The sequence below is a fragment of the Ornithodoros turicata genome, chromosome 2 (genome assembly GCF_037126465.1).
Source record: "Ornithodoros turicata isolate Travis chromosome 2, ASM3712646v1, whole genome shotgun sequence".
Taxonomy (NCBI): Eukaryota; Metazoa; Arthropoda; class Arachnida; order Ixodida; family Argasidae; genus Ornithodoros; species Ornithodoros turicata.
In genome coordinates, this window is record NC_088202.1 from 139,152,981 (window position 1) to 139,224,594 (window position 71,614).

General features: G+C 45.8%; 3 protein-coding genes and 1 long non-coding RNA gene across 4 annotated transcripts; 2 read left to right on the plus strand and 2 right to left on the minus strand.

The window, feature by feature from the left end:
- The first annotated feature begins 26,656 nt into the window (after positions 1–26,656).
- On the plus strand, positions 26,657–30,823 carry LOC135384152 (uncharacterized). Its single transcript, XR_010420271.1, has 3 exons — positions 26,657–26,942; positions 27,821–27,997; positions 29,718–30,823. It is a non-coding gene; the product is annotated as an uncharacterized LOC135384152 (long non-coding RNA).
- A 4,548-nt stretch (positions 30,824–35,371) lies between these two features.
- LOC135386223 (zinc finger protein 862-like) lies at positions 35,372–38,311 on the minus strand. Its single transcript, XM_064616037.1, has 3 exons — positions 38,071–38,311; positions 37,733–37,800; positions 35,372–37,553 (listed from the first exon to the last, which is right to left on the minus strand). Exons 1-3 carry the CDS (start codon positions 38,082–38,084, stop codon positions 35,467–35,469), a joined length of 2,169 nt encoding a protein of 722 aa, XP_064472107.1. The 5' UTR covers positions 38,085–38,311; the 3' UTR covers positions 35,372–35,466.
- Positions 38,312–38,510: 199 nt separating this feature from the next.
- On the plus strand, positions 38,511–43,775 carry LOC135386224 (fas apoptotic inhibitory molecule 1-like). The gene is made up of 4 exons (XM_064616038.1): positions 38,511–38,709; positions 38,820–39,042; positions 39,411–39,460; positions 41,909–43,775. Exons 1-4 carry the CDS (start codon positions 38,599–38,601, stop codon positions 42,068–42,070), a joined length of 546 nt encoding a protein of 181 aa, XP_064472108.1. The 5' UTR covers positions 38,511–38,598; the 3' UTR covers positions 42,071–43,775.
- Positions 43,776–44,955: 1,180 nt separating this feature from the next.
- LOC135384153 (FAST kinase domain-containing protein 3, mitochondrial-like) lies at positions 44,956–53,690 on the minus strand. The gene is made up of 5 exons (XM_064613375.1): positions 52,112–53,690; positions 49,735–49,869; positions 49,532–49,657; positions 48,060–48,129; positions 44,956–45,166 (listed from the first exon to the last, which is right to left on the minus strand). The coding sequence occupies exons 1-5, from the start codon at positions 53,613–53,615 to the stop codon at positions 44,962–44,964; spliced, it is 2,040 nt and encodes a 679-aa protein (XP_064469445.1). The 5' UTR covers positions 53,616–53,690; the 3' UTR covers positions 44,956–44,961.
- Positions 53,691–71,614: the final 17,924 nt, after the last annotated feature.

A 71,614-nucleotide genomic window follows, 5' to 3' on the forward strand; every position in this document is an offset into this window, starting at 1 on the left:
AACGCATGGGTGTCGCTGAGGATTCCACTCACAGTGCCGGTGTCAGTGGTAACCGCGGAGAGAAGTTTCTCCAAATTAAAGCCAATAATAAAGACAAGGTGCACTATGGCAGACGACAGGTTGTCATTTACCATTTTGTGAATTGAAAACAGAATTGCGTCCAGCGTAAGCGCCTGTTGCAGGCCGTATAGCTCAATTTGTAACGATAAAAGCTCGTAAGAAGCCTTTCAGTTTTATATTTTTCTGTTTCGTCTCTAGCTATAGCCAACATCAAATTGAACACTATGAATCACAAAATCATTGAATGTTGATTGGCGCGTCATATCTCTGTAACCTTTTCCCGTAAAATAAAATATATTCGCAGCGAAGGGAAGGCACCGCCTGGCGTAATAATGCTTGGAGGAATTGCCAAATTAAATATCGGCGAAATTGAAAAGCTTTATGTCGAAAAACCGCGGGAGGGGGCTACGCGATACCTTATATTTTTGATGGGTCGCAAGCAGCGGTGTAGCCAGAAAAATATTTCTTTTGGGGCTCTATGGGGGGACTTAAAGCCTAGTTCTCACATACGACAACGGCGCACGGCAACAGCAACGGTGACGTGCCGTAGCCGCCGCCGTGCGTGTCGCCGTCGCTCCACCTCGCCGTGCTGCCGTGTTCACGTGATGTCGAACATCACGAGCCGCGGCGAGCAAAGATGGATTTCCACGTGTTCTCCTTGCACGTGTTCTCTGTGTATCCTTAAAATCAGAATGCGACACATCATACAAATAAGGAAACCTTCTCACAAGTTCAATTAATTTCTCGGCATCAAGCTGAGAAGCCGCCATCTTCATTGGTGCGAGCCGTTCATTGGTTGGATGTGATGTGGGCGGGACCACGGCACGGCAGAAGTTGAGCATGGCTCAACTTCCTTTTGCCGTGAGACGGCGGCCAGAACGGCGCCATTACGGCGTCGGAACGACACAATTTGCCGTGCCGTTCGCCGTTGTCGTATGTGAGAAGATCACACGGGATACCGTTCAGACGGCATTGCGGCGCTACAAGGAAAACAAAAACAAAAAATGGTACGGGCGCGCAATGGCTGGAGTTGACACAGCTAGGGCACCGCATTATACAGGGTGTCCCAGAGAACGTGTCATTGAATTAGAATAAAAAAAACTACGCCACCTAGAATCATGCGATCAACAGAATTTGTTCTTGTTAGGTTTTTGCCACCTCCTAATGTGAATGTCATGTACTCAAAGTTTAATTATGTAAATATTTGCGAACTGAACTCGGAAATTTGCCAAGTAAAGGTCACTTTTTTACCCCACCAGTATGAAGAGCGTGCCGAATTCACTCAAATTCATGATAATTCACAGTGATATTCACGAGTTATCCCACCAGAAAAAAATAGCCGAATATCATGCTTTTCGGAGCACCGGACCGTAGCGCGCGACGACTTTTTGAGCGCAATCCGTCTCAGTGCGACGAAAGGAGGTTCCGAAGCCAGCCCACAGACACAGAGTGATAGTAGAAAAAGTAGCAGTTCCTAAAATTGGGAGAGGGAAAGCATTATCCAAGCGAAAGTCGGACGTGATAAGCCGTGCCTGTTTTATCTCTTTCTGCGATGTCGGGGAGGGCTGGGTTTCCAACCTCCTTTCGTCGGGCTGACAAAGATTGCGCTGAAAAATTATTCGTGCGCTATTCTGTGCGACATCCGTAGAGCATGATGTTCAGCTATTTTTTACGATGGGATAGCCCCTGAATATCCCTGTCAATTATCACTAATTTGGCTAAATTAGACACGTTCTTCACATTGGTGGAGTAATAAAGTGACCTTTACTAGGCAAATTTCCGACTTAAGCTCGCAAAAATTTACATAATTAAACTTACTTTACACGACATTCACATGAGGAGGTGGCAAAAACCCAGTAAGAACAAATGCCATTGACCGCATGACTCTAGGTGGTGTAGTTTTTTATTTACAATTCAATGACACGTTTTCTGGGACACCCTGCATAAGTACGGCCCTGGTTCCACATTTATACACCAATTTTCGTAAATTTATCCTATATCTGACAGGTGAATGCTTCAACCGATTTTTGTACCTCCTATAAAGGCTGTCTTCTCCAAGTACATCCATCTCCAACGTTTGACACACCTTATTAGATCTTCTGAGTCAGCCTATTTTTGTGGCGACATCCTGCACGTGCCGCAGCCTAGGACTGCGGATAATGTCGATCACCCGTTTTTTTTTTTTTTTTCCGTACCTTGGAAATCTCCGACACGCGGAGCTGGAAGCAATGTTGAAATTAGATCGCTGCACTATAGAGTTGGGAGTCCCGAGGCCTCTTCACGAACCATGGGATTTCGGGATTTCAAAATTATAATCCCGGGATCCCGGGACGGGTCCAGAATTTTCAGCAGCGGGTTTCATAGTCGTATTTTCAGGGGTCATTACACATGGCAGACACTGTCTAAAGCTGCAAAATAGGAGGGGTTTATTAATTTTATTGCCTGCTTTGGTTTTCAATGTTTTTTTGTTTTGTTTTTTAAGGTTCAACGAACAAAGTTTTCCTGCGCAAGCAAAGCGACCGTAAAGTCTCAGTCGTGAGTCAATCGTGTCGCAATCACCTCTGCCTCGTTGCTCAAAAGTGCCCTCAGGAAACACAAAAGCGTCGAAAGAACTGTCGTCAAGGCATGATCGAACTTTTGTGCAAAGCTCTCCTGCCGAGCTGAAATTTCTTTCCGATTCCACGCTGGTCGGAACAATTGATCGGATGCAGAGATTTGCTTCTTCAAGTCTTTAACACTCTATCGCATCTCTTACATTTCGCCGATTGTCCATCTACTGCACGTAAGTAGCAGTACCACACACTGCTACTATCATTACATTTTGGCTCAACTTCGAAGTTGAGAACGGCGAAGAGACCAGCGGCATGGCCGAGTGGGCTAAGGCGTCCGCTCGTTGGTGGTAAGCAAGGTCGTGCTGTAGACTGGGAGGCGGTGGGTTCGAATCCTGCTGCCGGCTGTGTTGTCTGAGGTTTTCCCTGGGTTTTCCGAAGACTTTCCAGACGAATGTCGGCACAGTTCCCCCTCAAGTCGGCCCAGGACGCATACTAATCCCCCTGTCCCCCACTCCTTCCTGCTGTCCTCTCTCCGTCTGTCCACATCTGTACGCCGCTCATAGCCACAGTTGCTTCGTGGCGCTAACACGCAATCAAAAAAAAAAAAAAGAACGGCGAAGATTGCCACGCTTCGACCAGTTACTGGTAATGCAAGCACAACACGGGGACGCTGGGCTTGCGTCGGCGAGGCAGTCGGACGCCTGTACAACTGCGCCCTCAAGTAAAAAAAAAAGAAGAAAAGAAAAGAGAGAGAGCGAGAGAGAGAGAAAACCTTGCGCTGGCCGGTCCTTCCCAGGCAACGACTGTAAGCTCTTGCGTTGCGTTGGCAACTTTTTTTTTGGACGGAAGCTTTAAATTGAGTGAATCAATGGAACCTGCAGCTCCTGCAGAGCGCTTGTACTTTTGATATCCCGGGATTTCGGGATCGAAAATCGTGCGGGATCCCGGGACATTGGAATCCCGGGTTCCCAACTCTACCCTGCACGGGCCGGCTTTTCCCGGCCCGGGCGCATGGAAAAATGGCAGGCCCGGTCCGATGGCCCAGTGCATAGAGCCCGGCCCGGCCCGGTGACTCAGCGCGTAGATGCCGGCCTAGTATTTCCAGGCGTGACGTACGCGTCTTAAGCGCAGATCACACAAATTTATAAGACGAGAACACACGGCCACAAACATACAAGAACTATCGGTTTAACACCACAGCAGCACGAGACCAAATTAAATCCAGGACGCATACGTTGGCAAGCGCGTTATCGTTACACTACCAAGATTTTGTGGATGTAGACTTGTAGAGGGTGCTGTCGATAAACTCCTCCCAATCCTTACCAACCGTTAAATAACATAAGACCTCTTCATGCTTCCCTCTCCCTGCGTGTGACGTAACGCTAGTTGCCCGAGCATGCCGATGCATGCTGATGCAAGCGTTGTGCAACTTGACCGTCATCTCTCTTCTAGTGAGATTTTGGCCTGTGCGTCGCGTACTGTGTCAGGTTTCTCGAGTGAGAAGTGCGTATGCTTTTGGAACGCTCTATGTATAGAGATAGGCAGTGTCCTTTAACTGAAACGATGTTGGTGAGTCAGTTCCACATAGGCCGGTGCTGCGTTCCTCGCTGTCGAGACAACAACGACGAGGGCCCAATAGTGCATGTGTTCTCGTTTCCAAAGGATGAAGCTCTCCAATAATCATTGCTGAAGGCGATTCCACGCGCAGATTTTAAACCGAGCATTCGCTCCAAGGTCTTCGCTTCAAGTGAACTTGAAGCCACTGCCGCTGGAATGCGCTGTGGGATCTTGCTTGCATGTTGATTGTAATACGGTCGGCCACATTCTCTCGCAGGTCTGCGAACTGCATTTTCAGCAATCGGAATTGTCGCGAATCTCACGCACAGCGATGGTACCACTGGGAAGACGACTGAAATCGAAAGAGATCGACTACGACCGGTGCCAGGTGCTGTGCGTTCAGTTTATTCAAACTGCACGGCCAATACGTGTCATCTACGCGTGCTGGTCGCGAATCAACGAAGTCTAAACGCGCCAGGATGGCGAACACGGCCCTTCAGAAAGCCCTGGAAAATTCACTAGGAACAAGAAGAGAAGTAAGGAAGAATTCAGTTTCTTCTATGACGACTTAAAAAGCAAGTTAGGAGGCATGTGCAACACCAATTTTGGACAATGAGTGTGACCGACAAGTGTGGGATGTTTGTCCACATTGAAAGCAACCCATCATCGCACTTGGTTTTATGTAACCGTTTAATACCCCTGTCACACGGGCATTTTCGATGCTGCTCGACCGAACCTGCTTGAGCCCAATGCAGATCGGATGGTGCTACACTGCCGCTTCCAAGCAGGATCGAACTTTGATCCTGCTTGACTCAAGACAGTTCCCATAACAGGATTGAGAATTTCAAGACAGCTCGACGGCCGCCATTTGCATCCTCGACCCCGGTGAACTGTCATAACTTAAGACGGACATGCGCGCGAAGCTACAAATGATACTTACATCGGTATACGATAAATTACTACTAATATCGCTGTTATATAGGAAACGCGAAATTAATGAGTTCCGTTTATTCATTTGCACAGGTCAACCATTCAATGCGCATTGAAAGTGGCCGTGTAGCAGCGTCAAAACTCGAGCGTGCTCGGGAAGTTCGATGCAGATCGGATTCGAGAAGGATCGAAATGCCCGTGTGACAGGGGTATAAGTGTCCGAAGGAGCAAAGTAGTAGTTTCAACGTTCGGATATATATACAAACTTCTAGTGCTTCATTTACCAGTTGGCCTTCTTGCTGAGTTGATGCTAAATTCCATTACGTTCGTTAAAACATCGCTTTCAACAACAAGAGCGCGACGTCGATTGCTTACGCACGCTCTGGCGACCGTTCAAGTGTCAGAGGGAAGCAGCGGAGGAACAACTAGCGTGACGTCACGGCGTGCATGACGATGCCCTGTGTTGTCTAGGTGGTGTTGTCCTTACCCCTCTCACCAAGCTTTGCGGACGTGTTTGTGAAATACGTGAGGAGTCAGGAGCAATGTAAAGTGACCTTGAGAACGTTACAGGAGGAGGAGGAGTGACGTTGGGAGGAACCCGAGAGGTCTGCCTGCCTGATTAGGCGGCATGTTTCTCGGGAAGGGAAAGGTAGTGGAGAGGAGGAGAGGAAAGGGTGAAGTGGAAGACCGAGCGGAATCCGCTCGGGGGGAGGATAGCTGCGTCCATGGGCCGACTTCAGGGGAACTGTGCCGGCATACGCCTATTACACATCTGAGGGAAACCCAGGAAAAACCCCAGACGGCACAGCCGGCCCGCGGATTCGAACCGCGGACCTCCCAGTCTCCAAGCGCACGCGTTACCGCTGCGCAACCGGAGCTGGTGAGAACGTTACAGAGGAGAGTGTTTGAGAGAGGACTGTTTGTGAATTACTTGAGGAGTCAGGAGCAATGTAAGTAAAGTGACCTTGAGAATGTTACAGAGGGTGGAATCATACGCATAATGCAGCTGTCCCTTACTTGTTCTTGCAAATACTATGCACAGGAATGACGCAAGCACGTGATGATATGACCTTATACTCCTCCATTGCGTGGAATTGGCTGCGTGATCCGGTCGAGCCTGACTCTCGGAAACACTAACTGACCTTTCTCTTTGCGCGCCACTCCGTCCACACGATGAGTACGTAACGATGAAAGTCACTGAAAAGGTTAGCGAGCTGTAGGACTCGAACCCACATCTTCTGGATTACCGGTCCAGGGCTCTACCAATTGAGCTAAGCTAACACGCCTTCTCAGCGACTTCCAGGGTGCGTCATCTGAAGGGACAAACCAGCCATGCTCTCTCTCACTCATCCTCCTTTCACTCTTACATTTTTGGTCACTCATACACACATTCATACGACGGGATCGACGCAGGCGGCAACTGTTGAACATGAAAGAACTGATGTTCTGAGGCTGGAACAACATAGAAGGGACAAATACATACAAAGCCTCAACTTGCCTAAGAAATTAAGGATGAAAGATGAAAGGATCGGTAATCCAGAGCCCTGGACCGGTAATCCAGAAGATGTGGGTTCGAGTCCTATAGCTCGCTAACCTTTTCAGTGACTTTCATCTTTCATCGTCATTTGCTAAAAGAAATTCGCAACTTTCTGGACACTTGTAGGACTTCGGTCCTCACTGTGATGCAACATATTTAGTTCACCACATTACACTGGCAGTGGGGCAAAGTATTGCCCCTGGCAATGAAACTCCCCAAACATCATCATTAAAATAAAGTTGTTGCTGTTAGCACAGAGCATATGGCATTGTGTTATAGGAGGAAAAGGGGGTTGCTCAGTCACCACATCACGCTAACAAGCGTTACAGATGAAGCAAAGGTATTTGGAAGTGAAGATTTTTGGATATGTGTTAAGAGGGTAAAGATATTTGGAAGTGAAGACTTTTGGATATCAAAAAAGAAAAAAAAAAGAAAGAAAGAAGCCACTGGCGGGAAGCACATCAACACTGAACTCCTAAACTGCCCGTTTATTGGAGCAGGCCTGACGCAGTGTGACATATTCTTATAAATTCCACTGAAATGGAGTAACCGTTCGCAGTCCACTGCTCCCAATGAGACCCGCCAAAACTGTCGCCATGGCCTTTTCGCGGAGATCGTTCCACAAATATCCACTCTTCATCGACGGTTCGCCCTTAACCTTTGTGAAAACCTGCCGTTATCTGGGCTTCACAATCGACCAAGGCCTCACATGGTCATCTCACGTGAAGACGCTTGCCACGAAAGCCTCCAGCCAGGTCAATGTCCTCAAACGTATCGCATGTGCGTCCTGGGGCCCGTGTTGCCAGGACCTCCACCGAGTTCATACGGCTCTTGTTTTGGGCACACTGCGATACAGCCTCCCGATCCTTCATGACCTCAGCTGCACACGAGAGCAGGAGCTCCTGAACCTCCAAGCCCGCAGTCTCCGTGTTTGCCTTGGTGTCCCTCGAACAACGGAGACATATTCCGTACTCGCCGAAGCTCAGGAGCACCCTATACCCATTCTGCGGGACTCAGCCACCCTTCGCGTCCACGCCCGCTGCCTGATGCAACCCTCTCATCCTCTTCGCCGCATTTCTGTGAGCTGCCCTGCATCCGCTTTTGCCAAAGCAGTTGCCCGCTTACGAGACTGTCTCCCGTCCTCGACACCTGCCACTACCTTTGCGCCAGCAATGTGGACCTTAAAACGGCCTCCCATTCACGCCACTATACCAGACTTTCCCCGAAAGCAGGCAATCAGCCCTGTGGTAGCCCAACAACTCGCTTTGGCCCATCTCACCTCTACCCCTCCCCATTGCCGACAAATCTTCACCGATGCTTCCGTAATGTCTGACGCAGCGGGCGTGGCCTTTTACGTTGCCGATACAGACCATGAACAGGTCTACAAACTGCCCTAGAATATATAACTGACTTGCCACCTGGGAAATGGGTCATCCTCACAGACAGCAAGGCGTCTCTCCTCCGCTTGATGTCGGCCCGCTCCAACCTCATACAGGGTATACCCAGCTTGATCATTCAGAGGTATAACGGACTCCGTGCCAATGGTCATGCTTTGTCCCTTCAGTGGGTGCCCGGTCATGTGGGCCTGACCGGTAACACACGCGCAGACGCGGCTGCTAGACGAGCCGCCGCAGCTGTTACTCCTGCCACTGCACGTCCACCACTTACACTTTCGGCTTGCCATTTAGCTATTCGCCGCCGGTGTGCAACCCGTGCCCAGGCATTTAGATCTCAAGCCGTCGCCTACAACAGTCACGTGCAGTCCATCGACCCCTCGGTTAGCTTTTTCATTGCGTGTCGCTGCAGTCGTCAGGACGAATCATTGCTGCACCGCCTCCGTCTCAACGTTGCCCGCACCCCATTGCTCCTGTACAAAATGGGCCAATCCAGCTCCCCCTTGTGTTCCAGCTGTGGCGAGGTGGGCGACATTGCTCATTGTCTTCTGCACTGCCAGCAGCACATCCCCCAACGGCAAGCCCTCCATCGCCGTCTAATACAGGCTCCAACACACTGCCCATGGCCACCCTCCTCGGTCCCGTCCCTCGCCCTACTCAGTGGGCCATCACCACAGCCCTGCTCCGCTTCTTAAATGACTCTGGCCTTGCGTCTGCCCTCTGACTGGACGTTCTTCGAACTTTCCTTCGTGCCTGTGCTGCACTGCACTGCGTGCCTGTTTTTCTGTCATCTTTCCCTTTCTTTTATTTCTTTTCTTTCTCGGAATAGCAAGCTGGCAATAGCCTGGCTGACGTTTCCGTTTTCATTTTTTCACTCTATTAAACATATTCCCCCCCCCCCCCCCCCCAATGAGACCACAGGAGAGAGCTCTGTTGAATTTGCACATTACATTCACGTTGAATCAAGTGGACAATGGGCTTAAGTCGGTGGAGCTGTTCTGTTTTTATTTTTTCCCCTCTCTCTTTTGATGTTGGAAGTGGAGCAGGAACTACATTTAAAAATCTTTCGGCATAAACAAACAATGTACAATGAATGCCCATGAAACATACAAAAAATTACGGTCCAAATGCCGGGGCTGTCCATGATTATTCACATTAAAATGTACACTGCAGATACAACAGGTATTCTGCGCCCTACGTGCAGAAGTCCTACGGGAAGTAGTACCAGAATGTGAATCCCTTGATGCCTTTAGAAGGGACGAGAGGGTGGTTATTGTGCGAGGAGACAAGGGTCGTTGTGGTTATGGACAGAAAGGACTGTAGTGAGAAGATGTTATCGATAGACCTCGCACTGTTTGTAAACAAATGATGTCGTAGTGTTCTACAGCGCCACCAATTTGGTAGAGTTGAACTAAGTTCGAAGCTAGGGGCGAACAAGGTTGCGCTCGAAAGCTACAGTTTCGAGGGGATTGCGATGGTCCCTGAAAGGGACGCGACCGTCGGTCCTACTTTTCTTTCAATAGGATCGAGGCAGCGAATAAGTGCCTATTCGTGGACCCCAGCCCTTCCCTTCCGATTTCTTTCTGTTTCAGTCTGTCTACCAACATCATGATGACGTTTCTCCAGTACAGGTCTATTCTCAGCAGGGGCAGATCCAAGATCTTTTCTTTCTTTTTTTTTTAGACGGGTCCAGTCTTGGCCAGCATTGCACAATCTGGGTCAATCAAACACTATGTGAGGACAGAAATGGAGGGGGTCAAGACGTCCTGACTTAACTGAGGTCATTCAGAAAAAAAAAAAAAAAAATCTGTCGGATAAATCACATTGTGCCTTATTTTCACCAGATAGGACAACCCCAAGAATCTATGGTCTTCTGAAGCTTCATGAGGAGGACTCCATTCGCAGACTCATAGTGTCGTTCGTTGGCCAAATCACCACAGTGGGGAGGGCATGTAAGGATCTCCCATTCTATACTACTAAAACTCGCGAAGTCAGCATACGCTTCATTCTATCATGACTGAAGCAGGATGTTGGCAGTAGTGTGTCCCGAGGTTCTTGAACAAGGCCCTTGCGCCTCTCCCTATCCACAAACCGTTCAGCATAAGACTGCGACGTCCCTAAGAACACACTGTCGTCCATGGGATATCCGACGGTTATTACACCGGGACAAGCAGGACGTCCTCGGGAAGGCGAAATCGGTCCTTAGGGTACCCCACATTTGTTAAAATGGGACTCTCAGATGTCCTTACGATATCCTTTTCGTTGTTCCTAGGAGGTCATCAAGGACCAATGTAGGGCAGTGTGATGACCCAGCTGGGACATGCTTCTGTGTTACTGACTGATTACTCTCAGTTCATATTGACAAACTACCGCATAAGGTGTAGTACTTTCCATAACGGCAAACAGCTTGACGATTTAAAAAGACAGAAATCTAGAAGGCGAAAAAAAGACTTGCCTGGAGCACAAAGACCCAGAAACCCCCTTCGAAAGGTACTGGAATTCCCTTCCACAGAAAAATCAGACACTATATATATTGTTTGTTACGCGACACTCCGTAAGTTGGAGAGTACCGCTCGCCTCTGACACAAACCGAAGGGTGAGCTATTGAAGTTTACTTACATTAAGCAAACACGCAATACTCAAACGAGGCATTGCTTGAAGTGCTCAAGCAATGCGAAGTCTATGTTTCCTACTTCTTTTGGTTTGAGACATTCGGGTAGGACCTTCAAAGAGTCAAAATCAGTGCTACGGAATCGCGCCTTTTCTGTCTTTCCGCTGTAAATGTCCCAGGTATCATTGACAGATACCTTTTTGGAGGAAAAGGAACTTTACGTAGGACCGCCCTCTCTTCTAACGAATGTCATTTACCCCCCTGGGATCGGTTTAGAAAGCAAAACTTTCTGGATCTGCCTAGTGCCTGTCTGTCTGTTATGTGTCAGTCAATATCTGCAGAGTCCTAGCAGGAAAATTGAACAATATGTGGCATTTCTCATCCCGAGAGCGACCTACCGGGACTGCCACAGGATGCACGCGGGTGATTCTTCACGGACAATCCGCGAGTGCCATCCTCAGGACATTCTGGGTATACATATCGAAGGACGAGGACACGATGACACTGTGGGGATGTCATGGGGTCCTCTGTGTTCTTGAGGGTGTTAATGCAGTGTGGGAGACACATTATTAAGCAACTACACGACAGTGAAGACGTTTCATTACATTGTAGGCAGATCCAAAGGGGGTTTGACCTTCCTCCCAAGTAAAACTGTAGGTTACACATTAGTTTTCCTCCTCTCCCCTCCCAAATTACGCGCATCGACAGTGAACCCCCCCCCCCCACACACACACACAAAATAAAAAAAAGACAAATATGCGGGTATGGATCCGCCCCTGGACTGGGATCTCCTGGGGCCCTATGCTCGTCAAAGTAACCGACTTCGATTACTTTATCTCTCGCTTGTCGTTACCATGGGCGTACCGAGAGGGGGAAAGGAAAGGTTCGTGGAGCCCCGGGGAACACCAACGTCGTGTGTGAAAATAGTGCACTCTTTTGTCGTAGGTCGTAATGATTATTCCCAGATGTCATAATATGAACTTCTGGACACCCACCCAGCTTGCAACGTCGGCCTCCACAAAAAGGTGTGGTATAAGCTCTCGGACAGCCCCTCACCCGCGCACCACCCACTGCGCGCTGGAAAAGTCGAGAGAGAAGTCGGCCCAAGCGGAAAAATCGCCAAAGAGGTCGGCCTAGGATGAAAAATGTACAACGATAAGGGCACGCCAAGCCCTTCGGTCCGCTGGTAAGCGCTCGGACAACCCATCACCCGCGCACCACCCACCGCGCGATGTGAAAAAAAATCGCCAAAGAAGTCCGCCCAGGGTGACAAATGTACAACGCGATAAGGGCACGCCCAGCCCTTCGATCCGCTGGTAAGCACTCGGACAACCCCTCACCCGCGCACCACCCACCGCGCGGTGTGAAAAAAATTCGCGAGAGAAGTCGGCCCAGGCGGAAAAATCGGCAAAGAAGTCGGCCCAGTGTGAAAAATGCACAAGGATAAGGGCACACCCAGCCCTTCTGCCCGCTGGTATTGGGCGTTTGCACTCTTGCACCCCCACCCCCTTGTAAGAAATCCTGGGAATGCTCGTGGTCATGCTGGGAAGGCTCGTGGTGGTGTGGTCACGACCACACCAGCTATAACGTCACTTTCAGGTTCTCACCTTCACGCTAGCAGCTCTCAATTTAGCGGGCATGGACGCACCTTTACTTAAAGCTGCCGCTTGTACGGGACCTGTACGTAATATCATGCTGCCCCTGGCTTGGTGTCGTTGAAAGTGAAAGTGATTTATTTACATAAGCAATCAAGTTATAAGATATTTGTGGTGCATCGTATCTGATTCAACACATCTTGCGGTTAACGGTACAGTTGCACAACTGTATAGCGAAAGCATCACAGAGATAAAATCACTGAGGACACGTTCATGCTTAGTTACGTATTTTTCTTTCAATGTCTGCCATACGTTGCAGCCACACGTACTGGACAAAGAAGAAAAAAAAAAGTAGAGAACTCCGACTTAACATAACAAGTTTTACTCAGACGTTTCGTTCGCTCGTCAAGCGACGGACATCATCAGCTTCAGACATCATGACGGACGGACGCCACGACGGACATAATCAGCTTCGGACATCACCAGCGACAGAAAGCTTCAAGAGTCATGGCACATACGTGGTGACCCCTGGGTTTGTAACAAAAACCGTGGCCCCCTTCCCGAACAATACTCCCATTAAATAGCGACCGGTTGTAATATCTCTCCTCCAGGTTGGCAGTGATGATGTCCGTCGCATGACGGACGAAACGTCTGAGTAAAACTTGTTATTTTGTTATGTTAAGTCGGAGTTCTCTATTTTTTTGTCCAGTTATGTCGTCTCCCGGCTTTTGGAGTATTTTTGCAGTCACACGTACGGACGTGAGGCCTGCAGGTCAAGTTAGCGCTTGGGCAGAGCTCCCGTCGTGACGGGACATCTTTGGCTTGTAAAAGCTTTATTGTGTGTGTGTGTGCGTTTCTTTTCTTTCTTCCTTTTTTTTTATGACACTGCCTGCGGTTAGCCTGTAGTGGTTCACGTTTCAAGTTCGTTCGGGAAAGAATGAGGTGGAAATGAAAACCACAAGTTGATAAAGTTTTCGCATCGAATTGTGATGCAGACGAGCGAGACCGGATGACAAGAAAGGATGAGCGGAACTAGTACTATTGGCCAGGTACTGAAACGCATTATTGATGGATATTCACGCACTATACGCATTATGGGTGGATGCACATCACCATAGTCGTCTTATTGAACGCAGGCAGTTCACCGGTTCACTCCTGCTATTCCTAATCCGGACTTTTCCTCCCATCCCGTCGACCTTCTTACCTCCATGTCGCCCCATGGCGACCCAGATTTTTTGGCCGTTACGTCCATCTTGTCGTTACATCCATCATGCCGTTACGTCCATGAGCCCTGGGCCGACTTCAGGGGTGAATGTGCCGACATTCGTCTGGGAAATCTTCGGAAAAACCAGGGAAAACCTCCGACAGCACAGCTGATGACAGGATTCGAATCCATGTCACCTCCCAGTCTCTGCGTGGAATGCAATCATCCCAACCACCTTTATTATTATGCCAAACTCTCAAGAGCATGCTCGCAACACGTCGCTGAACGTTCTCGGCCCAAAGTCGTTTGCCAACCACTATGGTGAGGCTGTGAGCGACATTAGGCTGACGTTGGTCCAATAAAGTTCAGTGACTGACTAAGTCGCTTGCCGATTAAAAGCCGACCACTCGCCCATGTTCGGCAGTGGGGCAATTTCCACTTGGGCTAGCGCCTGTCTTGAAGGCATTTGAAGAAAACGAAGCTGTTTCAGGAGGCACGACTGAATTACTTAATCAAAAAGTGCAGCACTGTTTTTGAACTGCCAGACATCCTGCGAGGTTTCTTTCCGGGTTCCAGTGAGGCCGGATTAAAATTCTTCCTGTAACTTTCGATTGTACTGGGATAGCTAGTGTAAACTGGCCTCGTGTGTTTAACCGTTGCAGCGCTGTTCTCCAGCAACTTCAATTTGTTGGTGATGGTGTTGATGTTGAAAATACTAGGGAGAGGTTGAATTCGTCACACGACAAATTCGGCTACTCCCATAAACAGACTCCCCCCCCCATGAAAAATAAATATGGAAGACAAGACCCCACCCCCACTTTGGCGATAACTATCGGCCAAAGGCCAAAATCCAAAATCACCGGTTCACGCAGTGAATTACCGCACAGTGAATTACATGGTCCTAATAGACTGACTCCAACGCACACCTCTGAATAAATGTCACAAGCGCTGATAAGGCAACATCCCTCTTGTCAGATGGCCAAGGACCCAGCACTTTTACGAGGTCAAAAGTGCGGTTATGTCCAGTCGGTCGAGAGCAGATTTCATGGTATAGCCCTTTGAGTTGCGTATCTATAGTACAGTGTACGAGAACGTGCTCAGTGTCCTCCACGGTTGCACAAAGTGTACAGTTCGCTGAATCTGCCTTCCCAATTTTACGGAGAAATTGGCGCCCGTATGGCACATTCAGACGGAACCTGTGCAAGAGCGTCTGGATAGACCGAGGTAAAGTGGACGGAACTCTAAATTTCAGATCCGGGTCAACTTGATGAAGCAAGAAGGAATTCGCGTCACCATGTAGCCATTGCTGCCTAGTCATAGTCTGTGTAAGAGACCTCAATATGTTTTGCACGTCGGCTTTGGTGTATACGGCACCGATGCTTTGATGAGGACAGATGTGATATGTCCGCTACTCCATGAGACGCTGCATTCCCCCGTATGCCTGCGTGTCTAGGAATCCATTGAAGTACGATGTCATGGCCATCATTCCTGGATGCATGTACACTGTCAGAATGTCGTGCACTATACGGGTACCATACACTCATTACGCAGGAACGATATTATTGCTTGTAGTCCAGCTTTTGAATCGCTATATATGATCCATTGCGCTGCAGACGGGTATGCAACCACATGAATATTCGTATAGTATTAACTAATTGATCAACAGTAAGCATATATATTAGAATGTAATCCTTCACGCTCTCTTTGTTCTGTTTTCCTGCGCTCCCTTTTTCTTACCTTTGGTTAATGGCTTCGTGTAACTGTAGCACATCTGCGGGGGAGACACCTTCGCCCCTCGTTCTCACGTTGTTTTGTATGTGTTTTTGTTAGACTAAAGTTGAGCCACAGCGGTACCAGCGCTCGGCAGCGGCGTGGCTAGGGTACGCGTACGCGTCACCCGGTGCGAGATCTCTTTGTGTCACCCTCCACCCCACCCCACCCCACCCCATTCCCCCATTAACGGTTACCTTTCCGTACCAGGCGATTCGCGGTAGATAAACATATTACACCACATTCAAAAAAAAAAAAAATCTAATAATGTGCCTCGCAGAAGGCTCCTCGTATGGTTTCTGGCGTCATCGTGCCGCAGAGAACGGGAGGAAGCAAGCAGTGCCCGTCGCCCCTTCCGTCGCTTCACCCGGTGCGGACCGCATCCCCGCACCCCCCTGGTGACGCCACTGGCGCTCGGGTCCATGCTCTGGGCCTATTTAAGCGGCAGCCTGGTCATGTATAAGGCAGTTCGTCTTCTGGAAGCTGTCTTGGTTGTTAGCTACTCCGTTCCATCGTCTGTCTTCCCGCCTTGTGTGAGGGCTTTGTTCTTCCCACGGCTGTGGGAGACGTGGACAAGGGACAACCTCCCCTTCCGGCTGTGGCAAGCTAAGTTTTCCCGCCTGTGCTGTGTGGAGCACAGCTGTCAGGGTATAGCGTTTCCAGAAAGAACGAACTCCAACGCGATCAAATTTAGACGCGAGAGCGATTTAGCCTAGAGCCCCGCTGGTGGTGCTCGACAAGCAGGGCCGGCGCTAGCGATGTGCTGAGCCTGAGGCAAAGGCACATCGCGGGGCCTGTTTCACACCATTAAGTGCATACTTGATATTTCAAAAAAAGTAGTCCCTGGTTGAGGGCTTCGTGCGCGGGGCCTAATGGTGGTCGCCTTACTCGCCCCCCATATCGCCGGCCCTGTCGACAAGTGCATTGCACTTCAGCTGTGGGGAGCCCCCCAACCGCGTGGTAAACTGTCAAAAACAAGCCTAAACTAACCTAACCTCTGAATACTAACCTATAGGACTCCGCTCTAACCTAAGTTACCACAGGGGACGATTTTCCACATCCTTGCCCTGAGAGCAACTCCTGTCTTCATTGTGAAGAGCTTTTCTGCCTGCTCAGTGGTCTCGGTACTCCTCAGAAACTCCTTCAGTTCATTTTGGGCCTCAACCTCTGAGACAACTTTCTCAACGCATGGGTGACGCTGAGGGTTCCACTCACAGTGCCGGTGTCAGTGGTAACCGCGTAGAGAAGTTTCTCCAAATTAAAGCCAATAATAATAATAATAATAAGACAAGGTGCACTATGGCAGACGAGAGGTTGTCATTTACCATTTTGTGAATTGAAAACAGAACTGCGTCCTGCGTAAGCCTGTCGCAGGCCGTAGTTCAATTTGCAACGATAGAAGCTCGTAAGAAGCCTTTCAGTTTTATATTTTTCTGTTTCGTCTCTAGCTATAGCCAACATCAAATTGAACACTATGAATCACAAAATCATTGAATGTTGATTGGCGCGTCATATCTCTGTAACCTTTTCCCGTAAAATAAAATATATTCGCAGCGAAGGGAAGGCATCGCCTGGCGTAATAATGCTTGGAGGAATTGCCAAATTAAATATCGGCGAAATCGAAAAGCTTTATGTCGAAAAACCGCGGGAGGGGGCTACGCGATACCTTATATTTTTGATGGGTCCCAAGCAGTGGTGTAGCAAGAAAGATATTTCTTGAGGGGCTGGGGAACTTGACATGATCACAGGAGGAGGAGGAGGAGGAGTGTCGTTGGGAGGAACCCGAGAGGTCTGCCTGCCTGATTAGGCGGCATGTTTCTCGGGAAGGGAAAGGTGGTGGAGAGGAGGAGAGGAAAGGGTGGAGTGGAAGACCGAGCGGAATCCGCTCGGGGGGAGGATAGCTGCGTCCATGGGCCGACTTCAGGGGAACTGTGCCGGCATACGCCTATTACACATCTGAGGGAAACCCAGGAAAAACCCCAGACGGCACAGCCGGCCCGCGGATTCGAACCGCGGACCTCCCAGTCTCCAAGCGCACACGGTACAGTTTTGTCGGCATCGCGCGGCGCTACAAGGAAAACAAAAACAAAAAATGGTACGGGCGCGCAATGGCTTGGAGTTGACACAGCTAGGGCACCGCATTATACAGGGTGTCCCAGAAAACGTGTCATTGAATTATAATACAAAAAACTACGCCACCTAGAATCATGCGGTCAACAGCATTTGTTCTTGTTAGGTTTTTGCCACCTCCTAATGTGAATGTCATGTACTCAAAGTTTAATTATGTAAATATTTGCGAACTGAACTCGGAAATTTGCCAAGTAAAGGTTACTTTTTTACCCCACCAGTATGAAGAGCGTGCCGAATTCACTCAAATTCATGATAATTCACAGTGATATTCACGAGTTATCCCACCGGAAAAAATAGCCGAATATCACCGTAGCGCGCGACGACTTTTTGAGCGCAATCCGTCTCAGTGCGACGAAAGGAGGTTCCGAAGCCAGACCACAGGCACAGAGTGATAGTAGAAAAAGTAGCAGTTCCTAAAATTGGGAGAGGGAAAGCATTATCCAAGCGAAAGTCGGACGTGATAAGCCGTGCCTGTTTTATCTCTTTCTGCGATGTCGGGGCGGGCTGGGTTTCCAACCTCCTTTCGTCGGGCTGACAAAGATTGCGCTGAAAAATTATTCGTGCGCTATTCTGTGCGACCTCCGTAGAGCATGATGTTCAGCTATTTTTTACGATGGGATAGCCCCTGAATATCCCTGTCAATTATCACTAATTTGGCTAAATTAGACACGTTCTTCACATTGGTGGAGTAAAAAAGTGACCTTTACTAGGCAAATTTCCGACTTAAGCTCGCAAAAATTTACATAATTAAACTTACTTTACACGACATTCACATGAGGAGGTGGCAAAAACCCAGTAAGAACAAATGCCATTGACCGCATGACTCTAGGTGGTGTAGTTTTTTTATTACAATTCAATGACACGTTTTCTGGGACATCCTGTATAAGTACGGCCCTGGTTCCACATGGATACACCAATTTTCGTAAATTTATCCTATATCTGACAGGCGAATGCTTCAACCGATTTTTGTGTCCTCCTATAAAGCCTGTTTTCTCCAAGTACATCCATCTCCAACGCTTGACACACCTTATTAGGTCTTCTGAGACAGCCTATTTGTGTGGCGACATCCTGCACGTGCCGCAGCCTAGGACTGCGGATAATGTCGATCACCCGGTTTTTTTTTTTTTTTTTTTTTTTTTTTTTTTTACGTATGTCGGAAATCTCCGACACGCGGAGCTGGAAGCAATGTTGAAATTAGGTCCCTGCACTATAGAGTTGGGAGTCCCGAGGCCTCTTCACGATCCATGGGATTTCGGGATTTCACAATTATAATCTCGGGATCCCGGGACGGGTCCAGAATTTTCAGCAGCGGGTTTCATAGTGGTATTTCCAGGGGTCATTACACATAGCAGACACTGTCTAAAGCTGCAAAATAGAAGGGGTTTATTAATTTTATTGCCTGCTTTGGTTTGCAATGTTTGTTTTTTTTTTTTTTTTTTAAGGTTCAACGAACAAATTTTTCCTGCGCAAGCAAAGCGACCGTAAAGTCTCAGTCGTGAGTCAATCGTGTCGCAATCACCTCTGCCTCGTTGCTCAAAAGTGCCCTCAGGAAACACAAAGCGCATAAAGAACTGTCGTCAAAGCATGATCGAACTTTTGTGCAAAGCTCTCCTGCCGTGCTGAAATTTCTTTCCGATTCCACGCTGGTCGGAACAATTGATCGGAGGCAGAGGTTTGTTTCTTTAAATATTTAACACTCTATCGCACTGCTTACATTTCGCCGATTGTCCATCTACAGCACGTAAGTAGTAGTAGTACCACACACTGCTACTATCATTACATTTTGGCTCAACTTCGAAGTTGAGAACGACGGAGATTGCCACGCTTCGACCAGTTACTGGTAATGCAAGCACAACACGGGGACGCTGGGCTTGCGTCGGCGAGGCAGTCGGACGCCGGTACAACTGCGCCCTCAAGTAAAAAAAAAAAAAAAAAAGAAAAGAAAAGAGAGAGAGAGAGAAAACCTTGCGCTGGCCGGTCCCTCCAGGGCAACGACTGTAAGCTCTTGCGTTGCTTTGGCAACTTTTTTTCGGACGGAAGCTTCAAATTGAGTGAATCAATGGAACCTGCAGCTCCTGCAGAGCGCTTGTACTTTTGATATCCTGGGATTTCGGGATCGAAAATCGTGCGGGATCCCGGGACATTGGAATCCCGGGTTCCCAACTCTACCCTGCACGGGCCGGCTTTTCCCGGCCCGGGCGCATGGAAAAATGACAGGCCCGGTCCGATGACCCAGTGCATGGAGCCCGGCCCGGCCCGGTGACTCAGCGCGTAGATGCCGGCCTAGTATTTCCAGGCGTGACGTACGCGTCTTAAGCGCAGATCACACAAATTTATAAGACGAGAATACACGGCCACAAACATACAAGAACTATCGGTTTAACACCGCAACAGCACGCGAGACCAAATTAAATCCAGGACGCATACGCTGGCAAGCGCGTTATCGTTACACTACCAAGATTTTGTGGATGTAGACTTGTAGAGGGTGCTGTCGATAAACTCCTCCCAATCCTTACCAACCGTTAAATAACACAAGGCCTCTTCATGTTTCCCTCTCCCTGCGTGTGACGTAACGCTAGTTGCCCGAGCATGCCGATGCATGCTGATGCAACCGTTGTGCAACTTGCCCGTCATCTCTCTTCTAGTGTTTGTTTCGTGAGATTTTGGCCTGTGCGTCGCGTACTGTGTCATGTTTCTCGAGTGAGAAGTGCGTATGCTTTTGGAACGCTCTATATGTAGAGATAGGCAGTGTCCGTTAAATGAAACTATGTTGGTGAGTCAGTTCCACATAGGCCGGTGCTGCGTTCCTCGCTGTCGAGACAACAACGACGAGGGCCCAATAGTGCATGTGTTCTCGTTTCCAAAGGATGAAGCTCTCCAATGATCATAGCTGAAGGCGATTCCACGCGCAGATTTTAAACCGAGCATTCGCTCCAAGGTCTTCGCTTCAAGTGAACTTGAAGCCACTGCCGCTGGAATGCGCTGTGGGATCTTGCTTGCATGTTGATTGTAATACGGTCGGCCTCATTCTCTCGCAGGTCTGCGAACTGCATTTTCAGCAATCGGAATTGTCGCGAATCTCACGCACAGCGATGGTACCACTGGGAAGACGACTGAAATCGAAAGAGATCGACTATACGACCGGTGCCAGGTGCTGTGCGTTCAGTTTATTCAAACTGCACGGCCAATACATGTCATGTACGCGTGCTGGTCGCGAATCGACGAAGTCTAGACGCGTCAGGATGAAGAACACGACCCTTCAGAAAGCCCTGGAAAATTCACTAGGAACAAGAAGAGAAGTGATGAAGAATTCAGTTTCTTCTATGACGACTTAAAAAGCAAGTTAGGAGGCACCTGCAACACCAATTTTGGACAATGAGTGTGAACGACAAGTGTGGGATGTTTGTCCACATTGAAAGCAACCCATCATCGCACTTGGTTTTATGTAACCGTTTAATACCCCTGTCACACGGACATTTTCGATCCTGCTCGACCGAACCTGCTTGAGCCCAATGCAGATCGGATGGTGCTACACTGCCGCTTCCAAGCAGGATCGAACTTTGATCCTGCTTGACTCAAGACAGTTCCCATAACAGGATTGAGAATTTCAAGACAGCTCGACGGCCGCCATTTGCATCCTCGACCCCGGTGAACTGTCATAACTTAAGACGGACATGCGCGCGAAGCTACAAATGATACTTACATCGGTATACGATAAATTACCACTAATATCGCTGTTATATAGGAAACGCGAAATTAATGAGTTCCGTTTATTCATTTGCACAGGTCAACCATTCAATGCGCATTGAAAGTGGCCGTGTAGCAGCGTCAAAACTCGAGCGTGCTCGGGAAGTTCGATGCAGATCGGATTCGAGAAGGATCGAAATGCCCGTGTGACAGGGGTAAGTGTCCGAAGGAGCAAAGTAGTAGTTTCAACGTTCGGATATATATACAAACTTCTAGTGCTTCATTTACCAGTTGGCCTTCTTGCTGAGTTGATGCTAAATTCCATTACGTTCGTTAAAACATCGCTTTCAACAACAACAGCGCGACGTCGCTTGCTTACGCACGCTCTGGAGACCGTTCAAGTGTCAGAGGGAAGCAGCGGAGGAACAACTAGCGTGACGTCACGGCGTGCATGAGGAGGCCCTGTGTTGTCTAGGTGGTGTTGTCCTTACCCCTCTCACCAAGCCTTGCGGACGTGTTTGTGAAATACGTGAGGAGTCAGGAGCAATGTAAAGTGCGACCTTGAGAACGTTACAGAGGGTCGAATCACACGCATAATGCAGCTGTCCCTCACTTGTTTTTTGCAAATACTATGCACAGGAATGACGCAAGCACGTGATGATATGACCTCATAGTCCTCCATTGCGTGGAATTGGCTGCGTGACCCGGTCGAGCTGACTTTTCTCTTTGCGCGCCACTCCGTCCACACGTTCGCGAGAGTTATAATCAGTTATAATCTGTCATAATCAGTCGATTATAATCAGTTATTAGTGAGTTATTTCTTAGGGATGGGCCAATCCAATCCGCGAATCCTCGAATCCTAGGCAGGGATTCGAGATTCGTGAATCTCGAATCCGAATTCCATTGGCCAAATGGAATCCGAATTCCATTGGCCAAATCCGAATTCATGGCCAAATGGAATCCGAATTCCATTGGCCAAAACGGCGAACCGAATCTTTCAAATCTACCAGCCGCGTTTGTTTGTTTCTTTTTAAAATTGGCGCCTCCGGAGTCCGCCGGAAGCCTCATTGGCCCCGGGGCGCGCCTATGCCACAACATGAACCTCCGGAATCACAAGTTTAAAAGTAACACGGTTTCGCTCTTGATTGTTTCTTCATTTTATGGAAAGAAAAAATTCAGACTCGAGAGTTTATGTATTTCCTGTATACCATAGGTGGGGAAGTATTTATTTTTATTTTGTAGTGCACTACCGTTACTCACTACTTTTTCGAAAAGTAACGCGTTACGTTATTCGTTACTGTTGCGGTAGTAGGTAACGCGTTACTAACGCCGTTACTTCTGATAAGTAATGCCGTTACTTTTGCATTACTTCACCAGTTGTCCTTATAATATGTACCATTTTTGGTTGAGTCACATAAGTGCATTCCACAAATCAATACAAGCAATGTTGTGCGCAAACAAAGGTCACGCATGAACACAACATACATGTACGATTTATTGCAACGCAGAAGTAGTTGATGTTCAAAATTTTCATCGGTGAGCTTCGCCCGTTGGGCTGAGAGGACGCCTAATGACCAGTGAGTGCTCCTTGTCAAGGTTAGAGAGGGTGACCTTTTATCTCATACAGTACAAATCCAAACAGCCAATTCCTTGGTACTTTGTTACTTGTTCAGAGGGTAGAGGCTATTTTTCTGCCGCGTTTGCCCCATTCGTCCGAAAAATACCAGAGGGAGTGAAAAACAGAGGTGCTAAAAACAAAGGGGACACCTCAACCAGGGTAAATCAACAACCCTTCTTTTGCGTTCTTCGTGGGTGTCGATGTCACCTTCTTGTCATTGTTGAAGATGAATAGAAAAAATCGGGGATTTTCCCGGATTCTGCAGGCACGGTCCTCGCTCAAGCTTTCAAGTTCTAGAACACGCAGTAACGCATAACGACGTTACGCGTTAGTTGTTAAAAATGTAATGACGTTACGTTACTCATTACTTTTCTCCCAAATGTAATGCGTTACCATATTTCACTACTCGAATGTAACGCGTTACCGGTAACGCACTACTTTGTAACGCGTATGCTGTATACACTCTAAGAATAAAAGGAGTAAAATGGGGAGTAATTGCAGCTTCTAGTCCCTTAGAATGCAATTACTCCCCATTTTGGTCCCCTAACCCCGACATTTACTCCCCAGGACTGCAAATTGTCACTGAACTTCACAAATGGTCTTCCGAATGCAACAGTCTATGTAAATATGTGCTCTTGGTCAATTTGATGGCATAAGGCTGTATTACTCAGCCAAGTTAGCAATTTTCAACTCCTACAGAGTAAGAAACAGTTAGCGCTTCTTTCTTCACAAATTGTGCCCTATGTAAGTCGTAAGATTTTATATCACTGGACATATCACTGTTGGCTGTTTGATTCGAAGTATTTTCATATACATGCACACGAATTTTGTTCCTGAGACTCTTAGAAGAGAACATGAAATGCAGTCTCCACTCTGTGTGACATTCATTTACTCCCGTGCATTTACTCCCGAAAGGGACTATTTTTTGTGGCGATGTATTTACTCCCCAAAAGGAGTAAGATTACTCCTTTTTTTTCTTAGAGTGTAGTCGATGAACAACATGTTAAATAAATTAAGTTTAAGAAGAACTATATGGGTAGCACATGATGGCAGTTGATGTTCTGAGGCTGGAACACATAGAAGGGACAAATACATACAGAGCCTGAAGTGCCTAAGGTTAGGTATATGGGTAGGTTTCCTCCTGAAAGTGAACTATTAGGTATGTAACTTGTTTTTCATTAAACAAAGGTATCAAGTTCTTCTTCAAAAATACTTTTCAGTCTACGTGTTTTTTCAATCGTCAATTAATGGTCCCTGTATGGTATTAATTAATTGTACGATGGTCTCTGAAAGGGACGCGACCTTCGGTCCCCTGTAACACATATTGTGGCCTCAACGTTGCAGCAATGTTGCGAATGTTGTCCAATGTGGGGCAACGTTTATCAACATTTCGCAACGTCCCTGCAACATTATCAAAAGTGGACCAACGTTACTTGACATTCAGCAATGTTCAAGCAACACGGAAGGTCGACGTTTGGGCAACGTTGCGGGCCGAACGTTCCTACAGCATTGTCAGAAGTGGACCAACGTTACTTGACATTCACCAATGTTCATGAAACATTGCAGAGCAACGTTGGAGGAACATTGTGGCTCTACGTTTCCTGAACGCTGTGCATTGAGTTTCCAGCAACATTACACCGCATAACACTCTTACCCACAGCAGAGGAAACCTACCGGTTTTACAGCTCCAAAAAGTAGGTAATCATATTACAGAAGAAAGCTTGAATTAAAAACACAGTATATGACAGGGAGGGATGACAAAAATGTTGAGTACACCTGAATCTTGCAGATGCAAAGGCTAGCTTCAAGGACGCATCGTGGTCACCGTTGCAAAAGTTGTACGCACTGCTACACTTAATGAGCATGCCCCGACACTTCGCATCTTAGTATATGCTCCATCCTGTTCGTAAATAGAGACTACTGGTTGATGACAGTACCTCTATATCCAAACGGGATACACACAAGCGGTCTCCCTTAGCCCCACCAATCAGGTAAGTGAAGCGGGGATCGATTTGCGGAGCTCAAGTCGCGGCTGCCAGTGGTGTGCAAGTGTTTGCAGTCAGTATGCATCTGTGATCCGACACAAAAAAGAAAGAAGACGAAGAAATAAATAGTGCACAAATACCTCCGCCAACCTCTTGCCAATATTACCTAAATGTTGTCATAACGTTGCCCTTATATACATTCCATATATATGTGGAATGTTGCAGTTGTCATGTTGCAGCAAAGTTGGAACAACGTTGAACACATGTTGGCATTATGTGGCAGTATCATTGCAGCAACGTTGCAAAGCTAATTTAAACATTGTGGCAATGTTGGAGCAATGTTCGCGTGTAACGTTACTAGGATGTGGCTTGATAAGGGCATCAGCCACGTTTTGACAACGTTTGAGGGCAACATTGCAACAATATTCTGGCAACATTTTGTGTTACTATAGGGACGTCCTATACTTTTCTTTCAATAGGTGGCAGCGAACAATTGCCCATTCGTGGAACCCAGTTCTCCCCCTCCGATTTCTTTCGGTTTCAGTCTGTCTACTAACGTCACGATGACGTTTCTCGGGTAGGGGTCTGTTCGTTCTCGGATCTCGACGTATCTCCGGCAGTTCGTGTTCGAGAACAAATGCAAGTAAACGAAGCGCGACATTGTCCTGTAGTGACGTGATGACCAGCCGGACTAGTAGCACATATTGTGGCCTCGACGTTGCAGCAATGTTGCGAATGTTGTCCAATGTGGGGCAACGTTCCTGCAACATTATAAAAAGTGGACCAACGTTACTTGACATTCAGCAATGTTCAAGCAACATGGAAGGTCAACATTTGAGCAACGTTGCGGCCGAACGTTCCTGCAGCATTGTCAGAAGTGGACCAACGTTACTTGACATTCACCAATGTTCATGCAACATTGCAGAGCAACGTTGGAGGAATATTGCGGCTCTACGTTTCCTGAACGTTGTTTATTGACTTTCCAGCAACATAACACTGCGTAACACTCTTACCCACAGAGGAAACCTACCGGTTTTACAGCTCCAAACAGTAGGTAATTACATTAGAGACGAAAGCTTGAATTTAAAACACAGTACATGACAGGGAGGGATGTCAAAAATTGTTGTTGAGTGCACTTGACTCTTGCAGATGCAAGGGCTAACTACAAGAACGCATCCTGGTCACCGTTGCAAACGTTGTACACTTCGCATTTTAGCATATGCCTAATCCTGTTCGCAAATAGAGCCTACTGCTTGATGACAGTATCTCTATATCCAAACGGGATACCTACAGGGATACCCAAGCGGTCTCCCCTAGCCCCACTCCAGTATAAGTGAAGCGGAGATTTGCAGAGCTCAAGTCGGCTAACAGTGGCGTGCAAATGCTTGCAGTCAGTATGCATCTCTGATCCGACGCAAAAAAAAAAAAAAAAAAGAAAAAAAAAGAAAAGTAAGAAGAAGTAGAAATAATAGCGCACAAATACCTCCGCCAACCTCTTGCCAATATTACCTAAATGTTGTCATAACGTTGCCCTTATGTGGAATGTTGCAGTTGTCATGTTGCCGCAATGTTGTATAACATTTTCTAGCAACGTTGCTAGAACGTGGCCTGAAGAGGACATTAGCGACGTCTATGCAACGTTTGAAGAAAACATTGGGGCAACGTTTCGGCAACATAGTGTGCTACCAGGAGAAAATTGTATGTGCACTCCTTTCATAAAAGTTCCTCCACCATTCCAAAACAAACAAACCGTGGTTCCCCGTCCGAGCGTGGATGCGCTGAGCACATGGGCGCGCCGACCTTGAAGTCTGCCGTCGGTGCCTGGGAGTCCGGATGTATGAGCGATCAGCCGAAGTCCTTCTGTGGTTGTGCTTTTCCTAAGCGTGAGCCAGGGAAAATTGTTTCTCTTCAAATTTTCGGTACAAGTGTAACGGGCGAGTAAATTCCCCAGATTTTGAAGGAATTCTTTTTCCCCTGGGCAGACTTCGAGCTCCCTAGATCTAGGGAAATTTCCCTGTTGGCAACACGCAAAACATTCAAGAGGGGGCGTCACTAGCACTCCGAAACTTTAGGGCTTTAGTTTGGCGCATTTTGCCAGTTTAGTGCTCGGAGCTTGTAAGAAGCCGATAAAGAGTATAATTAAGTTCTCGAAGTGCACCACGGTAGCCCGTTGTGGTTTGTGTACGGAAAGAATGATCCCTGTAACTGGAATCGTGTTTACTGTAGTTGCTGGTGTAACACTAGCGCTGCTTATCTGGAACCAGGTTCAAACGCAGCGGCAGCGGCAGTCCGGATATCGAGCCCAACGTGCGGTAAGGGAAGTTTGCGCGTGTTTCGAAGAGATTCAAAGAGCACAAGCTACAGATCATGATCATGTGACAATACACGGAGCACGTGTGAAGGGAGCGGATTCGATATCGATATCAAAATTTACTGTCTCGAAACAAAGAAGGTGAGAAAACTGATGTTGGCTAGGGGAAGCTCGAGCCCCCCCTTCCCCCCCCCCCCCCAACCTGCAACCGACCCACACAAATCGTGCAAATCCGAGGAGAACATATGGAAGGATCAGTGTGACGGTTGCGAAAGTTCTTGTAGTTCATGGCGTCTATCTAAGAAGCACTCTTGAATGGTTTTCAAAGTATGAGCTTTTCAAAATACTTCCAATCTCGTGACACCACCTCATTGGTCATGACAGCCTATACATGTAATCGTATTGTGAACGTCTAAATCAACTGTTTTCGTTCCTTTTTTTAATCCTCAGTTTGCAGTGTGCACAAGTATGTGTGTGTTGTCGACACAGGATCGGAGGGGGGGGGGGGTTCTTATCGAGCCCCCCCACCTTGGAGGTCTGGCTACGGCACTGATTCCACTTTTGGCAAAAAAGAGACGTTTATTTGACACATAGGATCTGGTACATGCGTGCACTGTGCTTGCAGACACAGTGCAACCAAGTTCGAACTTGAAGCAAAACGAACTCACTGTTAAATTCCTAATAGCAAGCAAGGTCTCATGACTGGCATACAGGATGAGCACCTTCTTTCGCTGCTCTCACTACATCATACATTACAGCAAAATGGAAAGCACACAGGTAGCACGTAATCCTGTCTTTCTTGTCAGATTTCGAAATGTAGAGTTATCAGTCGGTTATCGATATTGGGAGAGAGTCACTGAATGCTGTCAAACGATGCAGTGGGCCCCGCGTAGTACCCAGAGACCCGCACGACCTCGTATCGGGTCTGGCAGCGCCCCGGGACCATCGCGTCGAAACTGGGACAGCGGAGATAATCCGTGCTCCATTTGCCTGGACGAGCTCGACGGCACCCACACCCAGGTGACCAACTCTTGCGGTCACACGTTTCACTCGGACGTAAGTACAAGTCAAAGCCTGATATAAGAGACCCTCACAATCGAGCGGAAAATGCCTCTCATTCAGGGTACGCTATCTTTAAAATAAGGAATAAAGAAGGGCATTCCCTTTCTTGTTCGCTATCAAGTTCGATTGTCTACCCATGGCGTTCGTGATGTCTGCCTTGCTGTTTGCTGCAGCCACCAGTCTCTAATTTCATTTCATTTCATTTTATTGCACCTGAAGGCACCCTAAGGGGCATTATACCTGGGGGGGGGGGGCATGGAAGAACAAGGAAAGCAAACATAAAAGACAACAAAGCAGGCCGAGAGCACTTTTGCATAAGAAGCGTAGACAGACAGTATATAAAACATACGTGTACAGTCAAACTGAAACGTGTAAAACTGAAAAAAGAACAAACAAATAATTTGCCGCTGAGAGAAATCTTTTGCCCGACATTTCGTTGGCAGCCTACTCCAGTTGCACCAGCGCTTCTCACAGGTATGGTGACTTAGATCATCGTATCACAGTCAGAAAAACAAAAAGTGGCCCGTATGAAACTTCACTGTCTTGGCTCCGAAGGGCTTTGCCGGACACAATTATTTCCGAGTGAAGTAGAACTCTGCCTCTTCACTGATCCAGTAAGACAGAATTTACTTTAACCCTCCGAGTCCGGAACTGTTACAGAACCTGAGGGAAAACAATTATCGATGTTTTTGCGCCGCTTTTCTCGTGTCCCACCATGCTTGGTTCCTCCTGCGTCTTAATCCCCATTGCTTGGCGTCCCTTTCCACAAACCGGAGCCGTAAAGACCCAGAACACTCTGAATATAAATAAGTAAGAAAAGGCTCATCTGCACCGCAAAGCGTCTCAACATCTCTCAAGTCTTGGCTGTCCTTTCATTGTCTAAACCTGGCTTCTGGGAAGCGTGTGTCAAGAAAGTATGGCCGATGTTTAGATGTGACCGAACCACGCATTGGAAGCAGTCGTCTAGGATCTGCGACTACGACATGAAACATAGGGCTTGGCTCTGTAAAGTTTGTTTTTCCCATTTGTCCTTCCCAAAAATTGCTGCGATTTCAGGCCAGCGTCCTTGTTCGAAGCGGACCTAAGATTCTGGGTGGGTCCTTCGAAGGAAGTCACGTCAGGAGAGGACCCCGTGGTGTGGCATGCAGTGGAGCATCTCGGGCTGCTTGAACACACTCCCGGTATCTGGGGTGCCTACCGGTATCCAGAGCTCTGCCGGTATCTGCCGTCTGGTGCCCCCTTTGGGGAATCTTTTGGAAGTAAAAAGTTTAACGTAACTTTGATGTTGCATTTGGGCGCAAGTACCTTGTCTGGAACACAAACTGCAAGGCATTTTTTAAATATCTTTCTTGGCTTTGTCAACTTACGAGACACTGACAAAGGCAGACATCAATAGGGGAAGCCATGTGCTTTCCAGGAACTTCTGACTCAAATTATTATTGTGTGTGCAAGTAACACTGCTCTAACGCGTCCAGAAACTATATTTAAATCGAGCGATAAAAACAAAAAGCAAGTGGTACTTTTCTCCTACTTGAGTAAGAAGCAGGAACTGCTTCACTAGTAGCGCCTGTTTCTTAGTCAAGTAGCTAAAAAAGTAGCGCTCGTTTTGCTTTTATCGCTGGCTTTAAATAAAATTTCTGGACACGTTAGAGCAAACGCCCTGTATATTGCACAAGCGTTGTGTATATTTATGAAGTGTTGTTAATAATTTCAGTGTCTACTAGACTGGTACGAGAACAAAGACACCTGTCCCATCTGCCGAGCTTCTATACTGCCAAAAATGATTTTCCATTGATAAGGGGAAGTGATAATCGCCGCCTATCTTTTTGTCGTCTCTTCTCTCTGCCCCGTTCCCTGTGCTAGTCTGTCTTGCAAGATAAACACCAACACACCCGGTTTTTTTAACTTTGATAGGGGCTGCGACCTTTTTTTCTTTTTTACAAACTGCTTTCCAACTTCCAGTACTGATATACTTCACCCCCCTGTGTGTCAATACCCCCATGGTACTTCCACCATGGACTGTGTTTCAAAAGGAAAGACTCTGCTACACGTCAACTGTGACCAGTTCAGCAGTTGAACAGCCAATCTAATCAAGTGAGGTCATCAGTGGTCGGCTATATGCGCCCTCTTTTTGGCTTCACACCGCGGCGTTCCACAAGCACACTTTCCAGGAACTTCTGACCGAACTACCATCATATCAAGGGAGCAACTTGTGCCTTAATGTCAGCCTCGACGAAACGACTTTGCCACACATGCTGGGTACATGTACGTCCTGCAATGCGGCAACGATAATGCAACAATTACTTGGAGGTGTTCATTGTGCTACGAAAACCATTGGGCAGTAAATATGATGACGTAAGGTAGCAAACGTCGTGAGGACATCTACTTCATGGACACTGCGGGTACATGCCTCGAATCTCATGTACCCACTCTGCAGGTACATATTCCGACCAAGTCATGAGCATGGCAGCTCGGGATGTGAGTGCGATCTCATATACTAACGGGTGTCTTTAATGAAGAGTGCACCTCCTGCAAAGATACTTACTGGTTTGTCGTAGAATTAGTGCCAGCGCGTCCGGATACACAAACACGTTGCTTCTGCCAACACCATTATCGTCAACTTGTGCACGCTGTAGCTTGTAACGTTAACGTTCCTTTAAATTTTATTTCGTCTGAATTACCGGTACAGTATCAAACTCTTTCCCAACATCCCGTGCTCAAGAATGACGTACGGATAGCTGACCCGTACACTTGGACTGACTCCTCGCCTGATTTTCTTCAACTGCTTTCTGCATATGCTCAGAATAAATATATTTATAACGAGACAAGACTCTTCTCTCAAGCAGGATAGACCTGCAGGTTTGCATATTGGGTACCCATAAATGCTAAGCTTGCACCAGTAGGCACTAGCATGAAAACTTGAAAAGGTACAGGCAGTGATGGCCAGTAGTTAACTACATGTAGTTAAACTACTAGTTAAACTACCTGATTGTAGTTAAAAAGTAGTTATCAACTACTTGCAGAAATGTAGTGTGCAACTACTAGTTAAACTACTATTTCGAGTAGTTAATTACAGTAGTTAGGTTACTGCAGGCGCTAACTACTTCCGATTTTGCCGCAAGCTTTACGGCACGATTGTGCTTCCGACTTTTACCTTGAGCTACTTGTTTGATGAGAACGGAGGTGCAGAGCAATTGTGTCGTGCATGTGTACTAAATTTTCACTTATATCACTGCTTGTGATTCATATTTAGGGGGCTAAGAACGCTATAGAATGGGATTGGTGTTGATGGACAACGTTAAGTAGTTATAGATGTAGTTAAACTACACTGCAGTAGTTAAAGAAGTAGTTTTAACTACCTCCCCTGAAAAGTAGTTTAACTACTAGTTAAACTACTCCATCGCAAAGTGGTTATAGTTAAACTACTGTAGAAGTAGTTAGTGGCCATCACTGGGTACAGGTGCAAAGCACTGGCTGACAGAAAAAAAATTGCCCACAGCTAGTGAAATAACATTCCATTACATGATGTCAAAAGTGCTTGACGCTCAAGACAAGCTTTCACGCTGCAGTCTGGCTGCTCTGTGACGATCGGGGAACATGGCGCTGATCACTTCCATGGCGCTGACCAGCTCTGCAGATGGTCGTAGAGCACTGATGTGAAGCATACACAGAACTACTTCTAAAGCTGCCTTGCTCAGTGTTTATTGTAACAGGTACGTACACAGTGTGACACTTGTATGGAGTAGCTGTTTCACTACAGTTGCAGCCAACCCTTCTTAATGAGACCACATGAGGGCCATATTGCATTGGCACATTGCATTCATGCCCCAGCAAGAGGACAATAGGCTGAGGTGTTAGGAAGCTGCTAAGAGCCATTCGAAATTAGTCTGTTGGGTTAAAAAATTGTTAGGCTTGCTGGAAGGTAGGTGAGGCAACTATAGGGAACAAACACTAATGTGAGACATCCAAGAGTTGCACATTTTCATCAGCAATGCTAAGAAAGCCTTCCTCACTTGTTGTGAGAACGTCTCGCTTGTTTCAAAAGTGTTTCAACGTACTTGTGGTTGGGCATTAGTTCGGTAATAAACCTTCATTTTCATGTAACAAATCAGTCTGATTGTATCGATGCCGTTGTCCCAGTTTTTGTGGGTACTTTCTGTGAGAACCACACCGTCCTACTGTAGGGTGTGCTCTGGTTGCTATGTATTGTAAATTAACGAAAATGAGCTAACCGAGCAGATTTGTGGTGAGTACAGTAACTCATTTACTGCCTTAGGCTTCTGCACTAAACGTTTGCTGCAAAATGTGTTCTGCCTGAACTTGTCTTTCTATTCAGTTTAAACTCATTAGTGTGAGGATTTTCTTTAATAGGCACACACATTTTTCTGCAAGGTTCACACAATGTTTGGCCAGTTAACAACTGGAAATATCTAAAGGCGGGGCAACAAAGTCTCAAAACAACAGTGGTGTGAAGCAGCACACCCTACCTTCATGCACCCTACCGTGTAAATATAAGTCTCTACTTAAAAATGAAACGCGCAGGAAAACAAAACTTGCAGTAGGCTGACTAAGCACACTGACTATGCAAACGGCCTTTCATGTGATTCGCAACGTTGCAGCATTCAGCATTAAGACTAGGGATCCGAGCTTTCAGTTGGTAAAATTTCCAGATATGTCTTTGAGACAGTCTCCAGAGAGTCTTGGAAATTGCCGAAGGTTTGGAAAAAAAAAGATTTATGCGCCGTTGTCTCTGTACGAATGGCGACCTTTCTTATTCATTTTGGGAAGAGAATGAAAAGCATAGCTAGGAAACAGTGTTTAATTATCGTGCCTCGTAACATACAACAGAAACCTGTACATCTTCAGTAAAAATCCTACTGTTTGCACACAAACAAGCATCACATATACAGCGAAACGCGATATAACGAAATTCCCGATAGAGTGAAATTTTTGAAACTGAAGCGAAATCCCGATAGAGTGGCTTTGGCGGCGTACAAACAATACGTGACAATCCTTTACGTACAATGCAGACGCGAATAACTTGCTATTTCGCGCAAGCATAAAATGCCGTAGGTACCCTTTGGTGCAGTGCTTGTAGTTGTCATTTTTCACAGAGGACTTTTCTATATTGTAGCGGGAATTATTGATGCTTGTGTACAGCGCACGCCATCGTAAAGGTCGCGATTGGTGACCTTCAATTAAATAAAACTAAAGAAATTGCGTTCCCCCGTGAGTTTTGCTTGGAGGTTCAGCTGTGCTTGCATCTAACATCTGTTTGGTGTTTCACTGTCTTGCACTACAGTAATGTACAGCACCCCCATCACTTACAAACGCCATTACACCAATTGCAACCACACCATCTGTATTATTGTTCACACACGTTCAACATAAAGGAAAATTTGTACGTGACAAGTTTGCATAAAGGGGTTGTGACATTTTGCCAAAAAAAGTTATGCCAAATAAATGTAAAGGACTGTTCTGTGCATTGGTATGAACCTGCATTTTAAGTTTTACAGCGAAAGTGTAACGTACATTAAGAAAATTGGCACACTGAGTACAGAAACTTGTTGGGCTCCGATGTCACTGCAGATGCCCTCACCCAGTGAGACGGGCGGGGTCACGGCGGGGGGGACGAAGCACAACCTGAACCTGAACCTGTCACATGCTTCCGAGAACCAAGAGTGATGGACGAGGTGCACCACTCTGCTCAGACACCAGAACAGAATTTTTGTTCAATCCCTTGTTGTTGTTTTTTTTCCAGGCTTGTACAAGATACTCGCATAAGGTATTTAACTTTTGTTTCTGAGCAAAAAAGTAGCTGAGTAGAGAATTATATATATACCTATCTTGAAAAGCACTCAAGATAGAGTATTAAGTACTCTTAAGAGTAGCTCGTTACTTTCAACATACTTTGACGTCATAGTTGAAATTCGCTTAGTCAAAGAAATATGGAAGAGCGAGAAGTTGAAAATTGCATTACCAATGAGCATTATTAGCTCGCAGGAACAACAACTTTTCAAAATTACCAACAGACAGCATGCCAATTTTTTTTTCTTTTTTAATACATTACCCTCAATACTGAACAGACACTCTCCAAATGTGAACGAACGCTCTATAGAGATGCCCGAACTCACTGTAGTTAATCTCGTTATCGTTACTTTAATGTCACAGAGAGTTCTTAATATCCCTTAATTAATATCGCGCTATCCTATTAAAAGACGCTATCCTTCCTGGTAGTGGCCTCGACACTTCGCCTCATGCATGCTCCGAAACCAGAGGCGCTCCAGACTACCCTTCACAAGAGGGATGTGGATGTCCTGAATATCTCGGACGGTAAAGAATATGTACAGCACAAAGTTCATTGCAGAGACAAAAGAGATGCTTTTGCTTGACCTCCGTGTCATGCAGAGAAGTTCCTTCAAAGAAACTTTAGAAATGAGTGGAAGTTACTGAAAAAAAAATATTTGTTATATGACTAAATCCAAACCTTTGAAAGTATTTGCAAGATACCAAGTATCGAGGCACCTTACAGCCATATTGGCGCCATCTATTGAACATGTAGGGAACCTTCTCTGGCGCTCTCAGCATGCGCCGAAGCATTGTGAAAAAGGTCCACTGCTTCGCCGGTACACCTACATAATTTTTAAAAAATTCTTAAGTACTGTATGGCACTGTTATGTACGGCGCGTAATACAATTAGGGCAAGACTTTTTAGGGTTAAACCCGTATCCGCCTGATATTTACCCCCCCCCCCCCCCCCCCCCGAACGAAATCTGTAAAATTCCGGTTTAACCCGAATCTACCTGAAAACGTCCGGGTCGCGTGGCACACTCATAAGCGTGCATTAAAATAGAGTTTGATAACATTGCTAAACATTAGTTCCCATGTTAAGACAAATTTTTATCAAACAAAAAAAAAATCACCTGAATACACCCGAATTCCTTACGACAGAATATGCCGTAACGGGATTTAACCCGAATGCACCCGAATTTTCAAATGAAAAATATCGCCCGATATTTACCCCCCGAATTTGGCCAAAAATAAAACCCGAAAAAGTCAGGCATCTATCAAAGTGTCACAACCCCTTTAAACTATAGCGTATTTGCGCTAACCAGAGCTGGACAAGACAAAAGCATGTGACCACTTGTAAAGCAGAAAAAAAATAAAAGACCTCGCTATCAATGTAGCACATAGGGGGCTAAAACGTTGTTGTTTTTCTATAGAATCTATATCTAGGTGAGGGCAGTCGTGGAATTTCGTCCAACACATCCGAAAACACGGATCCCTAGCCACATTACTTGCGATGCAGGTATCCCATGCTGCCATGAAAAATGCCCTTAAGTTAGGTCTCTGCTTGGCAGAACCCAATTGCAGAATATGGACAATCACATATATTTGAGTATCGTATCTACAGTCCTGCACCATATTGGTCACAGAGAATAATGTCTGCATAGAGCTTGCCGTTATGACCAGAAGATTACAGTTCCAGGTTCGTTCCCATCCACAACACTAAAGCCGAGGCCAGAGGAGTCCAGCAGAGGTGGCTGCTGGCCCTGCACGCAGCTTCTGTTCTCCCCAGCTTCTTTGGTCCTGTGATTTGGCCTCCTCAGACTGGTCTTCAACCAGAAGTCCACCACTGGGTCGGGATCCCAGTCTTCGAGGGGGACGCCGTTGATGTTTATCACCATGGTCTGCCACAGCGTGTCGTCGGTGAGCATGTTCTTCCGCGAGGCCTTGATCTGGCAGAGTTCGTCAAACCCCCGCCTGGCAACCTCGCAGGACGGCGACAGCAGCGCTGCAGCGGTCAGCATTGTGCATATGGACGGATACAACCTGGAGAACCGAGAGACCACCGCGGCCGAGAACTTGACAAAGTCCCGTCGGAGCGAGGGCGCGAGAGAGTTGATCACGAAACTCTTGAAAGAACACCATTCTTGGACAGCATCAGTTGAATACTTCTGGTGAAGGACGCTGTCCATCTCGAGGCTCAGGTCCCTGACGGACTGAATGCCGTAGACTGCCAAGAGGCTCCTGGAGTCTACGGGCCAGTTCTGCGGGTCCAGGAACGCAAACTTTGACGTGGTTGAAGTTTCGCTTCCCAGGAGGCTAAGGTGGTAGGATATCTTGTGACAGAGTTCTTCTGCGTCTGACTGGAACGACTCAATGTCAAAGTCCGTGCTCACCGAAATTCCCTGGAAGAAGCCACTCTTCTCCTGGAGTTCTTGCATAACGTGTATGAGATGCGGTCCAAGTAAGACCTGATCTAGTAGCGTAGAGCTTGCACTTGTAAGTTCGCCGCATACAAGGTAGGAGGGCAAAGCGTTTGAGTTGGATATCCGGCTCTGCAGCTCCTGCAGTCGGCAGAAGACGTCCTTGAGGAGGTGTAGGTACGCCAGGAACGTGGAGCTCTTCAACGCCGCGATGATCTCCGAAGCCTCGAGCCGCAGCTTGCGGTCTATGCTCTCGAACGTCTCGACGAGGAAGACTACTATGGTGGACCACTTCTCCACGACAGTGCAGAGGACGTTCGTGTTCAGCGCAAACCACTTGAGGTTCGGAAGATACGCGATCTCGTCTATGTCGACGATGGTCAGCAGGACCGATATGTCGTCGCATTGAGCGGTTTTCTTCCGCAGCTCTCTGAGAAACGAAAACAGTCTGTGCAACAAGTTGCAGCACTGCTGCACCTCTCGATGTTCGCGGAGAGCTAGTCTGACCAGACTTTCGAGCTTGTGAGCCAAACAGTGCAGGGAAAACAGCACGGGAGCTTCACTCTGGAGCGCGGATTCGAGTCCTTCATTCGTGGCCTGGTGAACGTCCCGTCCGTCCGTTGTGAGCGAGAGCAATTTTTCGAACGGGAACGGCAGCCCGTACTTTGCGAGCATCTCTACAAGGGACACGACGATTCCGACGCCGCTCGTGTTGCTGATGAGGCCGAGGTGCTTCGTTATCTTGCGGCAGTCCTTGAGATAGGTTATGTAAACGGCGTCCTGCTTCGCTCCGGTCACCTCTGACACGTCGTCGAGCACGATTCCGAAGTGTTCCACCTGGTGGACGTCGGCGATGATGTCGTTGATCATGGACATGGCGATGTACTTTGAAAATCCTGGCACCACGTGGTGGTGGTTCGTGTACCGTCCCTTGAGGGGAACCCCGTTCTGTATCTGCTGGCTTATCAGCACCGGAAACTGCGAGAAAGACAGTTTGGAGACCTGGATCTGGTAGACGGTCTTGAAGAGAAGGGCGAGCCGAGACCGAGATTCTCTCTCGGTTTCCTTTTTCTTCGTCTTTGTCGACTGCGCGACGTCTTGTCGTTCGGATTCGCTCTTGTTGAGTAGCCTCTGGTGGGCGGATGTCTTCTCGTGTTTCTGTATGACTGAGAGTTTGAAGTTTGTTGTGCCTTCGACGAATGGGACGCATTTTTCCTGTCCAAAATATGCTTCCCTGCAGACTTGGCAGTACATGGTGTCCTTAACCTCTTCATAGCGCAACCAGGTGTGGGCCTCCTTCCAGGCATCTCGGAACCGCCTCTTGCAGTCCTTCGATGTGCCTGTAGAAAAATAATGCAAAAAAAAAAAAAAATAATAACAATATGGAGAGCTACAGATACCTGAAACAGATACCTTTACGGATAATATGCATACATGCGCCCAATACGTTTTTTCTTCTTTTTTTTTTATTTCATTTCATTATTTTCATAGCATGCTACAAAAAAAAAACTATAATTACCTCCTTTAGGAACTTCAGCAGCACATAGATGTGGTAGATCTGTACTCAGGCGGGCTTGCTTTTTTGGCCTGTAATTGAAATTTTTGATAATTAGCGTGATTAAATTGAGAAAATTTAAATTAAATTCGCGGAACAATTTAATCGTCTTTTTGCTTTGTGCAGGACGGCATGGCAGTGGCTCTCCAAGTGTCCGCTCACTGTGCTTGAAATTTATTGGAATTTTCTGAATAGTTTAGCCTCTTTCCTTCATGCACGCATTGGAGCGCATGCGATATTGAGCAACGCGTGCTTTCGCATTAGACGGCGTTCCTCGCGTGTACTGTCACAATTATACTCGCCTACTGCAGCTCATTCTCTTTGGGTCACCACGCGCACATTATTTCCAGAGCGACGGCGCCGTTTTATGGATACTATTTCGAAACCGCACTGTTCGCGCCGCTTTCCTTCAAGCGTAGAGCGCTATTCAAGATTAATTCCTGCTAAACATATCACTAAACAAAATACAAACGATACGGCAACTCGCGGACTCCATTTGTTATTCATTCTTTGCTGCTGTTTACGTTTTTGGCGTCAGGCAGAGGGCGCAATAACAAAAGAATAGAAAGTAATTTTTGCTCGCAAGCACACAGAATGTTGTGCCATTTGTAGTGTAAATGGTGTTAGTATTTTATCCGGATTAACGACACAATATCCAGTACAGTGCACAAATGAAAACCGCATATGCGGCAAATTTTTTAGGCAAACGTAATCGACATTACCAGTGCTGCCATGGTTACGTTTGTGTTTATTAAAGTGGCGTTACCATGAATAGAGTGAATGTGTCATATTACGTTTTCTGCATCTCTTTCATCTGAACTGGGATAATTATGTCTGACACGGTCGCTGTTTGGGAAGTACCGCTCAGCGACAAGATCCACAAAGTGGAATTTGAGCATGGGACAACAACGGGCAAACGAGTCGTGAAGGTTGACGGCGAGGTTTGTCTTTCAAAAAAGTTGAAACCCGTTGTCTGTAAAATGTCTGACTGTCACAATTGCCTTATTTATTTTTGAGCGTGTTCAAACACTTGTGCCTGTGCGCTTTTCAGGAGGTCGCACGCCATGACTGGATGTTCAAATTGGTCGGCACCGAAACGTTTGAAATTGGGAGTGCCAAATGCATTATTACCATACGTGCCGTGAGCGGGTTCACCTACCAGTACTCCCTTTCCGTCAACGGCAAACAATTGTCAAAGTTCAGAGAACGTCAGTCAAAGATATTAAATACGTGGGTTGTAAATGTACTGGATGAACCGACAAGAATTGTTCTGGGTATGTTGAGTATGTTCAACGAAAGTCAAATACCAGTGGTTTATCCAGACCAACCCCCAAATCGTGGAAGACACCACCTACTGGCGGTGCCTCGTTATTTCAGCTTTAGACACACGTTGGCGTAAGTTTAATAATGACCAGATTTTGTGCCAGACCCCCTGTGCATTGCCACTCTGGAGAAACCACTGCCACGTGTCATCACAATTATTTATCTACAGCATTATAGTTATGCGAATAGAGCACGCTCTTGCATTAGATTTGCACATCTCTCCTGTATGCTTTCTAGAGCGCATTAGGTGGGCTGTAGCTGTTACGTGGTACCGTACAATTGGGCAATCTTTCATAACTGTATGTTCGTCTCTTTATAGAAAAGGACACGCTCGATGTTTACATAAATGGTGATGTGGCAGAAACTGTGGTAAGTGTAATGTGTGTAGTGCACCCAGTATATAAAGTGTCATTGTTCTTCTTGATAATGGTGGAAGTAGAAATGCCATATGAAATGCTTCAGTATGAACAAAGTAAGATGAGGCAAGCTAGCTGGTGGGAAAAAAAAAAGCATCCTTCATGGCATGGGCTTTTTTCTTTTTTCGTGATCTTTGTCACGGATACGAAGGCAAAACACCTGAGACAAACCCGTATATATATAGAACTTGGACAAGGTCGTTTTCTTGCGCTATATTTACCAGCAGTATCCCTGTGAGTCAGGGTGGCATGTGGCTCTAGGGTACCGTATGTCCTGGGACAACTTCGTAGGGATCCAGGCAAAACGTAATTTGTGCTAGAATACCTGCGAGCTCATATTCAGAACAGCCAGGCAGCATAGCGGGTCAGGCGATCCAAATTCGGGTCGCCGGACAATGTCAAACCAACAATGTCACGTTACCGACTACCCCAGCTATCAACTGTGCTAACACCTCCAGAAGGCGGTTCTCCAACATCTAAGCATATGGGAGCTGGTCGAAACCAAACGGGGCCACAAAAGAGAAATGGCAAAAGGGCAAGGGTGCAGGCCAGCTGGTACATGGTGAAAAAATTTGGAACCCGAGAAAGGGACAGAGGAGGGACGACATGACACGTTCTTGAGAACATGTCGTGTCGTCCCTCCTCTGTCCCTTTCTCGGGTTCCAAATTTTTTCACCACAAAAGAGAATTTGTTACATCAAAATATGCAAACAAAAGATAAGGCTCAGCCATCACAAAGTGCTCCAACTGGTCTTACACAGCGTGTTTAGCACGCTGTCCAAATCTGGACCCTACCTTCAGAAAAAAAAGCCTGGTTCCACCTCTGATGGCAGTATTCCTGACACTGTGAAAGTCCTCCTTGTGAAATGCTGGCATGCGCAAAACCATACACGGAATAATCTGGGAAAGCGCCCTTCTATAGTGTCGCAACGCGCGAGTCGATGCGTAGACTGTCCCAACAAATGGGAGTCCGATACGGGTATGCGGCACTGCTGTGCTTATATGTTTGATTTTCGAGAAATGTGCCGACTTGTTCAGGACAGACAAGTAGTTCGATTGGGATCAGGTTTGGCCATGTAACAATTATCCTGCGTTGCAGAATTTCGTGATTCCTTACATGGTGTAATGTAACAGAACAGAATATTTCAGTAACATTTTCCCCTAAAGTTTTTGTAGCTTAGCCCCATTGGCAGTAACGTTAACGCAACGTTACGTTAATGTTAACACAGTAATGTTATTGTTGGTGATTTTTGCTTTCTGTCATCTGGTGAAATTTGAGGCCTAAGACTGTTGGCATGCCCTTACCAAAAGCTCTTAGCTGTCAACTATTTGCTTTTGCGCATTTCACCGTTACTCCGCAGAATTCCCCATTCAACATCTTCGGAAGTGCGCCATGGCCATTCGTTTGCATTGACCATGCTGCCAAATACCAGATGACGTGTCTAATCTAAAAACGTTACGATTTTCCGATATAATTGCTATATGATTTTTCTATATACATATATTTTCCTATATATGATAAGTTAAAAGCCAGTTACACATCTAGAGGTAGTCGCTGTACCATGTTACTGTTCTCAAAGGGATGGTTTCATACCCCCTGCCCCTCTCAGAAAGCGTACCGTACAATTGCCCTCTATTGAACATGGAATACCGCAAATTTACCTGACAAAGCACGTCACAGTTATTAAAGAACCGAATTATGGATGGTGGCTTGCTAAGGGCGTGCTATCTCATGAAGTTCTGTATTAAGAGTGCATGTCTGAAACTTGGTATTGCGTATAATTAGGGTTCTTTGTTTTCGGGTTTTATGATTTTTCAAATTCGGGAGGGAAAAATAGGGTGCTATTCACATACTTACAAGAATTTGAGGAGAAATTGGGTGCCATGATCTCTGTTTGATATGTCATCAGGGAATTTTCGGGTGAAACGAAAGGCATATGAAACAGCAGCAACAAGCTGCTGCGACGCTGGAAGGAGAAACAAGAATCTTTATATTTCTTCTCGGAACTGGGGTAGTGAATAGCCGCTGTATTCAAACACTTGCCAGAGTTCCACAAAAGCGCGTTTTGGACTCCTGCAGTAGGGGATTCTAAAAGGAGGACAAATAGGTTGTCCCAAACAGCTCTCCTTGCTGATATTATGATTCACTTTTCCCGACGGTTTACCTAGTAAGACAGGTTTAAAAGACCACAAGGATTTCGGGTATATATCGGGTTTCACCCAAATTCTTGAGTACTTGTTTGAGGGGGAAGCTATCATGAGAAATCGGGTCTAACCCGAAAACAAAGAACCCTACGCATAATATGCCGAGATCGGAAAGCCTAAAACATCAAATCAGTAGTGCGATATGCAAAGTATATTGTCCACCTGGTGCTCATAAATATTTTTCTTTCATTTCTAGTCGGAGTTCGTGGACGACGGAATGGAAATTAACTTTTCCATCGGCCCTTATGAAGCATGTATCAAGGCTGTGAGCAGTGGAAGCAAGAGAGAGGGAATTCTGCACACGCTCATTGTCGATGGGCAGGTAATACCTGAAAGTAGCGACGTAGTGAGGGTGTAGAAAGGAAAATAATCAAAGAAGCAACAAAAAAGCAACTACAGGTTTTCCTGGCAATTTTAATCCAAGCGCCATCGAAATTAATCCACGTGCCATGCAAACTTTGTGGGGACACGGATTAATTTAGCTGGCACTCGGATTAAAATTGCCGGGAAAACCTGTAGATCAGTGCAAGGTACTGTAGGAACACAGAGTGATAGTGCAGGGATCTTATGCGTTGATGCAGAGGTTCATGTGTGCATTGTTTATAGGGGAACAGTTCAGATATGATGTTTAGCGTTAGTTTCTCCTGGCTAGCAGCGTTGCAGCAACAGCCATGCTTAGGGACCATCTTAAGATTTTTTTCAGGCTCTCTGTTCCTTACTTATGACCTTGCTCGAGTTTGGACCTGTGCCATTTGATGACTGGACCATGAATGTTTAGGCAAATATCTGTATTTTCCTCTTGTCTACTATCGTGCCCTTGTATTAATAATCATGCCTCAGAGAATACTGGTTTTTATGTGTAAGATTTATGTTACGTTTGATGGAAGGACTATCTGGAACATCATGAAAGTGGGGTAGACCAAGAGAGACAGGGAAGGTCTTTGTCTTTCCCAGTTTCACAATCTCATGTTCATGATGTGTCGGTCACATGACACGTAATTTCTGCATCAGACCAGCCTCCTTACGGCTGCAAAGCCTAGTAGAAGGCAATCTGTTCATTCTCTGTCATGTTTCCACACTGACATCTTCTACTAACTAAACTGACAGATTATCTAAAATTTGGCTTGCCCTCGACACACCAAGCGATAGAAATACATGCCTGTATTGTCAGCTGTGTGTTTACACTTAGCAGTTTGTAAGAAAGCCACGAGAAATTAAGGTATTTCACTGTCCACCGAGCCACTGACTTCTGGAAAAATTAAATGATCTTGTATTCAATATCTGAATGCATTGTATCTCCTCCCTACCGTAATCTCATACGTGAAGTCTTCGGGGTTAGGTAGAACAGCTCAAATGATATATTAGAATTGGTATTTCAGTGAAAATTAGCAATCGCTGTGTATGGATAGCCTGTCTTGTTGTGAACTTGTGCAGATATTTCTATGCCCTCATGAGCCCTGGTTGTGTATTGATGGTATCTCCATGAATGCAGTCAATTCTGTTTATAAGAGCTGTACTAAATGTTTCAAAGACATTATCTATAAGGCCCCTGGTTTTCCGCTGCAGCAAATTCAAAATTCCGCAGCTCCGACTCGTGTAAATTCTGCGATTTTCCGCGGCAAGCAGTCAGTGGCTACTTAAAGTGGGGAAACACTTTATTTTCTTGGGTAATGTGGGAACACAAAAAATATTTTATAAAATGACATATTTGAAGCACTGTTGTGGCTCAGCATTACATACATGATATTTTGTGTTCTCCTCCGACAAAGACAGAGGTCTGTCGCCCGCAATCATTTTATACCTGCCAGAAGATCTCTCGGCATCTACAGAGTTTATAGGAACTCTATAGGAAGGAGCTTACAATACACGCCCTGTGGAGGTTACATCTTTAGGACACCCTTTTTTGTTTCTGGGCTACATGGCATTATTTAGGAGTCTCTAAAGGCAAACTCCCAAACATCCAATCAAAATCTTCCGCTGCCACGGCTAAACAGCACACGGGAGGGACACCGCCCCTTCCTCAGGTGAAGTATGCACAGTAAACTTGGGCGAACGTTATCTTAAGCTAAACTGTCTGTCTTGGTCCTGCAGCGTGGGCAGTTTCGTAAAGCAGGCTTCACCTCGTGCAGGGCAGCGTCAGGCGAAGCCCACTTACGGGAGGTGTCGTTCATATTCTGCAAATAGTCGGATATTCGATTCGCGAATGAAATACTTAGAGAGACTGTTATTTGATTCGAATTCGAGACTTTGAATATGCATAAAAAAACCCTAAATATAAGGGATTCCGCGAAATTCCGTGCCAAACGCAGGATTCCGCGATATTTCGCAGAAAACCCCGGGCCTTAATTATCGGTAGTTTTGTGCAAACACGTTCCATGTTCATGTTATTCTTTGTACTGAGTAGTTGGTTCATGCAGGTCAAATGTAACAAACATTTGTGGCATGATGCTGGAATCTGTTACGTATGAGTGTAGATCCTGAACTGTAATCTTCTATATGACTCTAAGTTTAACAGGACTATACTGATGCCTCCCTTCCATGGTTCATTCAAGCCTCTGATCACGATAGCAGCACTCCACTAGAGTCGTTGGTGTAGTATTTTATTGCTTTTTATGCGGTGCATCACAAAAGGCACACTGGGCGAGACTATGTCGTAGTATTAAAGCAATCTCCCGGAGCAAGCTTTCAATTAGTAAATGGAGCAATGTCACAGTTCAGTCTAACTTGAAATTTATTGTAATTTAAGAGGTGAATATTAAAAGTAATGGAATGACTGGTGTCATAACAGCATAGCATTTAGGCATGTACTTCTGTTGTGGTATCCTACAAATGAAGGCGTGTGATAAATAAATACATAGTTTCTTCTTGTGAACAATTTGATTGATTTGATTTTAACAACCTGTAAAATGTACATGCGTTTATAAGTGCAGTTTACAAGTACACTGGTGGTATACGGGCAGATCAAAAATATTTTGACCCACACAGAGACAATACAGAAAAATGTTGATTTACATTCGCAACAAACCGAGTTTATTTTTGAAAGTTGAATAAAAATGTCAGAATTTTTGTGAGTCTGGAAGGCCTTTGTCTCTTCAGTCACTGCATTTATTCATTCTAAAACCTCATTCGTGCAATAAAATACTGAGTATCAGTGTCTCCAACACACTGGGCCTAAAGGGTGCAGTTTTAATTTTACAGGTATTTACAGGTATTTTAATTAACGTTGTCGTGCCTTGCCCTAGCTTTGCCCTAGCTTTGCCTATTAAAAATCTGTTCATTTAAATAATTCAACCTCTCCTTTGAAGCTGGTCGCAGTTTCTGCAGAGTGTCGTAATTGAGCTCGACCACCTCGTAGCCCAAGAGGCGAAGCAGACGGAGTCTGGTTGCGTGCTGGCCCGTCATGTGACTTCCGTCGTTGCAGTAATGTTCGGCCAAGCTGATGACCACTGCCAGCCTGGAAGAAGAGATGGTCAGGCTGCGCTAAGAGCTATGGACCACGTGACAAAATATGTGGATGTGACCTAACGTACCAAACATTGACACTGGCATCTTTTCGAGATAATTTTTGTGGCATACATATTTCTATGTGCACCCACCCCAAATAGGAAACGCACAGTTTCCAGTATCTGTAGCAGGCATCTCCACAAAGCAATGTTGTGTTGTACAAAGTGAGATACTATATGGAGTTAGTCTGGCAAATGTTACACGTTTGGACTGGATCGTAAAAATAGAAGACGGGGCTTAGCCAACTAGAGCCCTGCACCATCCACGGATGGAAGCGGATCCGCGGATATCCGCTTCCATCCGCAAATGGTGCAGGGCTCTAGTTGGGCTCTGCGGATATCCGCAAGATACTTGTGGATTCGGATGAAAATTTAGCACTTCCTGCGGTGTGCGGATCGGATGCGGATATACCGCGTGCTGTGATTTTTCGACCAGCAATTTATTTGTATTGCGCGCCTGCAGCGAGCGCATTCTCGGGTTCACCTTTGACCATGCACGGCCGAGACGGGAGAGGAGGCATTCTGGCGTATTCGAACCACGCGAGCACCGGCGAGGTAGCGTTCCACGCGTTCCAGAAGTCTCTCCATATCGCGTTTATTGAAAGGTTTACCTTTGCTTGTCGTCGTGGGTCCTTCCGCGACAGCATGGAGGCATCCGAAATTATACCAACATATATGCTTCCTGCGGTCTTTACGCGCCCTGCGAAACATGCGGATCGGATGCGGATGGTGCGTTTTGCTCAGCGGTTCGGATGCGGATGTAAACTGTTGTGTATGCTGCGGATGCGGATCGGACGCGGATAACGTGTGCACGGATGCGGGTCGGATGCAGATACAAAAAAAATATCATCCGCGCAGGGCTCTATAGCCAACCCCAAACTTCGCAGACTGGTAGCCATTTGTCTCCAGTTTTGTTGGATTTTTTTTTAAAGTGCTATGGTCCTGTAGAGGAAAAATTAAAAATCAAACAAAATCCCACTAAAAATCCGCCATTTTCTCCCGTATGGGGCTCATTTTCATTTCACCGCACACAGAGGGAGAGAATTAGTGCATAACGTCAGAATCACGGTCAGAATGGGCATGCCGCGTCGTTGAAGGCAGTGTGCCGGCGGTGTGGGGTGACGTGAATGTGAAGCAGACACAAGGAAAAATGGCGGTGCTTGCGTGAGGTAGGCCATTGAAAATGCGTGGGGCGAGCTTTCGCTTGATTTTTGATCTCGTTTCTTAATTGTTGTCTCTTGTTTCTTTCTTGTTTCTTAAAACTTAAGACAAGTGGCTATCAGACTTCAAAGTTTGGGGTAGGCCAAACCCAGTCTTCTATTTTTACGATGCGATCAAAACGCTATGACGTACGAGAGTCGTCATACGTCTGGCTCTGGCGATCTTCAGCGACCTTCAGCGACCTTCAGCGAGAGCAGAGTCGCTGCGAGTCGACTCTCGAGCGGCTGCTGGGGTCGAATAGGTGCCCGCATTTTAGAGTGGGAGGTCACTGCCACAGCTATGACATTCGTGTAGTAGCGTTTTTGCCCACCGGGGGAACTAATGTTCTCTCAACTCTCGAGTCGAGTCGAGTCGAATAAGCGAACACGACCATAAAGGGTACGCAATCGGGCTGGTGTGGTAGAGCGAACTTCATTTGACATGAAAGAACTGATGTTCTGAGCGAGCGTAGAAATGCGGGGTAGTTGGTAACTGTACATAATGATAAACGGAACGCAGCCAGGGACACGGACGAGGAAGTGCACAAACGTACTGCTGACTCTCAACTAACAGAAGTTTACTTGCAACACACATTTAAATGCAAAAAACAAGACACAAGGAATGTGACAACACCTTATCACAATATCAAAACAGAAAAAAATCATGTGTTGAGCAGCTAGTTTTTCTGTTTTGATATTGTGATAAGGTGTTGTCACATTCCTTGTGTCTTGTTTTTTGCATTTAAATGTGTGTTGCAAGTAAACTTCTGTTAGTTGAGAGTCAGCAGTACGTTTGTGCACTTCCTCGTCCGTGTCCCTGGCTGCGTTCCGTTTATCATTATGATGTTCTGAGGCTGGAACAACATAGAAGGGATAAATACATACAAATCCTCAATTTCTTTCTTCATTTGACATGTTTTGAGGGCATGCAAAAGGGTACTGAATTCAACGAGAGATTATGAAAAAGTTTAAAAAAAGGAGAAAGACAGAAGAAGCTCAAAAAAGCAGATTGAAAGGGATAAACTTGCTGAGTGTGGAGAGCGAAGCAATTTGGTCGGAGTCCACAATCACTGGGAGCAAGCTAAAACGCGGACACACTTGGCAAGCAGGCTCCCAGTGATTGTGAAATGGAAAGAGAGTTGGCAATCTCGGGAGAGATCTCTGTTCACTCTCAGAGCAGTGATGAGCCTCCATCTGATGTGCATAAACTTTCCACCTGATATGCACTTAATGTTCACGTTATGTCATCATTTAAGAAAGGAAAAATGCTTCTATATCTCAGCGCTCAATACCTGTTTAGCAACATGTGTATTTTAACAGTTGTAAATTCATTAAATTCATTAATTCATTATAGTCATTATATGAACTCATTAATGAATATATTCATAAAATCGTTTAATGAATCCATTGTTTTGGACACTTTGGACACAACTGCATGAATGGTCTCTTGAAGATTCATAGTCGAGTGAGCGAGGTAGAATTTCAACTTTCGTCATCCACAAATTTTTCCGCAGCGGGTAGAATGATAAGGTGTACATAGTTTCTTTGTGGACAGGCGATTTTGGTTTGAAATGCCATTTCACAGTAATTCTGATGCCGCATTAACATGGCAGCACTTTAGACCCGATTGAAATACTATACTCACACTCTGTCAATACCCGACGTTGCATCAGCCGGGATTGGCTTGCCTTGCTTGTTGAGCTGGATTAAATAATCTGACAGAAAGCAACAGCACATGTAATCGATTTTGCACACTTGATAGCAAGGCATGTAGAGTCACAAGTGAAACCTTTCCAATTACAAACTTGCAAAAAGAAGATTTAAAAAGCAGAAACATTGAAGCATGCTTTGAATGACACATGTGTACGATACATTAATATAACAAACAATTTCCCTCTTATACTGGAGTTAAATGTGTGATGGCACACCAGTGATGGCCATTAACTACTTCTAAGTAGTTTCACTATGACTACTAACTACTTTGCAATGGAGTAGTTTCACTAGTAGTTCAACTACTTTTCAGGGGAGATAGTTAAAACTACTTCTTTAACTGTTCCAATATATTTTAACTACATCTATAACTACTTAACGTTGTCCATCAACACCAATCCCATTCTATAGGGTTCTCAGACACCTAAATATGAATCACAAGCAGTGATAAAAGTGAAGAATAAGTACACATGCACGGCACAATTGCTCTGCACCTCTGTTTTCAGCAAACAAGTAGCTCAAGGTAAAAGTCAGATGCACAATTGTGCCATAAAGCTTGCGGCAAAATCGGAAGTAGTTGGCGCCTGCAGTAACCTAACTACTGTATAGTTAACTACTCGAAACAGTAGTTTAACTAGTAGTTGCACACTAGAGCCCTGCACCTTCCGCGGATGGAAGCAGATATCCGCAAGATACTTGCGGATGTGGATGAAAATTTAGCACTTCCTGCGGTGTGTGGATTGGACGCGGATGCGAAAGCAGCGGATTGGTAGCGGATCGGATGAGGATATGCTGCATGCTGTAATTTTTCTACCAGCAATTTATTTGTATTGCGCGCCATCAGCGAGCGCATGCTTGGGTTCACCTTGGACCACGCACGTCCAAGACGGGAGAGGAGACATTCTGGCATCTCGAACCACGCGAGCATCGACGAGGTAGCGTTCTACGCGTTGCAGAAGTCTCTCCATGTCGCGTTTGTTGAAAGGTTTACCTTTGCTTGTCGTCGTGAGTGCTTCCGCGACAGCACGGAGGCATCCGAAATTATACCAACATATATGCTTCCTGCGGTGTTTACGCGCCCTACAAAACGTGCGGATTTTGCGGATCGGATGCGGATGGTGCGTTTTGCTCAGCGGTTCGGATGCAGATGTAAACTGTTGTGTATGCTGCAGATATGGATCGGACGCAGATAACGTGTGCGCGGATGAGGGTCGGATGCGAATGGCAAAAAATCTCATCCGCGCAGGGCTCTATTGCACACTACATTTCTGCAAGTAGTTGATAACTACTTTTTAACTACAATCAGGTGGTTGAAGTAGTAAGTTTAACTACATGTAGTTAAACTACTGGCCATCACTGGTGCACACCAACTAAACCATTCTTAAACCAATGAAAACGGTTTCTTACCAATGATGTATATCTCTAAGAGGGGCAACTGAGGCTGCACAACGGAGAAACGAAAATTCTTGTCGCCGCCAAGAACCCTGCTCAGGTCGTCGTGTAGCGTGTGACGCAATCGTGATATTCGTCCATCTGCAAGACGTGCGTCAGTGCAAAAATACCTATTTAAACGTCTCTTAACAACTTGCATGAGGCTTGCATCTACTGACCTTTCCTCAAGCTTTTTGCGCTGTGGTCCCTCGGAAGGTAGGGTCCATAGTATTGCTTGCACTCGAGGGCTAAAGCAGAATCCAAAAATTTGAGTCTTCGGCTGCACTTCTGTAACTCGTGTTCTTGAAGCGTTTCTGAAACACGGAAGACCCGAGTTATTTTCGTGATGTCCCAAGTTTTTTTTTTACCCATCTGTTCCGCGTAAGCTAAAAGCGTCTCCGTTTCGCTGTTTTCGCTGCATCATTTTTATGGCATTTAACGAACTTCTACGATATCATTGCAGTCTTAGTTTTTAAAGGAACGCTCTCATCCAGGTGCCCATTTACGAAACAGATAGTGCTATGTCTGGCATCAGCTGACAGTCTACTTGGCTAATTTTTTTTTTTTACCACGCCGAGACTGGGAGGTGACACGGGTTCGAATCCTGTCACCGGCTGTGCTGTCTCGGGTTTTCCCTGGGTTTTCCGAAGACTTTCCAGACGTATGTCGGCACAGTTCCCCGTGAAGTCGGCCCAGGACACACACTAACCCCCCCCTGTCCCCCACTCCTTCCTGCTGTCCTCTCTCCATCTGTCCACGTCTGTACGCCACTCATTGCCACAGTTGCTTCCGGGCGCTCACACGGAATTTTAAAAATAAAAAGAGATTGGTAGTGTAGGGTGGCAACGACGTCTTTGCCGTGTTTCTGCTCTTGTTTTACATCGAATAGTAGTCAAGCTGTGCAACTATTTCGACACTATCAGCAGTGATCAATGAGGAATGAACCGACACCATAGTTTCGAAACCAACTCGGACGGGTGTATCCCGTTTGAAACTATTAAAAATAATATTTAGAAAATAAACGCGTAAGTGCCCACTGTTAAAAATATATCGCTTACAATATACGCTTAAAAATCAACGCACAAAAATAATCGCCGGAATATCCCCGTCTAAATAAAAACGCTGAGGAATCCACGGTTAAGAATATATCGTTAAAAATAAATCGTTTCAGAATCCCCCCCAAATCCACCATACAGTTGCTAGAGTCATGTGGTATGGCCCAAATCATGGTAAACTGCAAGCAAGGGACTTAAACTAACCTCAAGGATCAAACTAGCCTAAACTATCCCAAACTAACCGAAACCAAACTAAACTAACCTAACATAACATGATATAACCCGGCGTAAACTGCAATCAGTCCGCCTCCGTGCTAGATGGTGAGGGGATTTTGAAACAGTTTATTTTTAATTGTGGGTTATTAAACGGTGATCTCTAAACGGGGATAGTAGGCGGTTTATTTTAGGACATATATTTTTAACCGTGTGTTTTTTTAAGCGGATTATTCTTCAATGTTTTATTATTAAACGTTTATTCTTAATGGTGGATTTCGGGGACCCCCCACTGGAGCAGGTTCTAAGAATATATTTCTAGTCATCGAGCAATGAATAAATATCGATACGTATTTCTATATTTGTACTGCACTCCTCCGGCTTTATACCCCTGTCGCACGGCAAACCAAATGGCATTCCTGGCCAATGACAGTCGTACCGAATGTCATTTGTATGTATAGCATCGAGCCACACAAAGAAACAGAATGTGATTCGCAAACTACGTGACTGTCGATAATTGGGACACCAGGGCCCAACATATGAAGCATTATACAGGCGTGCTAGTTTTTCTTATTTCTTTTCCTCAAAAATAGCGAAGCATTGGATAACTTCACAAAAGCGTTGCATTTTCCACGACACTCACAAGAAAAGACAAGTAAGAAGCTTATCTGCATCACACTTGGCTACATGGCTAAGGGCAATGAGGGTAATTTTCCAAAAAACAGTTTTAAGCTTTACTTCTTTCGTGTCAAAAGTTACTAAATTTGTGATAAAACGTTGGATGACATGTTTTCATTCGTGTTCCATTTCTTCAAACGATTTATTGTTGTTACTTCTGCTACATCTCTACTGCGAGCATATGCAGTAGGTGTGGGAGGGAAAAGCAAATAAGTTTCCTGAACTCATTCGCATGTACGTATTGCCGTACAATAGGGAACGAATGTCATTTACTGGGGATGACATTCAATTTAGCTACCTAATCAAACGTAACTCAGTATAACTTATAATTACTTTTCCCAGTAACCGTAATTGCAGTTAGGTCACGTTTATGATTTTGTAATTGTAATTTAATTACTTTTATGTGGTTGAAAACATAATTCCATCCATCAATGGGGTAGAGTATCGCCTGTGGCGATGAAACTTCCCACTCTCCAAGGTCGAAAATAAAGTTGTTGTTGTTGTTGCATCATTCTTCAAAAGTAATCTTTACGGATCTACCGATGAAGAAATGATAATGCTAATTATCGTTCGACAAAAATGGCAATCTCATAGCAGGAAAACAGCTTACCATTCATTTTATCCAAAAAGAATGGACTGAACACCCTCTTGACAAAGTTCAGAGGGTACCTCTGCAGGTAGAGACAGGACACAAGAATGTCTACTACATGGTCGGGCCGAAACTGGTTAAACCTCTCTCTGAGCACCCACTCCAAGGATCCGAAAAAGTCCATCGGGTTCTTCGGGACCAGGTTGAGGAACCCGAAAGCATTCACAACCACGCGTACGTTCAGGAGCGCCATGTCCTTGTGGTTCCTGACAAAAAAGTCTGACACGGCATTGAGGAGCGTCTCGTTTCTCCACCGGAAGGTAGTGCAGTAATCGCACAGCGCATGGACTATGTCTTGGTCCATGCCGGCTCCACGAACGCGGATGTACCTCTCGAGTACCCTCTCAGCGACTGGATCGTAATACCTTAAAAGTCTCAGGCATTTGATCAAAAACCCAAAATCTTTGTCGGGAACGACATGGAGATTGAGACTGATCCACTTGGTCAAATTTTGAAGCAAGCTCTGCGGAACTCCCGATAGCCTCGTCAGTACGCCGAGTATGTAAGTGACGTCTTCGGACTTCATGTCGATAAGTTGCCTACTGGTGTGCTGCGCAGCCGCTCGCAGGACGACCTTCTGTGAGCTCTTGAAGTACGGAAGCAAGCTGTAGAGCTTTAGAATGTGTTTCTTTTCCATGTCCGCGGACTGCGCCGTGATACCTTGCCAAAAATGATCGACGGTGCCCATGTACTGGCTTCCGCAGCTAGTAAGGAGCGCGGTGGCTTCTAATATTTCCGGTAGCGTGATTCTGGCATCGCAGATTCTGTTCAAGATGACTTGCACGAATGTGTCTACGCAACTTGCCTTCTCTGCCGGGTTCTGGCTGTGCTTTACGAGCGCACGAAGTCCGTCAATGATAACTTCGGAGCTGCGAGATGTTGTTATGAGGTTGCAGAGTTCCGTGATGACCATCGACGCGTGGTTCTCACCCTGAGATCGTTTGGATCGAGTATCTCCGCTTGGGTGACACTTCATCGCTAGTAACTTGTCCAGCGCTTTCACACCAACTGCAGGAGTAAGTAGCTTCGGGTCGATATGTTGCAGGACGGTGTACACGTCCTTAACAGTGCTGCAGTCATCGAAGACGGTGGTGACACTGTTTGAGTTATCGGACGGCGAACTTGCGGAGGAAGGTTCCGTTTCAGCTTGTGCCGGCACCCCGTCTGAAAGCAGTGCTTCAGCTGATGTTCTCTTGATAAGGACAGGTAATTCTTCTATACTTATTCCGTCTTGCATGATCAACGTCGATCTTGTCACGTTCCGATCTGCTTCTTTTGATGACATACACCTGAGAAGCAGGCCGACACTGCACACGCGTTTCAAGCCGGTCTGCCTCAACGCCGGGGAATAAATTGTGTTCGCTGTTAGTGTGTTGCTGTAGTTTCTCAGGATGCACCGGATTTCCCGGTGAAGAACTATCTTTAACCATCTTACAGTGCGTTGTATTTTCAAAGTTTGGAACATTTTAGTGGGCTATTTTAAAGTTTACAGATTAATTTTCCATATCGCCGAATTGCTGACTGGGCGCCGTCATCTTGAATTGCGTCTGCTCCAGAGCGAGCGCGTCCGTGATAATTTCTTCAAAATTGTAACTAAAAATCATTGCAGAATTTTCTATTGCTTTTTAAGTTCACTAATCAGCCTAAGAAGTGCCAGTAAAATTTGTTTAATTTATTACGCTACTGTTCGCGCATTATTACACGCAGTAGCACAATCGTCATTGATAGCATGAGCCTTTCGCAGTTGAGTTTGGGTTTTCGTGAGCGGTTGTTGGTTGTTTTCATATGCATAATCATGACTTTAGATGATTCCCAGGACCAAAACACACATAATCAGTTTTTTCAGTATTTTTGACGCATGTAGAGACGGCTGTCTGTGTACTTGTTCGGTTTTGTCCTTTTTATAGCGGTATCTGAAGTGTTTCGTTTGCCAACGCATAGCAGTCTGGCTTGCCCCTTCACCGTACCGCATTTTGCTTTATCTTTGTAATTGTTAAGTGCTTTGGGTGTTGTATGTCTTACGCACTCTGTTTTGCTTTATAGGTGGCCACAAACCCTTTCTCTTCACGGTCTACATGGACTGGCAACAATACCGGGATCTCGACCTGCGTTTTATCCTTGTTTAGCTCCCTATCAGAGTGATTATATCAGTTTGTTGATACATTACCTCTTTCAGTGACACCACAATCGCCATTTTCACTGGTTGGAATGATGTGTTGATCGTATTTTTTTGCCTGGGTAGCCATACTGTGTGCCAAATTTGGGTAACTTGCGAGTAGGTCGCTGTGGGTGTGGATCTGCGAGAGCATCGCTTTTCCCGCTTGTGTATTTAGTATTTGTTTTAGAAATTGATCTGGGTATATGCATGTATGACAGTTGTGAATTTGCGCTTTAACTGGAGCGCACTTTTATATTTCTGCTAACTTGTTTGTGCTGGCCCCACGCCAAACATGATTGACGTGCGATTCATTTTAATTTGTATCGTAGACTGCTTTTTCTTGCGTACTGGGTACTGCGCAACTGGTGCACCCAAATTTCGATTTGTAAAATTTTATTGATTGGTGGTGAACGGGATTCATAAAAACTGGTACGTAACGACGCTAAAATGGTCCCACCCTGTACATGTTCCGCTTCATGCTCCACTTCGAGCTTTCAAACATTTCACTTTCTGCCCGTGGCATAGACAAGCTTATTCACTTGTTCATAAATTAGGAGTCTTCTGTCCCTGGTAGTATTGTCTCAAATATTAATTAATTACATATTTGGGCAGCATTGGCCGAAAACAGAGACACAAAAGTGTTACAACCGACCTATTTCATTGACAGTAACGGAAAATGAAAAGTCACTGTCAAATTTCTTGCCTCAATGTTTAGTTTGGTTTAATTCGTTTGATACGAATTTCGGATGATGCGAATTTTTTCCACGACCCCGTCATCTACATATTTGGCTGTTTGCCTCAGTCACTCGTGTCCATATCCAACTGTTTTGCTTTTCACCACCAGCAGCCTATCCGTTTCAAGTTTCGACGTTTTATATCTATTTATCCCCCCCCTCTCATGTAATGCCACTTTTTTGGGCACCGAGGTATTGGCATAAATAAACAACAACAACAACAAAAATATTGTAATGTGAGTAATCTAAAACCATTCCCGTCTTCCTTCAGGCTCTTCACCGGCCGATAGAAAACATCAGAAGGTTCCTGACAGCAAGAAGCACCGTTTCGAGTGCGGCTTTTGCAACTACTCCTGCTGGGACAAGTGCCGAATGCGGGCCCATGTACGCGTCCACACCGGGGAGCGGCCCTTCCAGTGTGAACTCTGTTCTAAAGCGTTCACGCACAAGCATCACCTGAAGAGACACATAATCAGCCACGCCCGGGAAGGTCTATTCGCTCCGGACTTTTTCCAGTCGTGAACGGCGTAAATGTCACCCCGCGCTGCAGTGGACTGAGGTTCAGCGATTCAAGGGTGGACCACTCTTCAGATTTTAATACGCATTTTCTATGACCACGACGATAGCAGACGTTGTTAACCACGTTTCATTTCAGTAGCCGACTGATTTTCCGGTCTTGGGCAGTCTGAGGTGGCCGGGAAAAATGTCTGAAACATCGGACTCTCAGTAAATGAAACTTTATTGCACCTCGGTTGCGTTACAGAAGTATGCAACTGTCCCCCTGCCGCACGTGGCGCCTCCGTACGGTGATACCCGCATGCATTTGCGCAAATTATGTGTGCCGAAACCTATGGCGCGCTCGGCACCGCGCCGGCGTCACCTGGAAGTACGTTTTGGAAGTCTTAGAGCAGTCTTACCTAGGATTAAAGTTAATCCAATCCAATCCAAATGCACAATCCAAAATGACTGACTCGACATTGCCTCCGTAGTGCCAAAAATGGTCGTAGTGGTGCTCATCTGCGAGCGTTTTAGTACGGAAAATCGGATTTCAATTAAAGAAAGAATCGTATTAAAGATGTGACATCCATACGGGGAAGGTCATGGTTCCCTATGGGAGTCCAATGTACCAGGAGAGTCTGAATTATCAGCATCCGAAAAATCAGTCGACTACTGTAATGTTCCAAGAAAGCACGGTAGTGTGCCAAGAAAAACTGCGTGGAAATTCAGCACGAATCAGGGCAGTGACTGCCTTCAAGTCATTATGACCCCCACAAGAAATGTCTATATAGCCGTTTGCAACATGACTCTGAACACGGGTTCTTGAATAAGTGGTGCGAGCACGTTCAGCAAATTTTGTGTTTCCTTGGTAGCAGCATATTGTACAGCAAACATCCTGCACTCTCATAAAGGAACAATGGGTGTAACTGCCCTGTAGCGTGTGCGAGAGTTTTTAGACATGCACACGTTTGAGAATCTGTCACTTCTAAGGACGGTCACTTCACAGTGTGCAGAGCAGCTCCAATAAGGCGTCCCATGTCATGAGGCCAACCAACTGGGTTGAAGTGGCCATAGTACATCTGGTCAGCGTCACACGCTTTGCCTAGCAGATGGATTTTTAATGGCAAATGAGAGCTCGTCTTCCCACGATGTATTGGCAGCGGTGCGGAGCGGTGCTTCCAGGGTTTTACTGCTCGGTGCATCCCCAATTTGCTGGGCGCCTTCTGGCAATTAAATCACGTTGTAATGGGCGGCGATTGAGTTTAAATATCCCGCGTGATTGCTTCCGATATACTCCTAATCAATTCGGCCGGACTCCTGTGCGATCGTAGGTGCCACTTCCTTGCCTTCTTGATACGATCATTCTGCAAACCAATTGATGTGTACCACGGCTATGCTACACATAAAATACAGATGCACCACATTTTGTCAGTCATCCTGTTGAAACCACGTCCCACTAGATCATAGCGGCCATGTCATAATCGGCAGACCCCACGGGGAGCCTGTCCGCGCAATCCGTTAGGGGCACTGCGTATCGGCCCGCAAGATCTGCATCGTGATTGGACGATGGCAATTTGAATTTTGAAACCGCAGAAGCGGACGCGTTATTACCGTAGCAGACGACGGCAACAGCTCCTATGAAAACGTGTAGAATGATGACGGTAATCAACTCTAGAAGGAAGCATCTCTCGTGGGGCATTTACCGCTTGTACAAAAATACTAAAGTAAGCTAAAGTACACAGTACCGTAGAAATTGAGGAAGCAGTATCCGGGCCGGTGAGTAGCGTCACCACTAGCCTTCAAATGCGGTGCTGGGAAGGGTATACGGTCGCTATAGTCTAGTAGGTCATGGTTGAAACGTGATTGAGACAGGTTTTTGCGTCTGCTCCAAAGGGTTTGTGTAGCTCGAAGCAAGAACACACAAGTACTGGCACGTAAGGGTACTATATCTGTGCATGATGTACGTCCTCTAATGTGCCACAAACTATAATTACATTGAGACAACAAAGCAAAAAGCATGACATGTCTACGTGAGCAAGCTGGCGGCTTAGCTCTGCGGCATTCTGCCTTCAGAAGCGATTTCCAGAGGAGTTCAAATCGAAATTTTTGGGAACATAACATTATTATAGTTTATAGCATACGATGGGCAAGACATTAGAGTGCAATCCTCTTAATTCAGACTCGAAGGTAGCTGGAGATTCGTTAGTGTACGAACAAAAAGGATCTGCTCTGAATCCAGGCCTTGCCGTACATTCCTGTTCATGCGGTGACGGAAGTTTTAGAAGCCTATTCATTCAAAAATGTTTATTAAAAGGCAAGCGTTGAAACACAGCAGAAAACAATCGGTTATACGTGCTCACATTCACTTCTTCATCTGCAACTCCAAAAACATTGTTTGCGATGTTGAGCCCAAGCCAGTAACAAACCCCGCAAGTGCAGATATTGTTTATTATAGTGTTAATCCAATTTGAGAAAGTATCGGCTATCATCCGCACCTTTTTGTTGGCTGTGTTGTCAATGGGAGGGTCTCGATCCAACCACGAGTTTGCGCACACCTTTAGGGTGACTCGTTCTCTCTTCCTCTTTCAACCGGCACAAGTACCCACCATCACTCTCATAAAACTTGAAGACCTTGTCTTAAAGACAAAAGTCTTTAAGGGACTATCGCATCCAGAAACAGTGTGCATGAGACCAAACTGGTAACGTCCGTCATCATGGGTGGAGAGGCAGAGAGTTTTCAATCTGGCGGAGGGTACAGAGACACTACCCCACCCCCGTGCACAGCCAAAAAAACAGCTTACACATTAATTAAATGCATTTTTAAAGACTCGCACTCCCTCTGTGGCTAAGAGAGGCCCCGGCGATTGTAATGCCGTCATGATGTCAGCCAGGCACACGAAAACAGCAGCGCAGGCGATTGTCTCAAATGTGGTCTCCTTCGCGTCCACCGTAATATACTAAGTGAAAAGACCTCAGTAAATACGCCAACTTTTGCATACCAGTGTGAGCTCTGACACGACCGAGTTGCGCGGAACATGGTGCTACGGTCTTGTCTTACGAACACGTCCCACGGTAACCAGAAACAGCATTCCCCAAGGCGATCAGACTCTCAGCAACCAGCAGACTCCATGCCTCCTGCCCACCAGTCAGTCACCAAGGTTACACCGTCCCCCCCTAGGTGCTTCCCGATTGGGATTGCTCCACACCAATGGGTGCCGGGCGCACTTATTGGCCTTGTCCGAGTGACACTTTCTCTGATTTGCAGAGAGGTGTTTCCTCCGTACTCTAAATATCCACCGCCTGCTCTTGCCGTGCGTTTCGTCGAAGAGCACAGGAACAACACCTCCAATTCGCGTGGGATTTTCGGAGTTATAATCAGTGATGAATGCGGAGTAAAAAGGCACTACAGTTTCGGATCGACTGCAATGGATGCGATAGTCCCTTTAAGTGAACTTAACATTGAAGTAAATAAATCCCTGACACGGCAGTTGTTGTGCACGTTCATATGTTCCAATTACTGGGTGGTTACCGCCACGAAATACACATAGCTATCACATAACCCGGTAGCCAGTTTGAATTATCCAGAAGCTTGAATTAAGGCGGACTCACTTCCTAAGACGTCTGTGGGGGGATTTTCGTTCGCATTCGGTTCTCGTGAACCTCGCTTGACCCCTACGCGAAACATTCACAGTCGCATTCCCGTCGAGCTTATCTGGGGAATGGCATATTTTTGAAGGCCTGACGCGATCCACTGACTTTTGGCAAATAAAAAAGTTAACCAGATCTCCAATACGTGGGAGATGCAAAGAAATCGCTTTTCTTTCTCGTCATGCCTGTCCGCGATATTTGGGATGCCAAAATGATGTCATTCCCTGGAGTAACACTAGGGCAATTGATTGCAGTCAACATATTCGACAAGCTCACTGCAGTTATGCAGATCCCTAGGAATGAAAATAATGGCGTTGTCATTTCCTGTCATGTCCTGCACTCTGGCGCCGACTACATTACCTCCGTAAAGTGCGAGAGGAAGGCAAAGTGTAGAAAATAATTTTGCGACGGCGCAGCCAACTCTCTCCAGAAGCGAACGTTACCTAGTCCGCATGAGTCCGCCTTAAGAGGTCGTGAATTGGAGAGACTGTGCCGTATCAAAATGTGTCTCCTTTTGCTCGGCCATTTGCTCTGACAAGGTTGACAATTAATGAGGCACACGTCCGTGTTTGGAAGCATGTTGTGAACGACTAGGGAGGCCTTCAGTTCTCAGTGTTATGAACAAAGGAATGAGGACGAGGACCACATACATAATTCACGTTCAACATCGACTGTGCATACTTCATGGTTACATCTGCTATAAACAGAAACAGGATCCCAAAGTTTTAACCCTCAGACTACGTGGAACGTACCTTAAATATTCAAACTCTGAGAACATCTATACCTTTTTTCCCCATAAATTTCCGTAGGAGTTGTCAGAAATAATTTTTTTTCCTCGCAGCCTTCCACCAATCTGGGACTATGTCGGGAGAGCACGCGCCTCAGTGAAACGACGTCACGCCTTTTGTTACAGTTGAAGCCCCTGAAACTCAACAGTCTGAGCAGCACTGTCAGCAAAAAATGCAGTGCTCGACACAGTAAATGCGCGCATGTTACAAGTTATAGTAGCGTCTTTGCACCCTCTTCCTCAGAAAGGTTGTTGGAAGGATGTCCAAAAGCAAGCACAGGATAGCATAATCGCATAGCACGACATGCCCCCGATGGGTTACACACGCTGGATGCGTGTTACCACACTGAGGGTCGAGCTACTGTAAGTAATGCCTCCCTTCTTGAAGACAGCTTTTTGTATGATATGTACATAGAGTGATTTTATACACGATTGACACGGCTGAAGTAATTCTTGAGCGCTTACGAATGATTGTACTACCAATGTTCCTAGGACAGCTTGATGCTATGATGCACCTTTACCGATTGATGTGTTCTTCCCGTTAGTGCACTATGTTTATGTGCTATGTTCTATATATAATTATTGAGACAAGATTCCTTGTTGTACACACTGCATGCACTGCACGAAGATTTTGCAGATTTCACGTAGATTGTGACGTATTTTTGTCTTACAAGTGCCCTTGTTTATGTTTCTGATGTAGTGGGCGTTTCCAATATACTAGTACCTGTACGACAAGCAGTTGCGAGCTACATGGATGTTCAGACCGTAGTCATTTAGCTTCTGCTCACACAGGCTGTGGCTACGTGGCGAATGGGGGTCCGATTTTTCGTGATTCTGGACCTTGTTTGTTTGTCGTCTGTTTCTTTTTCATGTTTGGAAGTAACTCGAAATGTTGTGGAAAGCACGGTTTTGCAAAGCATTCATTTAAGATTCGATGACTGTCATACTTGAACATTCGTTGAAGAACACTTGACTAATGAAAACACGTGCTCAGACAGACAGACACCTTCATTTGTGGCTGTCTGATGAGGTTTTATCGGAGCTCTTTGTTTAAAGCAAGTCTGGCTTCTTTAAAGAATGACCAGAGTTGAAATTCTGAACTAATAAACGAAAACCTCGAAGAGTCGGAACCCTAGCTATGCCACTGTGTGTCACAACGTGCTTCTGTCATATCAAGCTATCAACAAGTTGCACAGTTAAGAAATGGACATAGCTGAGCATGGGTAATGTAAGGTGAGAAAGTGCCGAGCACAGAAATGTTTCTCTTTTTTTTTCTTTTGCAGCCTCAGCCATTTTTTTTCTCTTACGCTGCAGTCTGTGTTTCTTCTAACCAAAAAATATACATTCTCTTCACCTCAGTCATTGTGTGGCAAGTTAAGTTTATCACTCGTATTACACCCAGGGTGTCGAACCACAAAAAATATGGGTTGGGTTTGGGTTCCGGTTCGCGTTGCTTGGATTTCGTTCCGGTTCAGTGCCGGTTCGGCAACGCCAAAAATTGAACGGGTTCAACGCTTCTATTTTATGTCTCCCATAAAACTACTTTTATCAGGAAATGCGTGGCTAATAGCTTGCTGCTGTTGTCTGCATTGACGTTTTTAGCAGAGCCATTTATAGGGAGAGTTTGGCCATTCTTTGATCTTTTGCAGCCTCATGGGAGGAGCTTATTTTGACGTCAGAGTCGTCGATGCGCCGCCCAAAAAGCCGGAATCCGCTTGTCAGCCATCTAGTCCGCGCCATATTGATGCTGTCCGCCAGCTGGTCGACAGCTTCGTGGTCGCGTTGAATGTAATCTACAGGAATAACCGGCTTATGACCCACTTGCGCCAGTGATAAGAGGGCTTTTGTTGCCGAACTGAAAGAGTACAAGGACGAAAGGCTTTCGAAGCAAGAAGTACGCACGTGCCTTCTCTCCTTGGATTGTAAACAACGATCAGCATCAATTTGGCGTCGGCGACAGGTTGACGACTGGACAGCAATGGAGCACGACGAGGGAAGTCGTTCAGCCGTGACGTTGTATAACGCGCTTTAAGTTAGGCTCCTCCTAATGGCCAAACTCTCTCTATAAACGGCTCTGGTTTTTAGTGGTCAGGTACTCCTCCTAGCGAGAGAAAGGAGACCTTGATGGACACTTGCAACTAGCGTCCACGCTGATGAAGCTTTGTAGTCTCCCCTTGCCGTTCCCAAAATATCTTTTTCCCACGCAGACTGCCAGCGAAATGCACTTAAAGGAAGGACACTTTACATATAGACGACAGTACCTGCTGGCACGCTGCTTTCACAGCGTGAATCAATCTGAAACCGTGCTGAAGCACGTCAAAAATAAGTCTGCCAGCCTTGCTCTGTCCGTGCACGCAGCAGTGCACCAGCTAATCCACAACACAAAGACAAGGTGTCACGACACAATTGCAGTAGCAGTAAGCAGAACTACATTTACTTTTCAAACCACGACCAATCCTGCGTGCGCTCCTTCTCCACTTCTCATATGTTTCTGACTCGTTTAATTTCTACTGTTCACGTGTAAAGGGAAATGATGGGCACTTGCTAATCACATACTCGTCCTGTAGAGCTACACAACTGGCCTACTCCATATTCCCGTTTCATTCATTCGTGTTGGGGTTTCCTCTCGGAAGAGCAGACGGCGCAGCGCGTGCGTCGGGCGCTAGCCGCGGCGCTCACATGGACAACTGCGCTTCAACGAGCTAAAAACGACGCTGAAAGCATACTTGCTATATATACGTCCTCGTTTGACTGCTAGGTGAAAATATGCAAAATGCACGATATGGAGACCAGTACCTCCTCGGATTGAGAGGTACTTGAACTCTTACGCTGACCTCTTTTATATCCGAAATGTTTTGTTGCGAACCGGTTACCGCTATTATTTTTTCCGGTTCCGGCAAAAATAACGGTTCGGGTACAGTTTTCGGTTTGGGTTCGGTTCGACACCCTGATTACAGCAGCCAGGTGTTTATGATTTACTGTATAAGTAGTAATTTTCGCGAAATTCGCGAGCGCTCCTTTTTTCGCGAATTTAAAGTTGGGCGAAATATTCGATCCAACTACAGAAAAATACGCGAACGAAATATGGAAGAAATTTGATCCAGGGCGCTGAGGCAACATATGTAAGGGTTTTTTTTTATTACCCTATTTCACTGCATTGCCTCACAAAGTGTTCTCCGCTTCGAGTGGAGGCAGTAGTCCAGCCTTCACAGGTCCGGCGTGGGTGTCGGCTTCCCGCAATTCCAGTTCGTTGTATTGTTCCTTCCCATGGTCCTCAACCGCTTACGCGCGCTGCACCTGTATAGCGCTATTTTGTGTCCGAAGGTAACCTGGAAGTAACTCGTTCTATTTGTTAAGTAACTCAGTAAGTGTGAGCTACATTTCAGGCTGAAGAACTTCGTTATTAACTTAGTTACATTTCTCACATGGTAACTTAAAGTAGCACAGAAGTCATTTTTAACACCCAGTTTTCTTCCTATAAAACTGTTAAGTTTGCCAGTAAGATGCACCATGCGAAGTAATTTACACCACAGAGTCATAATTATCGCAGAAATTGAATTTAAAATACGCCGCAAAAAGCGACCGTGCGCAACGGTGGTGAAGAGCAGTACCAGCCTGTGATCTGCCTGGAACCTCGCGCTGACGCTATAAGGAGAACGCTCGCTGATTGGCCTAGAGAAATGTCTGCTACTCCGCTGTCGTCTGCTACTCGGCTGTTCGGGGTTCTGATAAAGCCTTTCTCCTTGCCTCGGTAATGCTTCGGCCGCTCTTTCTATCCCCAATTCTCCGGGAAAACTGGCAAAACAGGCGGCAAAGGGACAATGCGCTGACAATTCGGTATAATGACACACACACTTTCATCAGATGTCTTAATCTGAAATTTTTTTGGATGGCCCTCTGTACTCCTTTAACTCGTAACGTGCTCTTTGACTGGTAACTTCTCGATCTATGCTCCAGACACAAGCATTAGCGCGCGAGCATGAGAGGCCGGCTTTTGTAAATTAGCAACCTATAACCAACGGAATTATCCAAACAACAACATAACAGTGTTCTCAGTCACAACATTCTTCCTCCAGATATGTCGTGTGCTCACGACAGATTAGAATAGCGCACCTAAGAATCGATCGAGCGATGGCCAACACCTGTGGGCACCACTGAATGGTCGCTCTGGTTTAAGCGACGCTGCATCAGTTGAAAAAGCTGTAACCTTCAGTGCCATTCATTTAACTGAAAATGGAATGATTGGAATTGCAAGTTCTTTTGTGCTCATGATCACAACATAGAGATGCAAGTCAGTAAGACATCAAAGCAAACGCTGTTAGTCCTCGCATGCTAGTCCTCGAATCCGTTCATTGCCACACCGCCATCTTGTCCATCTGTCCATCGATTACTTTTGACCTATAAAAGTAATCTGACACGTGACAACAGAGGCGAAAATGATGTTCCCCCCTTGGAACTTGAAATGAAACTGAAAGCAATACTTCACAATAATTCCTATTGGTTGGGCAATAAATGCTCTTGTTGGTTTGTAGCGCTACTTCCTAATAGAAGAAGTACATATATAGATAATTTAGCGCACGAACAAAGCCCGTGGGATAAATAGCAGTGGGACAAATTTAGTGCAGCATAGCTTTAGTAGGCATAGCTTTTATTCAATGCGGCACGTGCAAGAAGCACAGGACACGGAAGTTCGTTGACAGCGCCCGGGACATTTGTTGACCATAGCGTAAAGTGGGTAATTGAGGTCGATTACATTTGACAACAACATAGCCCCAGGGGTAGCGACACTGCGCACACGCATAGCTGCAGCTGCGTAGCCGACACAAGCCACCATGTATAGCCGACCCAAGCCACAAGTGCGAGAGAGACCGCCGCAGTGGTTCCCTAGACTATGGTGGGCTAGCAGGGTGTCTACCAACCTGGAAAACAGGGAATAGTCAGGGAATTTTGATGTGACTGGAAAAGTCAGGGAATCGTCAGGGAATTTGGCTGAAAAGCAGCTGAAGTCAGGGAAAATCGCAGACAAAGTGCCGTGATGATGCGCGGCGAATCGGGAGTGCCGACCGGTGGTTGAGAGGCGATGCCGCAGCAACGTTACTGCGAGTACCAGTTCACCACTATGACAAGCTCTGACGCAGAAAAGTAGGGTAGCCTCACTAATACTTAATAAATGGTCTGTTTCATGTTGGATATGGTATCAAAACGTATGAGCAGGCACCAAGTTCCCTTTTGTTTTTGTCAGGGAATTCGCTCGAAATAGTCAGGGAAAACCTGGAAAAATCAGGGAATTTGAAGGCTGCAGTTTGGTAGACACCCTGGCTAGAATGACCTGTGTGCTTACCGCCATATTCAATACACTTGGGTTCTTGTTGGACTAGTGCAACATGCCCCGTGTATGTATGTGTAACTGTCTTTATAGTGAACATATTTTTAGCGGTTTGTGTACTGACCGTTTACTAGCGTCTGCAGTTCTTTGTAATGAAGCCACGTGATATTTGCTGCTGTCGTGTCAGCCTGGCCGACGATTCCTGCTACCGAGAGATATCAGAATGCTACGAAGCATGTTGACACACGTTTCCTATGTTCGTGGAGGTGATGACATCCAGGGTAAAAACTAATTAAAAAAGGATTAATGCTTCAGAGCTTGCCTCATACGTGGTGTGGTACCTTCCCCTTCACTCTTTGTTTTCAGCTTAGCCGGGTTCCTTAGCCGGGTTGCAGTGTACCTCAGAACGTTTTGCATACCTATTGTGGGCGTGTGGATTTGGAACGGGTCCAATAGTAGTGCTCAGTGTATGCGCGGCATCATGAGCACTGCTTCATTTTTGAATACCGACTCACTGAATTGTAGCCTACAACGCTTCTCGCAAACATATGCTATACGTGCAGCTAAAGGGCTCCGGCTATTTTTTCCCTAATATACTTCACTGGCTTTGCACTGGGCTTTCAGTGGTGAGCTAGCTCACTCTGACGGGAGGAATAGCGTGTTACGTGACCTTCTGACGCCATCCGCTGAAACGTTGCCTGCTTGCGTACTGCTGATGAGACCCAAGAAGGCCGAAACAGCTGTCCAGAACTGGCATGGCGACGTTTGACTTACAAATATATGCCATACGTGCAGCCACAGAGCCTCGACTATTTTTCCCTAATATATATATATATATATATATGTATATAGATTAGAAGCTTAGGAGGGCGGTTGACCACGAGAATGAAATAAGCAGGAAAAATCAGAAGACGACAAAGAGCTTACAGGAAAACACAAAGGGGAGTTTATTAAGACATATAGGGATAGGGGTCGACGTTTCGGCAGTCAGCGCTACCTTCGACGGGACTGGGGTTTGGTGTTCTGTGGTGGGGTTGTGTTTCTTGTTCTTGTCACCAAACCCCAGTCCCGTCGAAGGCAGCGCTGACTGCCGAAACGTCGACCCCTATCCCTATATGTCTTAATAAACTCCCCTTTGTGTTTTCCTGTAAGCTCTTTGTCGTCTTCTGATTTTTCCTGCTTATATATATATATATATATAGAACAAATAGGTTAATATATCAGACGGCTACGAAGTTGAATAAAAGTGAAATAATAAGACTTGGACTACAGATTACAGGAACGTTAACAAAAACTAATTTATTTAATGGGCAATTTAACACATAGATTAAAAAAAAAAAAAAGAATGGTCGACGTTTCGACAGTGGCACTGTCTTCGTCAGGACAAAAGAGGTACAAGGGTTGCATATTGCTTAAATAGGTTTCCTGGGTGACGTCACAATCGGTGCAAGTATGCATACTTGCACCGATTGTGACGTCACCCAGGAAACCTATTTATAAAAGTTAGGGAGGATGTCTACGTTACGGCGGAAGCTCCGCCTTCTTCGGGACAAAAGAGCTAAATGTGGCCACGAGGCTGATAAGGGGCTTGAGAATGACGTGGTCGGTTGGGGGAAATTCCCGCCACCTGGCGGTTGTCAATTGGGGAAATTCCAGAGCGTTTCTGTGTCAGGTCCAGGAGTGGGGTCATCGTCCTTGTGGGTCAGTGGGGACCTTGATCTGGCTGAAACGAGAAAAGGCAACAGGGTCTTATCTAGGTTGTTAGACTTCTTATTGTTGACAGCATGCCAGGGTCCTCGTTAATGGCCGATCGGAATTTGTAAATTAGGTAAGATTCCCGTTGTTCCCGGGAGCGGTCGGAGTACTATAATTACGGTACGGTACTATAATTACGGTCGGTACTATAATTACGTAGCCGTCCGATCCAACTCCAACTTTTCAAGATATATATATATATATATATATATATATATATATATATATATATATAGATATACGTAAATATAGGTCGAGGGAAGTACAAAAAATCTAACGGCCACGAAGTTTTACAGTTTTGGAAGGAAAAAGACGCGGACAACAGATTTTAGGGAAGTTAGAAACACTAGTTCATTTAATGGCCAGAAATTAAAAGGTAAATAATAATAAAAAAAGGGGGTGGACGTTTCGACAGTAGCACTGTCTTCCTCAGGACGAAAGATAGGCAGGCGGTTACAGATAGCTTAAATAGGTTTGGTATGTGACGTCATCATTAGAGATGAGTGCGGGTATGAAAATTTGTACCCGCAACCGCACCGCGCCCGCGGGACCACGGCCCGCATCCGCAGCAATGTCATTTTTGGTGCAACCCGCATCCGCACCCGCATATCCCGACGGGTACCAGCATACCCGCAGCTCAATGCGACGCGTGTTTCAGTTACGCCACATGATCGTTACAGCACGAAATGATTTATTGATGATGGGTACACTGTCCGTAAGCAGTGATGGGCAGTACTTGAAGTACCAAGTACTCAAGTAGTACTTTAAGTACATTTCTGTGTACTTGTACTTTACTTTAAGTACATTTTAAATCGTGTACTTTGTACTGTACTTAAGGTACTTTTTTTCCGAGTACTTTCCCATCAAGTACTGAAGTACCCAAACTTGGACAAAAATCACAAAAGAGTATCAAAAATGCGCCCTACTAAAAGCGCTAAAATGACGGGAAGAAAACGTCATTTTAGCGCTTTTAGTGGCATGCAGTACCAAGAGTCTCAGTCTGACCCTTTTACCAAAAAGGGTTTTTGTGCTGTTAAAGAGCATATTTGCAGAAGCGAATTTAGTGTTGAGAGGCTTGAAATGTTGAAAAAGTATCGACGCTTTTGATTATGTAAAACGAATGGAATGCAAAGACACGGCCACATTATGACACTGCGACATGCAGCACAATGACTTGGTCATTTCAATTCTCCTAATGTAGGGTTATATGCCTTTTTTATATTGTTTAATTCATTGGCAATTAATAATCATCTGATATCACAATATGTGACTGCATTACATGATGAACACTGTGAAAGACACACATGGTTTTCATTTTTACATTTTACGTTTTTTAATTGGTCACATGGATTATATTGCTGCAGATCACAGTCCTATAAAAATGATGGCTTACATTGTGCTTCACTGCTTTTGTGTGCTCTTTTTTACTTTCTTCATATTCTTTTTTTTAAACATGTTGTATTTCAACAAGCAGCATGGAATGCCCAGAAATATAATCTCCGTTGGCTTTTACTTTTTCCCCTTGAAATTTCCTAGCCTGTTATAGCAGAAAATTTGTACCGGAACACCACACTAGGTGATCTTGGATCAGTCAGGGTATAATATATAATCACAGCAGAGCTGACGGATTACCTCTCTACATGTACCTGCAAATTATGTTATCTGATTAAGTTCATATTCACCGGTTAGCACTCAACAGTCTAGGCCTTTATGGCTTTAGAGGATTTGTCAAGAAGGCTCGCTAAAGTTTTACCAAAAAACCAAGACACAGATACTAAACAGTGAAATGCAAAGTGATACAAATTAAATTCGCATTGTACTTGATGAATACTTGAAGTACTTTGCCTAGTACTTTGTACTTTACGTGAAGTACATTTGGAATTGGGTACTTTGTACTGTACTTGAAGTACTAATGACCCCAGGTACTTGGTACTTTACTTTAAGTAGAATTTTGAGGTACTTTGCCCATCACTGTCCGTAAGCCACTTTTCTAACAGTCAGACGCTGTGGCGACTGGTTGCCCGCTTACTAACGCGAAGCGAGCCGTCGTGTCGAAAGATAGCCAAGTTTAGCCCTATGTGGCAAACATAGCCAAAGAGTGACAATAACAACTTGATGTTGAGATGATGAATGGGTAGTTTCAGCGTCAGGGGCGATACCCTACCACATCTTTATTGACTGAGTAGCTTGATGGGCTTGTTGGTACATGACTCGGAGAACAAGGAGCAGTCAAAAACAGGGACAACGACACAAGAAGACACACAAACAGAGGCTCCACTATCAACAAGTTTTTACTGAACTACACAAGCACATTTATAACCAATGGTGTAGAGGAAAAAAAAAAGGGGGCAAAAACGGAACACACCTCCTTGTTCCTCGTGTTTTTATGGCCCCCACGTGTGTTCCGTTTTTGCCCCCTGTTTTTTCCCCTCTACACCATTGGTTATAAATGTGCTTGTGTAGTTCAGTAAAAACTTGTTGATAGTGGAGCCTCTGTTTGTGTGTCTTCTTGTGTCGTTGTCCCTGATTTTGACTGCTCCTTGTTCTCCGAGACACATTTTTATTGCCCACACTACCAACCTTTGTGGTCTCATAATCAGTTGGACTCTCGCCCTCCCTCTCTCAAAGGGTAAGCATAAAACGTGGTGCCAGTAAATGACAAAGCTGTCATCATCTCGTACACCGCGGAAGGACTGGATATGGAACGTCTTGGAAAATATATTGGGCACAATGTTCGCGATAAATCTGGTCGTACACACCAAAAGCCGACAGGCTGGTGTTGTGCCTGCGGGTATTGCGGGTATACCCGCGTAATCCGCGGAGGCAGTGCGGGTCTACCCGCGCCTTACCCGCAACCCGGCATGACACGTAAATGTGTACCCGCGAAGAGCAAACTTGCGCGGATACCCGCGGGTATCTGCGGGTTTACCCGCACCACACTCATCTTTAGTCATCATCGGTACAAAGCAAAGGTGTTATCGGTACAGGCGGTTATCGGTGAGTCAGATACGGGAATATTCCGGAAGGTCAAGTCCGGGTGGTTAGGTCATTCTCCTCTGGTCCCTGTCCGTTTTGAGGGAAAATTCCTGGGCAGGGTGAGTGCTGCTTTAGACTTTGCTGAAAAAAAAAAAAAAAAAAAAAAGGAAAGGAACGGAAAGAAAGAAGCTCAACTACTACGCTTACCGTTGACAGTGCTCCGAGATCTTCGTAATGGCTGATTGGAATTTGTAAATGAGATAGGATTCGCGTTGATTCCCTGCACTGAACTGAGCTAAAATTTGACTGGAGAATAAAAAGTGACACATGATTTAGTGAATGACCTGGTTGTTTGAAATCGTGAGAGACCGAGAGGTTTGGCTTTTTTGTAACGTCAGACCGGTGGTTGTTGAACCTGATCCGAAATGATGTTTTGGTCTGACCTACGTATTGTGCTTGGCACATGCCGCACGTAATGACATAAATGACGTTAGATGAATTGCAGTCGAAGTCACCATTAACTTTGACGGAAAAATTGGAATTAGTGCTTTTAAGTACTTGGGTGCTTTGCATTAATTTGTATACAGTCAACCCTCGATTTATGAACCTTCGATTTGTGAATTCCCTCGTTTTATGAACACGAGCACAGGGAACCAAACTTTTCACATTCATTTTTCCCTCGTTTTATGAACCTCGATATTCGAATAATGAACGGAATTTCTGGGAACCAACTAGGAGTTGTCCAGCGTTTTTGCCCTCAATTTATGAACGGATCGTTCCGAGGTCAACAGAAACCTTCAAAGGGATTATTCCGTGATCTTATGAATGACCCCTGAACGGACAAAACGTTTTCCAGGTATTGCTCCTCGGTTCTTAACCCCTCCAAATCCGAGACGAGTCCAGTGCGAATGTGGTGACATCTCTTCTTTCCAAGATTGACACAGCGGAAGGCATGGTCCAAAGCAAAATTAAACAATTTAGTATTGCATAATAAACAGAGTATGAATGCGCAAACGTCTGTTCTTTGTGAGATTGATACAGCAGAAGGCATCGTCAAAAGCAAAATTACACAATATATGGCATTATAAACACAATCCCAAGTCGGAAACACTGTTCCATTTGATCGATGGTACTCAGTTAACGGAACGCTATTACACTGCATTGTCTCGCGCAGTGTTCTGTTTGCCGCTGCAAGTGGAGAAAGTAGTCCCGCTTTCACGTACGAATCCCGCGCGGATGTAGGCGTCCCGCGATTCCAGTTGCTTGTAAGCCTGGATCATCCAGCAAGCGTGTATGCACTCTGCCACGCGCATAGGCTTTTGTAAAATGCGAATGATCTGTCCAGTATATTGACGTAAAAAATCATGTTTATTGTTACTTACGTCGAAGCCGTTGTTTTTGTGCAATTCTTGCAAATTTTTTAGCAGCGATTCGGGAGTTTTTGCTTCACTGCGATGACAAGAATGACGGGAGACAGGGCAATTCGGCAATGGCACAGATCCAAGCCGAGTAGGACCCGCTAATCGCAGCCCTTTCAGTCAGAAGTGCTCAAATGGAAGACAAATTGAACAAGTTACCCAGT

What these genes read in the sequence shown, in the direction of transcription:
- LOC135386223 (XM_064616037.1), bottom strand. An exon ending in TGCTGAAGTTCCTAAAGGAG is followed by an intron (nt 37,554 to 37,732) that starts GTAATTATAGTT and finishes ATTTTTCTACAG; the next exon opens with GCACATCGAAGGACTGCAAG.
- LOC135386224 (XM_064616038.1), top strand. Translation starts at nt 38,599, where the DNA reads ATGTCTGACACGGTCGCTGTTTGGGAAGTACCGCTCAGCGACAAGATC. An exon ending in ACCGACAAGAATTGTTCTGG is followed by an intron (nt 39,043 to 39,410) that starts GTATGTTGAGTA and finishes GTCTCTTTATAG; the next exon opens with AAAAGGACACGCTCGATGTT. An exon ending in GTGATGTGGCAGAAACTGTG is followed by an intron (nt 39,461 to 41,908) that starts GTAAGTGTAATG and finishes TTTCATTTCTAG; the next exon opens with TCGGAGTTCGTGGACGACGG.
- LOC135384153 (XM_064613375.1), bottom strand. Translation starts at nt 53,615, where the DNA reads ATGTTCCAAACTTTGAAAATACAACGCACTGTAAGATGGTTAAAGATA. An exon ending in CTTAGAGATATACATCATTG is followed by an intron (nt 48,130 to 49,531) that starts GTAAGAAACCGT and finishes GCTTTCTGTCAG; the next exon opens with ATTATTTAATCCAGCTCAAC. An exon ending in ACGTCGGGTATTGACAGAGT is followed by an intron (nt 45,167 to 48,059) that starts GTGAGTATAGTA and finishes CTCTTCTTCCAG; the next exon opens with GCTGGCAGTGGTCATCAGCT.